Consider the following 72,089-nt stretch of genomic DNA (forward strand, 5'->3'; position numbering starts at 1 on the left):
TTGACACCAAGGGTAGAACCTTTGCCAGAGAATCTTATCAGCACGAAGATTTTGACTAAGGATGAGAGAAACGGCCGTGCGTGCTAGCATGTAACCTGCGTGCAGACGCAGGTGGTATCCAAGAGAAGCGTTGCGTTTGTTACATTTAGAGAATCTCTGAGAAGTTTGTGGACACAGGCAATCCTACTAAGGAACAAGGAGGGACTGGTTTCAGGGCAATGAAGGAATGAATGAGCGATTTCCCGTGAATGAATGAATAGGTGACACAGGGTCATTCGGAGCTAAGAGAAGGGACAAGGAGCTTGCCCGGTTCTGGAGCTGGGGACAGTTTTCACTACCTAAACCAATGCCAAACGACCAAGCTTAGACTGTTGCGGAAACCAATTTATTACGATTCTCCACGGCATGGGTTTAAGCTGCTGAGGATGAAAAATGGGGCTCTGGAGAGTCATCCCCTGATGGCTTTGAGGGGTGGCGCAGCAGTAAGAAGGAAGAGATCAGGGTAATTTTCCAGGGCAAGGTGCACAGGAGACAGAAAGTTCCGTTTCGCTAATTAGTGGTTAGGGGAAGTTTATAAACATGAATTCATGTCTCATCTGTTCTTTTTACCTAAAACTAAACGCACAAAATGTGGCATTTAAAAAAAAGGGGGGGAGGGGGGCTTCAGTTCACGTTCCTGCTCTATGTGTCGCCTGTGCCTTTGCGCTTGAGTAATCTTTACACTCTATTTTCTTCTTCCCAATGCCACCCAGACTGTCCTGGTGAGAACCCCCTTGGTCTCCCACGAAGGGTTCTGATACTATTAATTAAAAGCAGCGGCCTCCTGCAGAGCGCTTCGGACGCGGACCAGCGCGCTGACCCTCAGGGAAAAGCTTTCCTTGATTTAAGCATCCAGAGACCCCGTTTCCGAGGGCCACTGCGCGTCCTCGCCCTGTTCACAAAACCATCACTGATGCGAACAGGCAGTGTCCTCTTTCTGCCGAGGCGCGCTGCTGGGGCCCTTGCCACCTCTGCTGCCCGCGCCCAGAGCGCGCTGGCACACGCGCGGGGAGTCGGACACCGCCCCGCGTGGGAGCAGTGCATGGGGATGGCGGCCCACTCTGGCTCCTTTGCACGCAGGAGGCAGGAAGCAAGAACAAACTCACGCAATTCTCCACCTCCCGTCTTTTTCTTGACTTGAGCATAACCCAGTGGCACTTTGAAAGCCACTCCTCTGTGATGCGCCGCAGCGGGGAAGCGGCTACCGGGACTCAGGTGAAATTAAGCGTCTGGAGATGCGCAAAGCGCATCCCGCCGCTCAGCGGACTCGAGCTGCCTGGAGACCCTGGGGGCGAAACAACGGATAAAGCCGCCTCCGCCAGAATTTCAAAAACTCCCCGGAGGCCACAGAATGTTTTATGCATCAGAAGGGAAGGCCGGGGTTCGGTCACTGGGGCTGAGAGTGGGGGAAGGGCTCCATCAGCAGGATGGGGGTGAGGGGAGCTTGGCGTGAAGCCCCTCTGTTCTCGGGGCAAGGTGCTTTTTCTCCTGACCTGGGCTCTCTATTTTTGCCTCTGGCTCAGGAAGAGCACAGTCCCTTTGCTCCGGAGTGCAGCCCAGAGCCAGGTGTGGATTCCAACATCTGGGATGCAGGATGCGGAGCCGTTTGATCGCTGTTGACCTCGGGCCTCGAGCCCTGGTGCCCTGGACACCCGGAGCTTTGGTGCCCTAGTCTGCCCTTTGACTTGGAATTTTCAGGGGGCACCCATATTTTAAAGTGATAACGAGATCGAAACATACCGCTGTACCCCACAAATGTGTATTTTGTGTCAATTGAAAATCGTAAAAAAATTAATAAACTTTTGTCGAACTCAATTGAACAGATCGATAGAACATGGCAAAGGGATTGATTGATCCGCTACCCTCAGTCTACCGCCACCTTGTAGATGCTAAAAAGAGAAAAAGGCCTCCTACTTGCCTGGCCCTTTGAAGGGGTCAGGATTAAAACCACCAAAACTGCAGGCATAGTCTTTGGGACTGGTCAACCTATTTGGCCCGAAAGTGCCCCAAATGAAAATTTGTCGTTATTTTCTTTTGGAATCACAGATCAGGAGCACGCAGAGTAAGTCCATGTAAGTGAGGCCACAGGAATGTTCCCAGATCCGTGACCAGTTAATAAACTGCAAAGCCAAAATTTCAAATTGAGCATCGAAATTGAAGCTGCTCTGTGGATGTTACGTGTATGACTGTGATAGTGTGAAAATCGAACACTTAATAATTCTCAATGTCCATGTCTAGTTCTGGTGCCAGAAAGCAAAGTAGGAGGTTAATCCCTTCTTTTCCCCAACCCCCTCTTTGTAAATTTCCTGCTGAAGTATTGATTGCCAAGGTCTCTGCAAGATTTGCAAACTTTTACAGTCATTTATGGTGCATGCAATAAAAAGAGGTGATATGAGCACACTAGTTCAAGGTGTAATGCAAAGATGTATTTGGTGCCCTTGGCAACTATCTGTGAGGCCTGTTTGTCTTTGCAGAACACACCCTTCTCTGCAATGAACCCCTCAGGAACAAAGATTGGCCCTTTCCATTTCCAGGCCCTTGGCCCCTCAGTGGAAAGGCACACATGTTCAGAGCAGATTATTCACTTATTTCAACCTCATCTCGAACCAGAAAAAAAATCTGAACGAAACTATGGGAAAATAAGAAGAAGGATCTCTTTAAAATTGTCTACACCCCTACTGACTCTTTATAAAGAAAATTAAAGTAAATCAATTATCACTTTGCAATGTAATCTCTAACTACCCCTTGCATAACTGGGATCCACAGGACCTTCCACTATGAGAAAACAAAGGAATTGATATTATTCTGAGACAACATAACCACTTTTGGATTGTAAGTTCCAAAGGAGAGAAAAAAAAAAAAAAAAAAACTTGAATGTTTCATGTGGAAATACATGACTAGCTAAGTATGAATTCATGATGGATTTTAGTTTTACAGATTTTTAAGAAATAGAATAAATATGCCAAGTGTGCCGTTTCACTCTGTAATTATAGATAGAATTTAAAAGCTTATTAGAAACCCTATACTTTTTCACCAGTTTTACCAGTCTTTCTGGTTTTTTTTTTAAGGCTATATGTGGGTGACTCGGTAGATGAGGAGAAGAAAGTGGCTCATTTCTAAAATGTCCTACTTTGAACTAAATCGGTTTTCTCATCTAGTGCTTATAAAATAAGAATAGTTAATACAGTTTCTAACAGGTATTCAGAGTCCTATATCTGCCATCTAGTGGGCATAAGGGAAAATGCTGATTCTAGGCACTGACTTCCTTTTCCTGTTTACAAATCAAAACAAGTCTAAGAAATGAAAGGAAAAAATGTAACTTTAAAGTCAAAGGAAAGGAAATAAATAATTTTGTTAGCGAGCTTTATAACATAATCATTCAATTGCACTTCATTTCCTTTTGTGTTTAGTAATCATTAAGGTTATTGATCTTTGCTCACAACCAATTTATTATGCTCGTTTTTTCCCTACATGTCATCTTCATGTAGATTGTATGCTGCTTGTCTGCTCTGGATTGTATTCCCTATCAGCTTTGGATGCAGAGTTCCAGGCTTCCTCTGGATTCAGTCTGGCCTGGCCCCTGGCTATTGCCAGTAATTCTGAGGAATGAACCAGAGGATAGAAGATTCTCTCTTCCTCTCTCTCTCTCTCTCTCTCTCTCTCTCTCTCTCTCCCTTCCCTCTCCCTCTCCCTCTCTCTCTCCCTTTCAAATAAATAAATAATTTTTCAACATTGAAGAAGAAGCCAACAGGAATTTCCTTTGTTTCTACTCTTAAAATATGCTTACAAGACTATCCCCCATTTTACTAAAAAGAGAAAAAACAACAGAGATGGAGTTGGTTTCACTTATATACTTGCTTTTGATGCCTCATCATGAGTATTATACTCCTTCAAACTTTTACTTCATCAAATATCAAAACAGATTAAAATATATTTGGTGTGCAACACAAAACTATATTTTGCTGAGGTTCACACCATAAAATATGCAGAAGGTTTCCTGCAAAAAAAAAAAAAGCCATTATCATTTTTCCTTTTTTTTTTTTTTTTTGCATGCTTAAAATGCTCCAGGTATTATTTCACTGGACTTTAACATGTAAACACATGAGTTTTACAACAACCCTAGAAGATTTTTTATCATTAACATCAGTTTACAGGTGAGGACACTGAAGATAAGAATCCTGGTGCTGGGAGTGCAGGCCTAATTTGGTTCCAGAGCCAAAGTGGCAAACATCTTCCATGTTATGCTGTCTCCCACAGAATAAAGAGGCAAAAAAAATACGAGGACAATTCATGTTATGTGTTAAAATAGGTACTAGATACATCAAAAAGAAACATTTACTAGCACATAATCTGCAGAATATCAGACATCCAACTGAATAGAAGATAAAATCATATAAGTACCATTCACTGCAAAAATCAAGTACTAAGAAAACCAGATTGTGATAAGCAAAAAAAATTCTCTTACCTCACCTATTTAGCACAATTTTGACGTAGATTTTGTCATAGGTTTACCCTGAAGTCTATATTCGCTTGTACTTTAAGTAATGAAGTTACCGATGCTAAAGGTGACCCTGTCAAATGATCTTTCCTCCTTGCCTCATTCTAATTTCATGTTTCATTTTCTAAACGAAATGTATATAAATTCTGAACATAGTTGTCTATTCTCTATGCAAAATATTCTTTCCTTCAGACAGTGAAAGTTGCTTAAGCTCCTTAAAGGGTTAAGGATTTAGATGATCACAATTAATTGTATTCCAATTCCCTGCATAAATTGTAATCTGTTCTCTGTATTATGAGAATAGGTTTTTCTTTGGAAGCAAACTGATAGTTTTAAAATCTATAGGTGAATGATCAGTCTATTACATAAGTTTTATCTCATTTGTTTTGTTTTAATTTGCAACCTTTGAGATGTTAATGATTAAGTAGTCAAGCATTTTGTGGCTATGAATTTAAGAGCAATGAATGCTCACAAAAGCTGAAGGCAGCTGACTCGGAATTCCTGCCATAGTTTAATACTCAGGGGTGAAGCCATAGTTCTGCCTTCCTGATCTTTTCCATGGCTTCCAATCAAGATCAGACAGGAGATAAAAGCTGAAACTACAGCAGTCAGGGCCTTTGTATCTCTCCTGTGTATCCATGTAGATCTAAGAGCACCTTCCCCTTCTCAGGAAGAAATATTGATGCTGGCACAGGAAGAGGAGTTTCAACTCCTGTTTAAGGTTAATCCCTCCACCTGTGTTCCTGAACCCATCCCTTCCTGCCTATGCTGGCCTTGTTCTCTCAATTACTTCTTCTTCTTATATCTTCAAACTCTCTTTCTTCAATGGCTTTTTTTTTTTTCCTGAAGGCTATAAATAAGTTCAAGTCTTGCCAACAAACCAAAAATTGTTGAAAGAGCAAAAACAAAACACGCTCGTTCTATTTTGTCCCTTTCTGTTGTTGCCCTATTTTTGTCCCTTACAGAGGGGATTCACTGGCCAAGGTGACTTATGCTCTCCTTATCACCACTGCCCATTCACTCCTGCAACCACCCTAATCCAGCTTTAGTGGATTCCACTCCCCAGACTGCTCTCTGAAAGGCCTCAGGGGACTCCTCATTGGTAAATCCAATAAGGATATGTTCAGGTCTTATATTAAACTCACCAGTGGCAGTGTCTAACCTTCTTGACATTTCTAAAAAGATTTATTTTATTTTTATTTGATAGAGTGATGGGGCGGGGGGGGGGGAGCTAGAGAGAGAGAGAGAGAGAGAGAGATTCCATCTTCTGGTTCACTCCCCAAATGGCTGCAATGCCTGTGTGCTGGTCCAGGCTGCTGAAGCCAAGAGCTGGCATTGCAGGTATTGGGTAGCTCAATCTGATGTGCCACAATGCCAGCTCTCTTAGTTTTATCTATATTTCTTATATCTTTGCTCCAAGCATCCTATAACAACTGATATTACCTACAATTATTCCTTTAGATTTTTTTTTCTTCTAACTTCTCTAGAACAACCTCATGCTCTCTAGCAACAATGCCTATCAAAAAAAAAAAAAAAAAAAAGAGGCTGTTGATTCCCTAAATTATATTCAAACTATTCAAACTGAAATCTTTCTCCTGGGATCAGTGTCATAGAAGCTTTAGTTTACCAACCACCATCTAACTAGAACCTAGTATACCTTTCATAGACACTTCAAATTTCCAAAAGGTAACTTCTCTTCAAATTTCCTTTTCCTTTTGGGTTATTAAGGCATCTTTTGGGGCTGGCGTTGTGGCACAGTAGGTTCCTGTAGCGCTTATATGCCATATGGGTGCCGGTTCAAATTCTGGCTGCTCCGCTTCCAATCCAGCTCCCTGATAATGCACCTGGGAAAGCAGCAGAGGATGACCCAATTCCTTGGGCCCTTGCATCCACGTGGGAGACCCAGAAGAAGCTCCTGGCTCTTGGCTTCAGATTAGCCTTGGTCCTACTTTTGCGGTCCTCACTGTCATCCAAGTACTGTTGTCTCCCAGGGTGTGCATCAGCAGGAAGCTAGAATCAGAGGCAAAATCAGGACTTAAACCCACACACTCTGACATGGGATGCAGGTGTCCCAAATCCATGTTTTAAGCATTGAACCAAACGACCATTTTTCCTCTTAATTGTTTTAACTTCTACTTGTTGTTCTTCATTTACTTTCACAGCAGTGATTGTTAATTTTTTTAGGACTCGATCACTTTACAGATCTGATCAAAGCAATGTTATGTTACATGTCAAATGTTTGTATACCACCAAATTGAAATGAGGTCCTGTTCCAATACAGTCACATTTCAGGAACCCTAATCCCCAGTGTGGCCATATTTAAAATGAGGTCTCTAAGGAAATAAAATTGAATGAGACTATCAGGATGGGGCCTTGATCTGATAGGATTCTTGCTCTTCTGATTTACAAGAAGGAATGAAAGAAATTGAGAAATTTAGGGAACTTGTAGAGTTGGAAGAGTCAACTCTTTCTTAACTCCAACAAGTAAAAGACAAGCATAGCTCACCCAGTACTGACAGGTAAAAAGAACACCATTTAGCAGACTGGTAATGAACATATTACCAGATACAAGGTGGCAGAATACTTGCTAAAAATTTCTACAGAGGTAACCTGGGAGAATATCCTGGTGCAGGGGAATGTTATGGAAGATATAATAATAACACAGGTATTTTAAAAAATATACATGATTCAAATACAATAGTAACAGGGGACTTCAACACCCCACTCTCACCAATAGACAGATCAACCAGACAGAAATTCAACAAGGAAACAACAGAGTTAATTGATGCTATAGACCAAATAGACCTAATAGATATCTTCAGAACCTTCCACCCCATAGCCACAGAGTTCACGTATTTCTCCCCAGTACATGGAACGTTCTCTAGGATTGACCATATGCTAGGCCATAAAGGGAGCCTCAACAAATTCAAAAAAAATTAAAACTATACCATGCAGCTTCTCAGACCATAGCACAGTGAAACTCGAAATCAACAACCCAAGAATCTCTACACCATATGCAAATATATAGAGAATGGACAACATGATCCTAAACGAACAGTGGGTCATCGAAGAAATTAAAAGAGAAATCAAAAGATTTCTATAAACAAATGAAAATGATAACACAACCTATCAAAACCTGTGGGACACAGCAAAAGCAGTGCTAAGAGGAAAGTATATAGCAATTGGTGCCTACATCAAGAAGCTGGAAAGGAACCAAACAAATGAACCCTCCATGCACCTCAAGGATTTAGAAAAACAGCAGCAAATCAAGCCCAAATCCAGCAAGAGGAAAGAAATACTAAAGATCAGAGAAGAAATAAACAGAATTGAAACCAAAAAAACAATACAAAAGATCAACAAAACCAGGAGCTGGTTCTTTGAAAAAATAAACAAAATCGACACACCATTGGCCCAACTAACCAAAAAAAGGAGAGAGAAGACCCAAATCTGTAAAATCAAAGATAGTAATGGAAATGTAACAACAGACACAACAGAAATAAAAAGAATCATTAGAAACCACTACAAAGAGATGTATGCTAACAAATTGGGGAACCTGGAAGAAATGGATAGATTCCTAGACACATACAACCTTCCTAAACTGAGCCATGAAGATATAGAAAATCTAAACAGACCCATAACCATGGAAGAAATTGAATCAGTAATAAACGCATTACCAAAAAAGAAGAGCCCAGGACCAGATGGCTTCACTGCCGAATTTTACCAGACATTTAGAGAACAACTAACCCCAGTTCTTCTCAAATTATTCAAAACGATTGAAAGGGAGGGAACCCTCCCAAATTCTTTCTACAAAGCCAACATCACCTTAATTCCTAAGCCCTGAAAAGATACAACAGAGAAAGAAAACTACAGACCTATCCCCTGATGAACATAGATGCAAAAATACTCAACAAAATTCTGGCAAACTGAATCCAACTGCACATCAGAAAGATCATTCACCCAGACCAAGTGGGATTTATCCCTGGTATGCAAAGATGGTTCAATATTCGAAAGTCAATCAATGTAATACATCACATTAATAAATTGAGAAACAAAAATCATATGATTATTTCAATAGATGCAGAGAAAGCATTCGACAAAATACAATACCCTTTCATGATGAAAACCCTAAGCAAATTGGGGTTAGAAGGAACATTCCTCAACACAATTAAGGCAGTATATGATAAACCAATGGCCAGCATCATATTGAATAGGGAAAAGTTGGAGGCATTTCCATTGAAAACTGGCACCAGACAGGGATGCCCACTCTCACCATTGCTGTTCAATATAATCCTAGAAGTGTTAGCCAGGGCCATCAGGCAAGAAAAAGAAATTAAAGGGATACAAATGGGAAAGGAGGAAGTTAAACTATCCCTATTTGCAGATGACATGATACTATATATAGGGGACCCGATAAACTCCTGTAAGAGACTATTGAAACTCATAGAAGAGTTTGATAAAGTAGCAGGATACAAAGTCAACGCTCAGAAATCAACAGCCTTCGTATACATAGATAATGCTAGGGCTGAGAAAGAACTTATAAGATCAATCCCATTCACAATAGCCACAAAAACAATAAAGTACCTTGGAATAAATTTAACCAAGGATGTCAAAGACCTCTATGATGAAAATTACAAAACAGTAAAGAAAGAAATAGAAGACGACACAAAAAAATGGAAAATCCTGCCATGCTCATGGATTGGAAGAATCAATATCATCAAAATGTCCATTCTCCCAAAAGCAATTTACAAGTTCAATGCAATACCAATCAAAATACCAAAGTCATTCTTCAAAGACCTAGAAAAAATGATGCTGAAATTCATGTGGAGAAACAGGAGACTGAGAATAGATAAAGAAATCCTTTACAATAAAAATAAGGCCGGAGGCATCACAATTCCAGACTTCAAGATATACTACAGGGCAGTTATAATCAAAACAGCCTGGTACTGGTATAAAAACAGAGGGATAGACCAATGGAACAGAATAGAAACACCAGAGATCAATCCAAACATCTATAACCAACTCATATTCGACAAAGGACCTAAAACTAACCCCTGGAATAAGGACAGCCTCTTCAACAAATGGTACTGGGAAAACTGGATGTCCACATGTCGAAGTATGAAGCAAGACCCCTATCTTACACCTTATACAAAAATCCACTCAACATGGATCAAAGAACTAGAGATGCGCTGTGACACCATGAAACTAATTGAGAGCATAGGGGAAACCCTTCAAGATATTGGAACAGGTGAAGAATTCCTGGAGAAGACCCCAGAGGCACGGGTAATCAGAGATAAAATAAACAAATGGGATTACCTCAAATTGAAGAGTTTCTTTACAGCGAAGGAAACAGGGAAGTGAAGAGGCAACCAACAGAATGGGAGACGTTATTCGCAAATTACACAAAAGATAAAGGATTAACAACTAGAATCTACAAAATGATCAAAAAACACCACAGAATCAAAACAAACAACAACCCAATAGAAAAATGGGCCAAGGACCTGAACAGACATTTTTCAAAAGAAGAAATCCAAATGGCCAACAGACACATGAAAAAATGTTCAGGATCACTAGCAATCAGGGAAATGCAAATCAAAACCACAATGTTTCACCTCACCCCAGTTAGATTGGCTTACATACAGAAATCAACCAACAACAGATGCTGGCAAGGATGTGGGGGAAAAGGGACACTAATCCACTGTTGGTGGGAATGCAAACTGGTAAAGCCACTATGGAAGACAGTTTGGAGAGTCCTCAGAAACCTGAATACAGCACTACCACAGGACCCAGCCATCCCACTCCTTGGAATTTACCCAAATGGAATTAAAGGGGAGAAAAAAAGAGCCATTTGCACCTCGATATTTGTTGCAGCTCAATTCACAATAGCTAAGACATGGAATCAACCTAAATGTCCATCAACGGATGACTGGATAAAGAAACTATGGGATATGTACTCTATGGAACACTATACAGCAGTAAAAAACAATGAAATCCAGTCATTTACAACAAAATGGAGGAAGCTGGAAAACATCATGCTGAGTGAAATAAGCCAGTCCAAAAGGGACAAATATCATATGTTCTCCCTGATCGATGGCAACTAAACAAGCATCTAAAATGATACCCATTGAAGTGAAATGGACACTATGAGAGACAATGACATGATCAGCCCTTGTCTTGACTATTGAGGAACAACTTACTATTTTATTCCTTTTAGTATTTTTGTTGTTGTGGTTGTTGTTGTTCTTGCTCTGTTTATTCTACGTAAGACCACTGGTTGAACTCTGTAATCAATGCACAATCATTCTTAGGCGTTTAAAATTAACAGAAAAGTGATCTATGTTAAACATAGGACTGGGAATAAGAGAGGGAGGAGATATGTAGGTTGGCACATGCTCACTCGGACTTATCCCCAATGGTGGAACTAGAAATGTGCCAGCGGATTTCAAATCAATCTTACCAAGGAGGCAGGTACCAATGCCAGTGCACTTCGTAAAGTGATAAGTATAAATACACAACCAATCAAAAAGATAGGGTATGTGTCGAAGAGATTTCACAAATAAGACCAGTGTAAGCAAATAATGAAGGATAGAATTAAAAGGGAGAGAATGATCCTGCAGGGGAAGCAGGACACACAGCAGACTCATAGAATGGCAAATGCCCAAAACAGCACTCCTGCCTCAGAATCAACCCTTGGGACATTCGGATCTGGCTAAAAGGTCCATGGGAGTCTCACAGGCATGGAAAGCCATGACACGGTGGCAAAAAACAATCTAAATGAAAGACCCTGGTGAACAAGACCCCAGCAGAAGGAACAGGCTATCAAGGAGAGAGGCGCCTTTCTCTGAAGGGAGGAAGGAACCTCCACTGTGACACGGCCTTGACTAAACAAGTTCAGAGTCAGTGAACTCAAGGGACTTCCATAGCCTAGACAGCTCATAGCAAGAGTCTCGGGTGATTGCTGACGTCACAAATAAGAGTGCCAAGTGTTAAATCAACAACAGGAGTCACTGGGTACATGCTCCCCACGTAGGATCTCTGTCCTTAATGTGTCTTACTATGAAACTTAAAAACACTACTAGTCGAACAATACCCTATACCTTGTGCGGTTGTGTGAGTGCAGCCTGTTGAAATCCTTGCTTAGTATATACTAAATTGATCTTCAGTATATGAAGCTAATTAAAAATGAAACTCAATAAAGGGCAGGATGGGAGAGGGAGAGGGGAGGGCCACGGGAGGGAGGGAGGTTGGGGGGGGGTGGGAGCCACAACAGTACAAAAGTTGCACTTTGTAAATTCACATTTATGAAATAAAAAAAAAAACTTAAAAAAAAAACAAAGAGTACTCTTAAAAAAAATTGTTAAGTCAACAACAGAAGTCACTGGGTACTTACTCCTCATGTAGGATCTCTATCCTTAATGTGTTGTCCAATGTGAAGTAATGCTATAACTTGTACTGAACAGTATTTTACACTATGTTCTGTGTGGGTGCAAACTGATGAAATCTTTACTTAATATATACTAAATCGATCTTCTGTATATAAAGATAATTGAAAATGAATCTTGATGTGAATGGAATGGGACAGGGAGTGGGAGATGGGAGGGGTGTGGGTGGGAGGGAAGTTATGGGGGGGGAAGCCATTGTAATCCATAAAGTGTACTTTGGAAATTTATATTTACTAAATAAAAGTAAAAAAAAAAAGAAAAAAAAAGAAAAAATATATATGGGGTAATAATGCCTGCACAGACAACTGAGTTCATTGATTACCATACTGCCCAGTTGTATGCACTCTCTTGAAGAATAATAAGAGAGGGAGAGTTGATAATCCACAGTAAAAGTGGGTGGAAACCACAGAGTTTGTCTTAAGGATAGACCAAATACCCAACTCTCAAGACTACAGAGCTCTAGAGATACTTGCACATTGCCATGACAAATCGGTTCCATGAAGGTTAGGGCACTCATGGATGATGATCTTGAAGAGGCTGTCTTTCTTTTTTTTGGCAGGCAGAGTTAGACAGTGAGAGAGAGAGAGAGAGAGAGAGAGAGAGAGAGAGAGAGAGGCAAAGAGAAAGGTCTTCCTTCTGTTGGTTCACCACCCAAATGGCCACTACAGCCGGTGCACTGTGCTGATCTGAAGCCAGGAGCCAGGTGCTTCCTCCTGGTCTCCCATGCAGGTGCAGGGCTCACACACTTGGGCCATCCTCCACTGCCTTCCCGGGCCACAGCAGAGAGCTGGACTGGAAGAGGAGCCACCAGGACTAGAACCTGGGGGGCCGGCGCCGCAGGTGGAAGATCAGCCCAGAGAGCCACGACACTGGCCAAAGAGGCTGTAGTTATAGCACTCCTGGAGATTCTGGGGTAACGGAAGTGGTTCAGTCTTCCCTAGCAGGAGCTAGCCTTTCCTCAGTGCTGAAAAGTGCTGCAGAACCTCTCCCATTCAAGGGAACTGGTGCCCGCTTGCTACCCATAGGAGCCGCTCACACTTCCTGCCTGTACACCAGAATGATAACTAGAGCTATCTCTCAGCATAAGCCTCCTACCTAAGGACAAGGAAGCAGACCCACAGCTATGTAATCTTCTAGTCATATTGCCTACTATGTGATACATAAGCAGCCGGTTTCACTGAGTTCTAGATTACTCTTTCACAGGCATAAGTGAAGAATCATGTTGGAGGAAACACGTGAATGGATTGGGTGCCACCCTTCAAGTATGTGTAGTTATTATATCAAAGATTTCTACAGGGTCCTATGTCCACAAAAGGAAAGGTACCTGGGTCAAATAACCAATAAATGGAAGCAGAAGTGGTCTCAATAGCTACCACCCTCAATGACACACTAAGAAATATTGTGCCAATTCTGAGCTGCACAGGTTTGGAAGTCCTAGTGTCCAAATGGGTATACTCAGGAAATAAATACAGTAAGGTTTCCATTGAACAACTAATTATTGCTGCTTCAAAGCACTTTGAGTTCTGTGTTCCCAGGGACTACCAGACAAGAACAGAAATCACCATGTTGAGTGCTGATCAGCAAGAGGAGGTGTGACTTAGAGAAGCATATTCCAAAATGAGAGCTGGGAATGAGGAGAGTTAGGATGGATGGTGGAAGAGGGAGCAGATGAGCACTTGTTGCCTCCCCAGGATCAACTGCAATGACAAGTCTTGTTTTCTCACTCACATCCATCTTTTAGGTTTCATATAGGAAGAAGGACTGCAGGGAGAAGAGAAACAGCTTCTTAAATCTGGGTGAGAAGTGTATCATCAACATACAGTGAGTAGATTGTGGTGGCTATGAGAATAGGGCTTACAAACTTCCAACCACAATGAGCTCAATTGAACAAGTGATTTACTTTGATATTCATCACTGTGTTTTTCCCAGAGGAACACTTCTCATGGGGTTGTCACAGTGGGTGATCAAGTATGCCACAACACTTACACTAATCCATTTCTACAGGTTCTAGCAGGTTCATTGGAGATATGGGCTAACTCTAACAGCTGACTTTGACTCCTGAACCCCTGGAAGGCTATTTGAACCTTTCTTTGACTGGATGGCCATCTAGGATTCTTCTAATCAACCTTTCCTTTCTCTCTGCTTCACTCAGGGTCAAGACACACATCATGTGATGATACCCTCCTTCTAGCCTTCTATGGCTCCTTCCTCATTTTCTGTCATAGAACTTTCCCTAATAAAATAGTGCTATTCTTATGATAGTAGGCCCTTTCAGAATCCAGTCAGCAGGATTTCAGAACTGCTCCAGACCAGGAAATGCCTTGTGAATTCCATTTATTCATTCCCAAGTGGGAGTGTGTCTGTGGTGGAAAAATTGTCTTGTTCCAGCATCTGTTATTCAGATGCATCTTAATACAGAAGCAACTTGTCATTTTTTTAGAGATATCTAAATAAGAAAAGGCTACATCTGGACCTGCTACAATGGCTACTGCACACGACCTCTAATGTTAGATAGTACAATGGTTCAACCACATAACTGGTCTTTGAGCTGTGGCCATGTTTGACTGGGGCTTGTGTTACATTTCTCTAGGTGGTGGAACTTTTGATATTTCCATCCTGGAAATTCAGAAAGGAGTATTTGAAGTGAAATCCACAAATGGGGACACTTTCTTAGGTGGTGAAGACTTTTACCAGGCCTTGTTATGACACATTGTGAAGGAGTTCAAGAGAGAGACAGGAGCTGATTTGACCAAAGATAACATGGCATGGCAGAGAGTGAGAGAAGTTGCTGAGAGGGCCAAGTGTGAGCTCTCCTCATCTGTGCAGACCAACATCAACTTGCCGTATCTTACAATGGGTACTTCCAGACCCAAGCATTTGAACATGAAGTTGACCTGGGCTCAATTTGAGGGAATTGTTGCAGATTAAAAAAAAAAGAGTGGATCCAAAGAACAATCCCAGGATGGAGGTGGCAGGGCACAGACTCATGGGTAGCTAGAAAAGTATGCCTTAGAGAAATTTAGGGAGCCTCATTACTACCTTGTTTTAGATGCTATATAAGTAGCTAGCTTAGTTTTCCATTCTTCTGTCCCACTCACTTACAAACATGGCACAGCTACTGGCTTGCCTAGTAAGGCCTCAGTTAAAGGACCCCATTTACACACAGATTTGGTACAGTAGTACTTGTGACTTGAAAAGATCCCATCCCCATACAATCTTGTTCTAGATCTTTGGCTGACTATTTTTATTGTTGCGTGTGAGATGGTTTCACCCCTTGAACACACAAAGCCATGTTAAGTCTTTATAGTTATCAATAAATTGTACTGCCCTCTCTTTTATGTGGCTAAAAATGACGACAGGCCAAGACAAAACACAGTGAATGCTATACTGTTGCAATTATCACCCATTGAATGAGCCTTTGCTAATAACGGTCACTAAATTTATATATTAAAGAAATTATATATAGCATACTGCAAAAACACAGTAAAAAGACTGAAGTTTGCTCATTTCTGCTCAGGAAGTCCCTTCAATCCCAAGCTTCATCATACGCCATCCTTTCAGCTTCAAAATCTAATGCTGTTACTACTGCTTCTCCTCCTTTTGATCTTCTTTTTGTCCCCCAGTGCCAGAACACCCAGAGCCTTCTCGCTCGGATGCCATCTTTTTGTATGCCATTTCGAAGAGCTTCAATGATGCCTGCTGAAGGGAAGATGCTGCCTGCCTAATGTTTTCTCCTGTTTCACTGTCTTTTTGAGCCAGGAGCTCCCTCATTGTGGAAATCTCTTTTAGCTTGTTGCACTCATCAGCAGGCAACATCATCAGCAGGTCCTTGAATTCTTTCATCTTGGTTTCTGTGTCATGAATGATTCCTTCAGCCATATTAACTGCTTCAACCCATCCCTTCTTTCACCGGTCTTCCTCAGCATACTTTTCTGCATTTTTAACCATATTTTCAATGTCATCTATGCTTAATCCACCTGAAGACTGGATTACAATCAGCTGCTTGTGTCCTGTGCCCTTATCTTTAGCAGAAACATGTACAATCCCATTGGCATCAATATCAAATGTAACTTCAATCTGAGGGACTCCTCGAGGTGCTGGAGGAATTCCAATCAAAGTAAACTGTCCAAGAAGTTTGTTGTATCCAGCCATCTCTCTCTCCCCCTGACATAATTTAATCTCAACTTGAGTCTGCCCAACAGCAGCAGTAGAAAACACCTGGCTCTTTTTGGTTGGAATAGTGGTGTTCCTGTTAATAAGCTGGGTGAAGGCACCTCCTAGAGTCTCAATACCCAGAGACAGGGGAGTGACATCCAGGAGCAGCACATCTGTGACATCACCAGCCAACATACCTCCTTGAATAGCAGCTCCATAGCCACAGCTTCATCAGGATTGACAGCTTTACTTGGGGCTCGGCCAAAAAGATCCTGCACAGCCTGCTGAACCTTGGGCCTCCTAGTCATGCCACCAACAAGAATCACTTCTCCTATGTCACACTTGCTAACTTCTGCATCTTGCATAGCTTTCTGGCATGGAGCCATAGTCCTCTTGTATTTTGTCCACAGAAGGGAGAACAAACCAAATATTTGTTATCAGATTTGTGCATTGTCGTGTTCATACGAGCTCTTCACTATTTCTTGTCCCTGTCTTCTAGGAATATGTCAGACAACATTTCCCGACTCTCTTGTGATTGGCTAGGAGCTGGATAATGAGTTTAAAGTGGTAGCAACATGTGTATTCCTAGACCAGGACATTTAATCACCAGATGTTGCTTTCCCTCTAAAATAGGGGCAACAATGTTCCTGCAGTCTGGGTTCTGAAGTGGGGACATCATAAAAGAGCTAAGCCAAATAGCACACAAACACCATCCCACATGGGAGAGAAATAAAAGTTTGATGTTTCAGCCCACAAGAAATTTACTAACTCGGCATAAGTTAGCCCAGAGATTCTCAGAATAAGTGTGCATCAGAATTACTGGAAGAGTTTGTTAATGCAGAATCTCTTAGTAGCCCCACATTTTGAATTTCTGATTCAGTAGGTCTGGGATGAGAACCATGAATCTGCATTTTAAGAAGTTCTCAAATGATGCTGATGCTACTGTCTCAATGACCACCCTTTGAGAATTTAAATTAGCCAATCCCAGTGTATTTAACCATTAACATTCTTTTGTAGCCTATGTAACTATGAGCAAGACTCGATTAAAAACATACATGATGGGGATTTTCTACACAATGGGGATTTTGTTCAGCTCTGAAACAATTAGAAAATTGCTTTTCCCATCAAGAGAAATGGGATGTAGTCTCGTATGTACTCTACACTGTGGACATTACACTGAGTCAGCAGCCAAGGCAAATATAGACAAAGACAATAGTTGGGATCAAGCAATTAGAAAAGAAAGCATTAGTGACTGTATTGGTCAGCGTTCAGAGAATAGAATCTAACCTGGTTAATTCAAGCAGGAATTGATCCAGCATGTGGTTTTAGACACATAACCAAAAATGTTAGGAACGGTGAAGAAACAAATTTCAGGGACGACATTTGTCCTGTTTACTACTCTGTCTCCAGCATCTCTAAGTGCTTTGTACTTAGCATATACTTTTAATTGGAAAATTGCACAGAATGCATGAATTTTATTCTGGCTTCTTATCTTACTATACATTGTGGATCATTATCAGTTAATTGTGTGAAGCTTATAATTGAGAATAACAAAACTGCTAAACTATTTTTATAGAAATTTACTCATATTTATTGTATGTCTGGATGTGTGATACGTAATATATGAACTCTGGTTGGTGTTCAGAGTAAAAATTCTCAAGAAGTAGATTTAGAAATGTTAGGGATAATGTTATACAAGCATTCAGTTCCTACCTTTTACTGATGTCTTCCATTAGAGAATCATGTTTCATTGAAATAAACTCTTAAAACAAATGTATTCTATTATATAACAATTGTACCTCAACAATGTGAATTTAAAAAGTAAAAAAAAAAAAACCTCTTTTTCTTTTCTGGGGACTTGTGAATGTGTCATAATAATACATTAAAAGACCCTGAAAATTAAGTGGAAATAAGCAACCTACAAAATATTAGGAAAACATTTTTTCCATCTGACAAACTGAGTCCCTAGCCTAGCCTATTTCAGCCCTCTATACTTTTTATATATTGTCTAGTACTTCACCTATAGAAAACCAAAGTCGAATTGCACCTTGTGTTCAGGAAAAAATATCTATTTTTCATAGCTGACCATTAATAAAATTTATTTATTTTAAAATCTAGCAGGTGGATTTTTGAAACTTGAGTAATTGACAAAGACAGAGTAAATGAAAGATTCTTATTAGGTTCATTTTTTAAACAGTCCTAGGACAGTAAATACAGGAAAGCATAGATTTTCTTCATTTCCTTTATTTATGCAAAGAAACCTGTTCATGAAAATGACATATATTATGGAGCATTTTTCTTATAGGAAATTATATTATTATGTCATGCAGTAGTCAGTAAACATGATCCTAGCTCTTCTCCATTCTCTGCTAACATCACTAGAACATAAATTGGTAATTGTGTGGTAACTATGCAATTAACTCATGTCACCGCTGTACCTTTTCATTAGCGTCACCAAGAGTAGTATTACCCTCTCAGTGACCTCAATGTAAGTGATAACATCCTTGGCTGTTAAAGTGAAAAAAAATTAAGTGAATTTAGTGTTGTGATGGGTGATGGAGTGACAGCCTTGGAGAGCGGAGCCTTTTAATCTATCACACAGCACAAATGGTGAAAATGCAACCCTCTCTGAGCAGTCTCATTAGTATATCTCACCTCTTTTCTTTAAGAACATAAGATTTCTTACCTACTCCTTTCCTTACTAAGATGACTTGCAAAATCACCTATTGTGTTCACAATTTTTCCCATGCTGGTTAATGGCTACAGGAGCCCTTTCAATGACATGGGTTTGTTCGTTTTCCTGCTCCTAGACAGTACTTGTGCTAACACACTTGGTATATCTATTGGTACAGAACATGTCATGCTTTAAAAATTCTCATTTTTCTTATTTAATGAATAGCTACTTGGGGTATAACTAATACACACTAAACATCAAATTAATTTTATAGAAACCTCATTCAAATTCCTTGGTCAAGTTTTTGTTCTTTAGATTCATGTTAAGTGCTGACTATAAAATAAAGTTAAAACTAGATCATATATCCTATGGTTTAGTCTCTTGAACTGTGGAACATTAGAGGAGAAAACTCAAGCTGGAGGGTGGCAGATTTCTGTATTATAAGCATTGGAAATTGGGTTCACTAGGATTTTGATCTTGATGCCAATATTGTCTGAAAGTAAAAGAAGATATGAGAATAAGGGCAGGGAGCAGGGAGTGGATGTTATGGCACTGAGAGGTAAACCCCTGCTTGGGGTGTCTGCATCTCCTGTCAGACTGCCTAGTTTGAGTCTCAAGTACTCCGCACCTCCAACTCAGACTCCTGCTCATGCACTTGGGAGGCAACAGATGAGTCCTTAAGTACTTGGGCTCCTACCACCCAGCTGAGAGACCTGGATGGAGTTCCTGCTTCCTGGCTTTGGCCTTGCCTAGCCCTGCATGTTGCATTCATTTCGAGAGAGAACCAATATAAAAGATTTCTCTCTCTCTCTCCCTCTTTCTCTCTCTCTCTGTCCCTTTCAAATAAATAAATCATTTTTTTTTTTAAGAGAGGTAATAGGAGTCGGCATTGTAGTTCAGTAGGTTAAGCTGCCACTTGACACCTGCATTACATATCATTGTGTCTGGATCAGGAGCAGTCTCTGCTTCTGATCTCTCTCTCTCTCTCTCTCTCTCCCTCTCTCTCTCTCTCTCTCTCTCTGTCTCTCTCTGTGTGTGTGAGTCTGCCTTTCAAATAAATAAACATAACTTCAAGAAGACAGGAGAACATATTGTACTGAGAGATAATGAATGCCTCCTTAAGGAAATACTCTTTGGTCTGTGATACGAAAGAGAATCAGAGTCATATAGGTTCTGCTTTTCTCACAAGGAGAAATATTTTAGACAGAAGGACTAAAAATTGGCATGTAAAAAGACCCTATCCTGAGACAGAGCCAAGTGCACTCAAAGAGACAAAAAAGAAACAAACAAACAAACAAAAAGAATCTTGAAGGTGAAGGACATACATGGGGTAGAAGTCCTGGAGAGGTAAATGGTCAACAGGTTGTGTGGAGTTTGGAGCTATACTGAGGCTGGGGATTGTGTGTTATGAGAAATACAAAGCCCCTCATAGGCTCTACATGTACATTGTGTGTGTATGCATATGAGTGAGAGCAAGAGGGAGAGAGAGGAAAAAAGAAGGAAGGAAGGAAGGAAGGAAGGAAGGAAGGAAGGAAGGAAGGAAGGAAGGAAGGAAAGGGAAGTGTGGAATGCAAAGTATAGTAGAGAAGTTTTAATAAAATTTACACTTTTTAAAGATCAATCTAGGGGCCAGTGCTGTGGCACAGCATGTTAAAGCTTCAGCCTGCAGTGCTGGCATCCCATGTGGGAGCTAGTTCAAGTCCTGGCTGCTCCTCTTCCAGTCCATCTCTCTGTTGTGGCCTGGGAAGACAGTGGAGGATGCCCCAAGTCCTTGGCCCCATGCACCTATGTGGGAGACCTGGAGGAAGCTCCTGGCTCCTGGCTTCTGATCAGCTCAGCTCTGGCCATTGAGGTCATCTAGGGAGTGAACCAATGGAATGGAAGACCTCTCTCTCTGGCTCTACCTCTCTCTATAACTCTTTCAAATAAAAAAAAATCTTTAAAAAAAAGATCAATCCGGCTGCAGTGTGAATAACAGTGAATATAAGAAGCTACTAGCAAGAGTCAATTAAAAGACTAATGCCTAGGAGGAGAGCTGGCCAGGTAAAGGCAGGTGGCATCTCTAACAAGAAATTCACAGTTCTGCCTGCAATGTTGCTGACCCTACTTGACCATCCCCTCAGCTGCAGTGGTCCCTTTGGAAGTTGGGCTGAGTGAAGGGCTTTTCAGCTTAGAGCCAATAAGATCTGTGGCTCTGACCTGGGCATCCTTCAACTCCAGGGCAGGTCCATTTCCAGTGATCCAACTCTTGGCAGAGCTGCCAGGGCTCTTCACAAGCTGACTTCTGCTGAAGCCCAGGCTTACCACATTGAAAGCCACTGCAGTGGACTGGCCTGTTGGGTTTCCTTGAGGGCAGATCACTGTACAGATCAGGCATTAATAGGCCTGCCACCCCTTGCTTCTGATGCCTAGCTTTCTTTTCCTCCTGGTTTTTGTTAAAGCAGACCAGAGGATGCAAGTCAAGATAGTGCCCATGTCCCATCTCTAATCTTCGGTGGCCTGAACTACAAGTCTATAGTCACAGGCATGTTCTGCAGTAGTTTTTCTAAGGTAGACAATGCCCATGAGGAAAATTATATTCTCACTTTAAAACTTTCTTTCCCTTTGGTCTGAAAGGGAGGTTTTTTCTACTTACTGTATACTTTGCTGATGGCGAAGTGAATCTAGCTATGAGATTATTATTTAAGTTCTTATTTTGGCTATACTATTACAGAAAAATGTTAGCCATCTCTTTTATAAGGTCTAAAGATTAAATTGTGCATCCTACAGATTCCTTCATAATAGAATTAGTTTCCTACCTTGAAGAGAATAGAGAAATGAAAGAACAAGTTGGGCTTAGAATAGAGAAATGAGGGAGCAAGTCCTAGATCGCTTGCTGACATTAGCAATATCACATGAATACTTAGCAAACAGTTTCAACCATTAGATAACAACTTAAGAAAACATTTACCATAAAGTCCAATGCCTTCTATAAATTTTAAGAATCATGTATTTGAAAACACTAGGCCAGCCAAGTAATGAAAGTCAACAGAGTGCCTTCCCCTAGGAGGTTCACACCTCCCTTAGGATGTACCCCACATGAAGAGATAGATAGGTCTGGGCCTCTTAACTTACAAGGCCTAAAGCCCACCAGATTATTATCAAGCCCCTTCTGTCAGGTTCTATTTGCCTCTCAATCAGAAAACTTAATTGTAGCTTAGACAGCACCTTTCTTAGCTCCTCTAATAATGACTCTGTCCTTTGTTCTAGACCCTGTCTAGCACACTTGGGCCTCATTTCTTTGTAATCATAACCTCTACTCTAGCACCAATGGCTCTACTCCCACCCTGTGTGTACTGATGGTCCTCTTCCCCACTTAATGCTGTATAATTGTTCAAACCTGGTAAATGCCACTCTTAGGATCATTGGTTACTACCCTCACTCTGTCTTTTATGACCTTGTCTAAATATGATCAGAGTCGGCAAACTTGGAAGGCTTCCATAGCCTTGGCAACTCATGACGACAGCCTAGGGTGGTTACTGGTGCCATAAACTAGAGTGTCAATTTGTTGGGTCAACAACAGGAGCCACTGTGCACTTGCTCCTCATGTGGGATCTCTGTCCTTAATGTGCTGTACATTGTGATTTAATGCTATAACTAGTACTCAAACAGTATGTTTCACTTTGTGTTGCTATGTGGGTGCAAACTGTTGAAATCTTTATACTAAATTTATCTTCTGTATATAAAGAGAATTGAAAATGAATCTTGATGCAAATGGAAGGGAAGAGGGAGCGGGAGAGGGGAGGGTTGCGGGTGGGAGGGAAGTTATGGGAGGGGGAAGCCATTGTAATCCATAAGCTGTACACTGGAAATTTATATTCATTAAATAAAAGTTAAAAAAAAAGGGAAAAAAATGAAAAAAAAAAGACTAATGCAATATCTGCACAAGAAATGAGAGTAGTCTTTACTAGCGTGGTGGCAGAGGAAATGGAAAGATAAGGACAAAGTCCAGCACTATTTAGAGCTGAAACTAATGAATGAGGGGAAATAAGGAAAGGGGAGAGTATAGATGACTATAATTGTGTTTTGGCTTGTAGAACTGCTTGGGTTATCTGCTTCTCACAAGGGGACACTAGAGGAAAACTGGCTTGTGTGAACAACTGAGATTGATCAACATGACTTGGAGATCTCTGAGTGTAGATGAGCCCATAGCACTTTGCATTAACTCTTTTTAGTAACTTGCAGCCACTGTTGCCTTGGCAGTCCACTTTCCATAGTGAATGAAGCCAGAGTCATCTTAGAAGACCCCAGATTTGATTATAATACTTTTCCTGCTTATCACATTTAAGTAACTTCTCAGAACGCTTAAGATTTTTAAAAAAGAATTAACACTAAAAAGCTAGCCTGATCTGGTCCCTGCTTCTGCTGTTGGGGTTAATAATGCAATTCTTTCCCTTGTCCAGTACACATCCTTCTCTTTGTCCTTCTTTCTGTTTCTTGAAAGCAGCACACTCTACAGTTTACTTGCTGACCAACCTTGGCTTATTTAGCTTATAACCAGGGAGTCAGTTAGCTCAAACTTCCTGAAGGAAATCTTCTCTGCTCTATGTTTTCTTGGTTCTTGGAATTTTTCTTTATAGCATGTATTGTTGCTTGTAAATTTACATTTGTGAGACTGCCAGACTTCAGCGTCTTTATGGCAGCATATATATGGGTTGGCAGGATATTACAATTTATTTCGATACTGTGATAGGCAGAAGACTTCCATGTCCATATATGGAATATGTGAACATGTTAATTTACATGACAATAAATACTTTGTAGATGTGCTCAAATCATGGCAGTGGCAGCAAGCTGCTGACCGGCGACTTGCCCCAAGAACAGCCAGTTTGGTCTCAGAGTCCAGGACTTTGAGATGTGAAGATTGCCTTGCATTATCCCTGTGTGTCCCATCTAGTCTTATGAGTCCATAAGAACAGATAGTCTTTATTCAAGTGGTCAGAGAAAGAGACGTGACTGCAAAAGCAGGCTCAAAAAGATGCTGTGTTGCTGGTTTGAAGATGGAAGAAGAGGGACACTAGCCAAAACTGTTGGCAGCCTCTCAAAGCTGAGAGAGGCAAGGAAACAGGTTTTCTTCTGGAGTAGTAAGGGAGGATTGCAGCCTTGGCACACCTTGACTTTAGCCCAGTGAGACCTGTGTTGGAATTCTGACCCTCTCAACTCCAAGGTAATAAATATGAACCGTTTGGAAACACCAGGTTTGTGTTAACTTGGTGCAGTAGTAACAGAAAACAAATACAGATGTAATTATGAATTATGTTTATACAAGCAATTCAAAGTCTATTACTGGCCCACTGGTTTCCTACACTGGAAATTACATTATTTTTATCAAGATGCTGAGTCTCATGAAATATATTGCTTTGAATTACCAATACAAAAATTATCTTCATTTTTACATTCTTAATTGACTTCACATTAGCATTCATTATGTCATCAAATGCTTCACTTTACAAAAAATAAATTTCCAAGTTTCTACATGGATTCTATAACTTGTATGAAGAAATTATTGACTTATTAAGATTAGCTTAGATGATTATTGCTTTTAATATCATTTAACTCTGTATTAATTTCCCATTTTACTAGCAGACCCAATATACTACCAACAATAATTTCTCAATTACATAAGAAATCTTGGAATTGAAAGCAGTAAAATTAATTTAGAAGAATGGTTATTTGATGTATATGAAAAATCATACATCACAGTGTGGCAGATAAATATATCTTCTGCAGTCACACTTGTTCTGTCTTTGTCTTCAAGAGCACTATTTTAAAACTAATTCCTGGCCGGCGCTGTGGCTCAACAGGCTAATTCTCCACCTTGTGGCGCCGATACATCGGGTTCTAGTCCCAGTTGGGGCGCCGGATTCTATCCCGGTTGCCCCTCTTCCAGGCCAGCTCTCCGCTATGGCCCGGGAGGGCAGTGGAGGATGGCCCAAGTCCTTGGGCCCTGCACCGCATGGGAGACCAGGAGAAGCACCTGGCTCCTGGCTTTGGATCAGCGCGATGCACCGGCCACAGCGGCCAATGGAGGGTGAACCAACGGCAAAAAGGAAGACTTTTCTCTCTCTCTCTCTCTTTCTCTCACTATCCACTCTGCCTGTCAAAAAAAAAAAAAAAAAAAAAAAAAAAAAAAAAAAAACTAATTCCTTCTTTTTGGGATGGTTGAGAGTGTTTCATAATTAGATTCATTTCTTCATTTTTATAGGTGGTCAGTGAGCCACCATGGTAGATGGTAGAGAGTAGCATGTATTTTTACCAAGTTACATATTTATAATCAATTCTCATTTTGTTTTAATTTATTTGAGTGGCAAAGAGAAAGACCTCAGAACTGCATCGAGTCTCCGACATGGGTGGCAGGGACCTAGGTACCTGAACCATTGTCAACTGCCTCCCAGGATGCACATTGGTGGGGAGCTGGATTGGAACCCAAATAGCTAGGACTGGAACAAAGCATTCAGCCAACTCTGGATGTGGACATCTCAAGCAGCAACTTAAGCTGCTGCACCAAGCTCTTGTCCCCATCAACTCCTTGAGAAATAAATTTCAGTATTAAATGTACATATTAATTTTCTTGTCTTTTGGTTTCAAAAGTGCTCATGGCAGAATTAAATAGTGCATTTTGTGGCTTGTTATGATATGACTGCTCATCCTCCATTCCTTGCCTCATGTTGTTGTAACCTATAAACCCTCTTGTCTTCCACTGGCCTGAGTGATTCATCCCGTGGAACCACTGACTGGAACTCCAGGTGACCAGGAGAGTCCCCTCAGGTGTCGTTCTCTCACCATCACTGAGATCTGAAGAAATGAACTGTCCCTGACCACCCATGTCCCTCTCTGTGTCATGAGAATGTTCTACTCAAAGTTTCTGCTCCTCAATCTATTCTTTGACAAATAGGTTTGAATGGCTTTACTTTCTCCAGGAGGAATTTCTGAGAGGCTCTTTACCTTCACCTCCTTCCAAGCTTAGGAGTTTTATCCAGTAAATAAGTGAGACATGCCCATTCATCATTATTCACTTCCTCCAGTGAAACATTGCCAGCCCTGATTTAAGCAGGCCTCTGGCTATCCTGCCAGCAGCCCCTGCAGTCCCTGGGCATATCTGTTTGCACAATTTGAAGAATTTGGCCCCTTGCTCTGGAACCTCTGCCTTATGCTTTTTCCTCAACTTCCAGAATTTAAAGAAGTTTCAAACCTGCAGTAATGGCCAGGTTTAGCAATCCCCTTGAAACAACTTTGCTTTGCAAAGTTCTCAATATGACTCTTGGTTCATAAAGTCAGTTGCACTGGAGATGTACATTTATTTGTATTTATTTTTAAAAGATCTATTAATTTTATTTGAAAGGCAGAGTTACATAGAGAGAGGGAGAGACAGAGAGAAGAGAGAGATCTTCTATTGCTGGTTCACTCCCCCAAATAGCTGTAATGACCAGGGCTGGACTAGGCTGAAGCTAGGAGTTAGGAGTTTCATCTGGGTTTCCCAAGTGGGGGCAGGGTCCTAAGAACTTGAGCCATCTTCCACTGTTTTTTCAGGTGCATTAGCTACGCAATAGCACCAGTCCAAGTTTATTTGATTTTTACAAAAGTGCTTTATAGACAGAAGAATTAGGTAACCTGAATTTGAAAACATTGTGGGATATAGAAGACAGATATTCATGGTATGTAGTGAGAAATGAACTTACTCTATGGAGTTAAGCAATCTTAGAAATTTATCTGGCAAGGGTTGGTATTGTGGTATAATGGATAAAGTCATCTCCTGTGACACCAGCATCCCATATGTGTGCTGGTTCAAGTCCCAGATGCTCCACTTCCAATCCAGCTCCATGCTAATGCTCCTGGAAAAGCAGCAGAAGACAGCTGATGTCCTTGGGTCCCAATACACATGAGGGAAACCAGGATGCAGCTACAGGCTCTTGGTTTCCACCTGGCCCAGCCCAAACCATTGCAGGTGTTTAGGGAGTGAACCCGCAGATAGATCTCTCGATCTCTCTCTCCATCTTGCTCTGTAACTCTGTCTTTCAAATAAAGAAATATTAAAAAATAAAAAAAAATCTGGCACATTTGCAAGTCTGCAGAAGTGGCATAGGGCTCTTATGAAGAAATAAACATATACTTCCAAGTTCACCTCAGAATGAAGATGTGTAAGTATTTTGTGCAGTGATTAAAGTGTCATTTGGAATGTGACATCTCATATTGGAGTCCCTGGATAATTAAAGTCCTGGCTTTGCTTCCAATCCAGCTTCCTGCTAATGTACCTTGGAGGCAGCAGATGATGGCCCAAGAACTTGAGTCTCTATCATCAATGTGGGAGACCTAGGCAGAATTCCTGAATTCTGTCATTGACCTAGCTCAGCCTGGTTTTTGTGGGCATTTGGGGAGTGAACCAGCAGGTGGAGGATCTATCTGTCTGTTTGAGTCTCTCAGCCTTTCAAATAAAAAATAAATAAAATAAAAATATAGACTAGCAAAATTCTCTTTACCCAGAGCTGGTACTACTGGCCTCAGTTCTATTTGCACCCCCCCCCCCAAACTTTCTTGGACTCTGAGACTAAATTTACTGTAACAAAAGACACTAACATGGATGCTTTCTCAGGGAAATATGAGCATACAGATTCTTTGTCCTATTTCAGGTAAGAGAAACAAAATAGACTTTGATCATATTTTCAAAGAATCCCTTCATTTTCAATTACTTTCAGCTTGCTGTCTTCTCCAAAGAACTTATGACGAACTCAAAGAGGATCTGAATGATTATTCTAGACCAAATAACTTAAAAAGAGAACAACTGGCTCCCTTGCCATCTTGAAGATTTATTTATAGGAGCCCACTGAGTGTCCCATTCTTTCCTCCCCTTTGCTTCTATGCATCCAGTGACAGATTTACGACTGTTGAGAGATGATGCTCTAACTTGAACATTCTTTTCCATAATTCAAGGAGGATGATAATGACCTGGCATCCACAATAGGAAATGAAAGAATGCATATTTAGCATACATATGCTTTTTCTTAAACCACCTTCAGAGTGGTAACAAGATATATCCTGCTAAAAGTTCCTAACATTCCATTCTGAACTTTACTGTCCACGAATACTAGCCGAAGGACTGTGTGTTATGGTTATGTCTGGCACTGAAGCAGAAGCAGAAGACATGCCTCTTTCTGCTGAAAAATCTTGATCCTGAGACAGCAAAAATGTATTTATAAGAAATAGAAGGAAATGAACATTCCATTATTCAATGATTTCAAATAAATTATCAATTTCTACATTGTGGCAATGCCAAAAATAAATAAATAAATGAACAGAGTAAGATTACTGAAAGCAGGCTGACAAATGAAGGCTGGAATTCCACAGGTAGAAAGTTTGAAAGGAAAGATCATATATTATGCCCGGAATAATGAACAAGGAAAAGAGAAGTTGTACCAATTCTACCACTAACATAAATATATTTTTTCTGTTTTCGGTATTGGTTGATACAAATGTTTCACTGTTCCAAACACAATTAAATTTACTCCACTCTAAACATCCTAGCTCCCTTTGATTTTTTTTAACACTTGCATCTGTCTAATCAATATATTAAAAATAAGAGAATATCATTATTTCAAGTTGATCTAAGCATAAATGCAAAATCAACCAAAATTTCTTATGAACATAGCTTTAATTGATAAACTCAGCTCATGACGAGATCATCAGATGAACCCTGTAACCATTATCTCTGTTCAGAGAAGTGGGGATTGAATAGGAACTCCAAAGGATAAATGAAACCCCAGCTTTTGAGGAGCCTGGTGTTTTCAATTCCCCAAGCACTGATCTCCATTTCTAGGTAACATTAGAACGTTGCTTCCTCCAACTCATCTCGAATAGGCAACCTTGCGACCTACTGACCTACCGCACCCTCCCAGCCCCAACCATGGATTCCAGCAGGTTCTGATGAGTTGCCAGCCAAAGCATTTTGCCACAGTCTATCCTTTTCTTCAATAAAGAGAGGCATGTGTCTCAGGTTGAAATAAAAATAACTTTATTCTCTAAGGTCATAGTATCCAAAAGGTGGATAGGGAACACAAGTCAGGACAATCATAATCGTTCCTCGAATTTATACAGAGGAAAGAAAACATGCACTTAGTCTTGAGTCAGAAGTTGTTGAGGTATAAACCTATACAAGCTTCCTGAAGTTTAGAGGTATCTGAGACAGAAATACAAAAATTAAAGCTTAGATTAGTGAGGGTGATGGCAGGTGAAGAGTGAAAGTAGGTGAAAAAGAATAAGAGAGAGTACTGATACTGTTTGAATTCTAAACTTCAAGTTTTGTTACTGAAATGTGTCCCACTCTTGACTTTCTGAGGTTTATGTGAGCCATTTCATTTTATTGAAGTTATTTTGAGTAGAATTTTTCTTACTTCCAACTGAAATTTCCAGAATACAAATTCAAGATGTATATGGAGAGGTTATAGAACAAGAGAACATAATAAAATTATATAACTAAGTTCAATAAAAGTTCAGAGAAGTGAGGGATACATGTAGAATTGCATCTTAATCCATTTGGTCTGCTTCAGCAAACTACCATACGTTGCGAAGCTTATAAACAACAGAAATTTAATTCTCACAGTTGTAAAGGCCATAAAGTCCAAGGCCAAGGTGCTGGCAGATTTGGTGTCTGTTGAGGGCCTGCTTTCTGATTCATGGATGGCCATGTTTTCAGTGTCCTCACAAGGCTAAGGGGGGGAAAGGGAGTTCTTGGGGCCTTTTTTTTTTTTTCTTTTTACAATGGCATTAATCTCATTTATAAGTGCATAGCTTTCCAAAGGCTCCACTCCAAATGTCATCACATCTGGGATTAGATTTCAACATAGAATTTTTGGGGACACATTCAGTTTATAATAGATGAGGTCATAAAAGAAAAGAAATCATGATGTACTAAATCTTAATCAGGATTTTGAATGCAGATAAGATTTTGTTGGCAAAGAGCAAATAATTTTCTCTTTGCTTATGAAAGCATATAACAAAGACATGGAGGCAGAAAGAGTGAAATATACACATGAATTCAACTATACACAGGATCTTTGAGAAATGTTAGTTCATTTTGTCAGAGCACCTGAAAATTGATTAAGCCGAGTTTCATCTGGGGATAGTAAGCCTCTTCTTTTAAAATATTAAGGTTCTTGGTTCCAGTGCTGTGGCGTAGTGGGTTAATGCCCTGATCTGAAGCTCCGGCATTCCATATGGGCGCCGGTTCGAGACCCGGCTGCTCCATGTCCTGTCCAGCTCTCTGTTGTGGCCCAGGAAAGCAGTAGAAGATGGACTTGGGCCATCTTGGGCCCCTGCACCCTCGTGGGAGACCAGGAGGAGGCTCCTGGCTCCTGGCTTTGGATCTTTGCAGCTCCGGCCATTGCAGCCATCTGGGGCGTGAACCATCGGATGGAAGACCTCTCTCCCTCTCTCTCTCTGTGTCTCCTCTATCTGTGGAACTCTGACTTTCAAAAAAAAAATATTAAGGCTCTTAAAATGATATTAGTCACTTATATGGTGGCATAAATTAATACGATCATTTCATTTTCTCCTAAGAGACAAATATATTAACAAGTTGAAGGAATGGGTGTTTTGATGAGGAGCCAAAAAAATTAGAAAATGCATTAAATTTTTGTAGAAAATAAGCGAAGGAAAGTTGCCCTAACAGCTATCAATACTTATACTAATGCTATACTAATTGAAACAGTGAAATATTTTTGCAGCAGTAGAAAAATAAGCACACACAGTTGGAGTTATCTATTAAGTATATGTAGTCCTTTAAAGCTTTTGATAAATGGAATTCTCTAAATTTATATTGTGCTTCACTTTTTTGGATCAACATTATGTTGTGTATAATATGGACGTAGATCAATGATATAGAAATATGTGAGAAACATTTGCTTCCATGGCAGCAAGGAAAACACAGATAAAGTAAAAAAAAAAAAATTCTATGCAACTAGCAAGAATAGTGGATACAAGGAAGGTCCCTGAATTGAATTCCAGAAAGAAATAAGGTCTCCATAGGTGAGCAGAGAACCATTTCTAGGGGTGGGCATTTAGCCAATAGGAGTAGACAGAGAAAAAAACTTGGCATAAGAGATTCTTCCAGGAATAGGAGGAATCAGCTAACCCTTACACAACAAACAGGTAGGAGAGATGAAATAGAATCTGAAAGAACCCAAACAAATACAAAACAAATTACTCTACCTTACAATTCTCTCCTGGCTCCTCCCAACACAAACTTAAATTTCACACACTGTTTCCATGCTTCCCCAATTTCCGCACACAACTGTAACCAGGGGCTCACAAATATCTGAAATTGCAATGGAACCTAAATACTGATGAGAAAAATGGTACCAACATGAAAGGTTGGGCATTTCTCTTCCATACTCAAATTCAATTGAACCTAAACTTGCATCCCTGGTTCAAACCAACTTATAATTTATCTAAATAATTAGTCCTTACTCTAATTGCCAACCTGAAGAAAAGACTTGCACTTTCTGAGAAATGAACAAAACTAAATAAAACAAAATTACATCTTAACCCACTATTCTTAGTAATGGATAGCATACAATTAGAAGTAACAAAACAATAAAGAATCAGGACTATAAAACTCATAAATAAGAAAAAAAACCAAGGTCTTTAAGACAACTCATAAATACATTAAGAAATCTAGAGAACAGATGGATACACTGTGTGAAATTATGAGGAATTCCAGGAGTGACATGCAAACTCTAAGAGAGTATCACATGGTTATTTGACTGAATGTGATCCTATACACTCAGCTGGTGCTTTGATTTTGTGTTCCACACTCCTGGATTCCGTATTCCTGGTTCAATCAACTGTGGGTGGAAAGTATTTGGGGGGCAGAATGCAGACATTTTTCCTTGTCTTCATTTCTTAAGCAGTTAAGTATAACATATGTTTGTATAGTATTTACATAGTATTTCTAATCAATAAATAGATAGCTTAAAGTATATGAGAGGATGTTGTAGGATACACATAAATACCATGTCATTTTATATAAGGGAGATGAGCTTGTCCTGGGGATCCTGGAAACAATCCCTGAATAAGAGGGGATATATATATATTCTGAAATTAAGTATCTATACATTGAGTTTCATAAGAGTTTGAACATCATGAAATAACAAATGGAATCAAAATAGAACAATAAGAATTGTTCAAATTGAAGAAGAGAAAGAAGAAGAATTGAAAAAATGATCAGAGTATCAGTGACTGGAGAAATTTTCTCAGGGGACTAATTATACCTAATTTGCTCTCTTTCCTTCATAGCAAGAAATAGCCAAGGCCCAGAAATCTTGGCCAAGATTGGTGCCTTTTACTACAGCTGGACATCTGTAGGTAGCACTGGCCTTCCCACCAGTGAGCCAGTGAGTCATAGAAGAAATGAAAAGATAAATCAAAAAAGTTTCTGGAAATGAATGAAGATAAAAATACAACCTATCAAAACATGGGATACAGCAAAATAAGTGCTAAGAGTAAAGTTTATAGCAATTGGTGCCTACATCAAGAAATTGGAAAGGCACAAAATAAATGAGCTATCAATACATCCTAAAGACCTAGTAAAACAAAACAAAAAAAACCAACAAAATTTAATAGGAGGAAAGAAATAATTAAAATTAAAGAATAAATGAACAAAATTGAAACAAAAAAGTTCAATGAAATGAAAAACTGGTTTTTTTTTTTGAAAAAATAAACAAAATCGACACACTATTGGTCCAACTAACTAAACAAAAGGGAGAGAAAAGAAGGCTCAAATAAATAAAATCAGAGATGAAAAAGGAACTGTAACAACAGATATCACAGAAATAAAAACAAACATCAAGAATTACAGCAAATAGCTGCATGTCAACAAGCTGGAAAATCTAGAAGCAATGGATAGATTCCTGGATACATACAATCTACCAAACTTGATTCATGAACACATAAACACCTTACAAGACCAATAACCAAGATGGAGATTAAATCAGTAATAAAGATCCCCCCACCCCCAACAAAGAGAAGCCCAGAACTCAAAGGCTTCATTGCTGAATTCTACCAGACATTTAAAGAACTAATTCCAATTCTTCTCAAGCTATGCAAAATAATTGAAAGAGAGGATATCCTCCCAAATTACTTCTATGAAACCAGCATCACCTTAATTCCTAAACCAGAAAAAGAAACATCAAGGAAAGAGAACTATAGACAGATATCCCTGATGAACAGAGATGAAAAAAAATCTCAAAAAATACTAGCTGATAGAAACCAATGCATCAGAAAGATCATTCACTAGGACCAAGTGGGATTTATCCCTAGTATTCAGGGATGGTTCAACATTTGCAAATTAATAAATGTGATGCAAATCATTTACAAATTGAAGAACAAAAACCATGTGATTAACTCAATAGATGCAGAAAAAGCATTTGATAAGATACAATAATGTTTCATGATGAAAAGTTTAAGCAAATTGTATGTAGAAGGAACATTTCTCAACATAATCACAATCTATGACAAACTCACAGCCAGCATCTTATTTAATGGGAAAAATTAGAGGCATTCCAACTAAGATCCAGAACCAGACAAGGATGCCTACTCTCACCATTGCTATTTAATATAGTCCTGGAAGTTTTAGTCAGAGCCACTAGGCAAAAAAAAAAAAAAAAAAAAAAAAAAAAAAAAAAAAAAAAAAAAAAACAAAAAAAACAAAAAAACAAAGGGATACAAATTAGGAAGCAGGAAGTCAAATTATCCTTGTTTGCAGATTATATATTTCTATACATAGTGGATCCAAAAAACTCCACTGAGAGACCATTGGAACTCATAAATGAGTTTGATAAAGTGGTAGGATATAAAACTAACACACACACACACACACACACAAAATCAACAGGATTTGTATATACAGATAATGCCATAGTTGAGAAAGAGCTTCTAAGATCAATCCTATTCATAATAACTATAAAAAACTAATTACCTTGGAATAAATTTAACCAAGAATATAAAAAATCTCCACAATGAAAATTACAAAACATGAAATAAGGAAATGGAAGAAGACACAAGAAATTGGAAAAACCTTCCATGTTCATGGGCTGGATGAATCGCTATCATCAAAACATCCATACTACTGAAATCAATTTACAGATTCTATGTGGTCTCAATCAAAATACTGATCACATTCTTCTCAGATCAAGAAAAAAATGCTAAAATTCATATGGAAACACAAGAGACCCTAAGTAACTAAAGAAATTTTAAGCAACAAAAACATAGCTGGAGGCATCATAATACCAGATCTCAAGACATACTACAGGGTGGGTATAGTCAAAACAGCTTGGTACTGGCACGAGAACAGATGGATAGATCAATGGAACAGAATAGAAACTCCAGGAATCAATCCACAAATCAGTAACCAAATTATCTTTGACAAAGGAGGTAAAATCAATCCCTACAGCAAGGAAAGTCTCTTCAACAAATGGTGCTGGGGAAACTGGATCTCCACATGCAGAAGTATGAAACAAGACCCCTACCTTACACCTTACACAAAAGTCCACTCAAAATGGATCAAAGACCTAAATTTATGAATCGATACCTTCAAATTACTAGAGAATACTGGAGAAACCTTACAGGACATTGACATAGACAAAGAGTTCTTGGAAAAGACCCCAGGGGCACAGGTAATCAAAGCCAAAATAGGCAAATGGGATTACATCAAACTGAGAAGCTTCTGTACTGCAAAAGAACACTCAGAAAGTGAAGAGGCAACAGACAGAATGGGAGAAAATATATACAAACTATGCAATGAATAAAGGATTAATATCCAGAACTTATAAAGAGCTCAAAAAACCCAACAACAACGAAACAAAAAATCCAGTTAAAAATGGGTATTGGACTTGAACAGGCATTTTTCAAGAGAAGAAATAAAAATGGCCAACAGACACTTGAGAAAATGCTCAAGATCACTAGCCATCAGAGAAATGCAAATCAAAACCACAATGAGGTTTCATGTCACTCCAGTTGGAATGGCTCACATACAGAAATCAACAAATGCTGGCTAGGATGTGGGGAAAAAGGTACCCTTAACCACTGTTGGTGGGAATGTAAACTTGTGCAGCCACTGTGGAAGACAATATGAAGATACCTTAGAAATCTGAGATAGGCCTACCATATGATCCAGCCATTCCACTCCTGGGAATTCACACAAATGTAAGGAAATCAGCATATGAAAGAGTGATCTGTATACCCCTGTTTATTGCAGCTCAATTCACAATAGCTAAAATAAGGAATCAAACCAGATGTCCATCAACTGAAGACTGGATAAAGAAATTATTGTAAATATACACTATGGAATACTACAGAGCAGTAAAAAATGAAATCTTGTCTTTTGCAGCAAAATTGATGTAACTGGAAACCATATTTAGTGAAACAAGCCAATCCCCCAAAAAGACAAATACCATATATTCTCTCTGATCTGCTGTAACTAATAGAGTACCTAACAGGTAATCCATAGGATTACTTTGAGATGCAATGATTTTGAACAGCCTTTGTCTTCACTGTTGAGGAACAGTGTTTTTTGTTTGTTTTGTTTTGTTATATTTTGTTTTCCTTCATACTATTTGTTGAACTCTTTACTTTGTGTAGGGTTAATCTCGTGAAAACAGATCTTTGTAAAAAATGAGAATAGGAGAGGGAGGAGTAAGAAGGGTGGGGAGTACTGGCGATAGTGATGGAAGGTAGGGTGAGAAGAATCACTATGTTCCTTAATTCATATGTATGAAGTTTGTATTTCTTTGAATAAATTTTAAAAATAAAGACGATCTAAATAAATGATACTCATAACTTGTTCATGGGTAGGTATACTTAAAAAAGATTATATATATGAAACATTTTAAACTTTTTTGGAACAAATTATACATAAATTGTATGCAAAGAAGAGAAATAATAAATAGGAGAGCATAAATCAGTGAAATGGAAAACAGAAAAAAAAAACTAAAGAAGATACTGAAGCAAAAATTCATTTTTTGCAAAAATCAATCCTAAAAAGATTGACTCTATCCAGAAAACAGAAGCCAAACATTACTATTTTCAAATATGAGGGAACATAGTTATAGTTTCTACAGATGTAAAAAAGAATGTTAACAGAGCATTATGAACATATTTCTTCAATAAACATGACAACTTACATAAAATAGACAGTATTTGAAAAATATAACAGCAAAATTGATAAAAAAGAAACAGAAATCTGAATAGTTCTACCTTAACTAATGAAGTTGAGTTCATTACTAAAATTCTCACAATGACAATTTATCTTCCACTGCCTTTACACATGACATGTACCAGGAATTCAAGAGTGTATGATATTCATCTTAGGCTAACTCTTTTGGAGAATAGAAGCAGAAATCTGAGCATCTCACTGTATATATTTTAGGCCTCAATAAAAAATGTATTTATCAAAAACACTATAAACAGAATTGTAACAAACAAGTGTGCCACAATATGTCATGTCGTCAGCATAAGCAATTCACAAAGTTCTAGTACCTACACTATATTAATAATTTCTATGAATCAATAATAATTTAAGAGGGGCACCATAAAATGAGAAAATAGAAATGTTCAATAAACCAGTAAGAAGTTAATAACTTGATTTGTAGTCAAAGAAATATAAAATTTAATCACAATGTGATACCATTTAATAACTTGTGGTGAGACGAAAGTTGAAAACTTTGACCATGAAGTATTTTGAGGTGGGTATGTAACAAAGGAGACTTTAGAGAGTTGGGACTGTATATTGAAGAAAGCACCCTGGGGGGAAAAGGGTATTTTTACAGATAAAGATACACAAATGATAAACCCAGTAATTGCACTATAGGATACGTGCCCTAGAGATAATCTTGCACACATTCCCCAGGTGGTATGTACAAGAATCTTTATAGTGATTTTGTGTGTAATAATTCTAGACCATAAATAACCCAAACTTCTGTTGATAGAATGGACAAATATATTTTCATATATTTATAGGTAGATAAATCTATATACATATAGATTTAGATATTCATTCATTCAAACTGTACTACAGTGATAACAAACCTGCTGCAGCTATGCACGACAAAAATAAACCTCACAAACATAGCGTTGAGAATGAAGACACAAATAAGCTCATATGTCATGATTCCATTTATATGAAAATCAGATCCAGGAAAACCTAAAATATACTGTGAAGTGTCCATGCTGAGATGGCAAAACTATCAGACAAAGTCAGAAAGTGGTATGAGAGGGCAAATGGTAGAGTTTCAATTGTAGACAAAACTATTTCTTGACCTATGTGGTAGCCTCTTTTTTTAACTTCTATTTAATAAATATAAACTTCCAAAGAACATCTTTTGGATTACAGTGGCTTCCCCCTGACCCATGACTTCCCTCCCACCTGCAACTCTCCCATCTCCCGCTCCCTCTCCCATTCCATTCACATCAAGATTCATTTTCAATTATCTTTATATACAGAAGATCAGTTTAGTATATATTAAATAAAGATTTCAACAGTTTGCACCCACACCGAAACACAAAGTGTAAAGTACTGTTTGAGTACTAGTTATAGCATTAATTCACATTGTACAACACATTAAGGACAGAGATCTTACATGGGAAGTAAGTGCACAGTGACGCGTTGTTGATTTAACAATTGACACTCTTGTTTATGGCGTCAGTAATCTTGTCATGAGTTGCCAAGGCTATGAAAGTCTTTTGAGTTTGCCAACTTCGATCTTATTTAAACAAGGTCAAAGTCAAAGTGGAAGTTCTCTCCTCCCTTTAGAGAAAGGTATCTCCTTCTTTGATGGCCCCATTCTTTCTACTGGGATCTCACTCACAGGTATCTTTCATTTAGGTGTTTTTTTTTTGTTTTGTTTTTTTTTTGTTTGTTTGTTTTTTTGCCAGAATGTCTTGGCTTTCCTTGCCTAAAATACTCTCATGGGCTCTTCAGCCATATCTGAATGCCTTAAGTGCTGATTCTGAGGCCAGAGTGCTGTTTAGGACATCTGCCATTCTATGAGTCTGCTGTGTATCCCGATTCCCATGTTGGATCGTTCTCTCCTTTTTTATTCTATCAGTTAGTATCTTGTTTGTGTGACCCCTTTGACTCTTAGACCTATAAGTATGATCTATCGTGAACTGAAACTGATCACTTGAACTAGTGAGATAGCATTGATACATGCTGCCTTGATGGGAATGAATTGGAATCCCTTGGCACGTTTTTAAATCTACCGTTTGGGGCAAATCAGCTTGAGCATGTCCCAAATTGTCCATCTCCTCCCTCTCTTATTCCCACTACTATATTTAACAAGGATCACTTTTCAGTTAAATTTAAACACATAAGAATAATTGTGTGTTAATTAAAGAGTACGACCAATAGTATTAAGTAGATAAAAAAAATACCAAAAGGGATAAAGTATTAAGTTGTTCATCAACAGTCAGGGCAAGGGCTGATCAAGTCACTGTTTATCATAGTGTCCGTTTCTCTTCACCAGGTTTCTTTTTTGGTGTTCGGTTAGTTGTCATCGATCAGGGAGAACATATGATATTTGTCCCTCTGGGACTGGCTTATTTCACTCAGCAGGATGTTTTCCACATTCCTCCATTTTGTTGCAAATGACTGGATTTCATTGTTTCTTACTGCTGTAGAGTATTCTATAGAGTACATGTCCCATAATTTCTTTACTCAGTCTACTGTTGATGGGCATTTGAGTTGATTCCAGGTCTTAGCTTTTGTGAATTGAGCTGCAATAAACATTAAGGTGCAGACAGCTTTTTTTATTTGCCAATTTAATTTCCTTTTGGGTAAATTCCAAGGAGTGGGATGGCTGGGTTGTATGGTAGGGTTATATTCAGGTTTCTGAGGAATCTCCAGACTGACTTCTATATTGGCTTTACCAGTTTGCATTCCCACCAACAGTGGGTTAGTGTCCCTTTTTCCCCACATCCTCGACAGCATCTGTTGGTAGATTTCTGTATGGGAGCCATTCTAACCGGGGTGAGGTGAAACCTCATTGTGGTTTTGATTAGCATTTCCCTGATTGCTAGTGATCCTGAACATTTTTTCATGTGTCTGTTGGCCATTTGGATTTCCTCTTTTGAAAAGTGTCTATTGAGGTCCTTGGCCCATCTCTTAAGTGGATTGTTTGTTTTGTTGTTGTGGAGTTTCTTGATCTCTTTGTAGATTCTGATTCTTAATCCTTTATCTGTTGCATAGTCTGCAAACATTTTTTCCCATTCTGTCGGTTGCCTCTTCACTTTCCTTACTGTTTCTTTTGCAGTATAGAAACTTCTCAATTTGATGTAACCCCAAATGTTAAATTTGGCTTTGACTGCCTGTGCCTCTGGAGTCTTTTCCAAGAAGTCCTTGCCTGTGCCTATATCTTACAGGGTTTCTCCAATGTTCTCTAATAATTTGATGGTTTCAGGTTGTAGATTTAGATCTTTAATCCATGTTGAATAGATTTGTGTGTAAGGTGTAAGGTAGGGGTCTTGCTTCATGATTCTGCATGTGAAAATCCAGTTTTCCCACCACCATATATTGAATAGACTGTCCTTACTCCAGGGATTGGTTTTGGATCCTTGATTAAATATAAGTTGGCTGTAGATGTTTGGATTGATTTCTGGTGTTTCTATTCTGTTCCATTGGTCTACCCACCTGTTTCTGTACCAGTACCATGCTGTTTTGTTTTGTTTTGTTTTGTTTTGTTTTGTTTTTTGACAGAGTGGATAGTGAGAGAGAGTTACAGAGAGAAAGGCCTTCCTTTTTGCCGTTGGTTCACCCTCCAATGGCAGCTGTGGCCGGCGCACTGCAGCCGGCGCATCGCGCTGATCCAAAGCCAGGAGCCAGGTGCTTCTCCTGGTCTCCCATGTGGGTGCAGGGCCCGAGGACTTGGGCCATCCTTCACTGCACTCTCGGGCCATAGCAGAGAGCTGGCCTGGAAGAGGGGCAACCGGGACAGAATCCGGCGCCCCGACCGGGACTATAACCTGGTGTGCCGGCGCTGCAAGGTGGAGGATTAGCCTATTGAGCCGTGGCGCCGGCCACCATGCTGTTTTGATTATAACTGCCCTGTAGTTGATTGTTCACTTTATAATGTTTCATTTAATTGTATGAACACAAATCCATGTATAATTTTATTGTTTCACAATTTAAAATCACCAATATTGTATTATTTGCAAGAATGGATAAATTATCAACAATTGATATTTGGACCAGAAATTTCTAATACTAGAAAGCTGTACAGTTTTCCATTCATTCAAATGCACACACACAAACACATATACTCCCTGAATACCCTATGTTTCTCAGGATGGCATAAAGTCATGCAACTCTAAGTATGAACATCCATACCAATATTTTAAGGAAAAAGCTTCAGTGGGGGTAGGCTATAATTCTGTTTTGTATATGATTTAATTGTTTCTCCATGCATTTGTTCAGTGTTTTGTATCCTTAAAAATTAGCTATTCCCTATTTTTCTTGGCTTGAGCAAAACAGAAGTGCACTTAGAGGTCAACAACTTAAGAATCCTGTCTTGGCCACTGCCACAATGTGTTACTTCTACAGAGTGATTCCAAAATTCACTAGTTGTAATATGAACTTACTATTCACGTTAACATTTTTACAATGAAATGTTGGAGTGGAAGAATTACTATTGTTGGTTATTTCAAGGCTTGCCTTGGTGTCAGATTGACTGTCTTCTATTTTTTTATTTATTTTTTTTTTATTTGACAGGTAGAGTTATAGACAGTGAGAGAGAGAGAGAGAGACAGAGAGAAACATCTTCTTTCTGTTGGTTCACTCCCCAAATGACCGCTACGAACAGTATTAAGCTGATCCAAAGCTAGGAGCCAGGTGCTTCTTCCTGGTCTCCCAGGCTGGTGCAGGGGCCCAGCCACTTGGGCCATTCTCCACTGCCCTCCTGGGCCACAGCAGAGAGCTGGACTGAAAGAAGAGCAACTGGGACTAGAACCCGGCGCCCATATGGGGTGCCGGCGCTGCAGGAGGGGGATTAACCAAGTGAGCCACAGCGCCGGCCCCCTGTCTTCTAAATATCCTTTACCACTTGCCTAAAATTTTGTGTATTGCTTTTGTATACTTCATCGACTTAAAAATCCACTATTCAAAAGGTTAGTGAGGAAATTGCATGGGAGAAAAATACTGCACATTTAAAAATCAATTTTGTACAAAAGTTTCATCTGGGCAATATATGTAGACAAGCTTCCATGTTTAAATAAACATTGCATTAAATCTTGTATACAATGATGTCACAAATACCTAGCAAAACACTCCACTAACATTAAAATTATTGTGCTATGCAAATGTACTGCTAATCCCATAAACTTGCTTTTTGAAAACATTTACATTTTAATATATTGTGAATATCATTTGCTTTTCAGGAAAATATAACCCACATGGGTTGTTTTTCATAGCTTTTCATTTATTTTCTTTATTTTTTCACGTAAACATATAGAGAAATATTTTTTCAGTAAATTTGCACATTTGTTTTGCCTTTGCCTGCAAAATCACAATAAAAACATCCATAATAATATTTTCACTTCATCATGGTCATATTAAATTATAACTTGCTTTTATTTCACTACTTAGAAACAGATATATGGAAAATAAAATATTTTTCTAAAATACATAGTCAGAATATTTGTAAAATTTTTGTTTTGTTTTGTTTTGTTTTTGACAGGCAGAATGGAAGTGAGAGAGAGACAGAGAGAAAGGTCTTCCTTTGTGCCATTGGTTCACCCTCCAATGGCCGCTGCAGCCGGCGCATCGCGCTGATCCGAAGCTAGGAGCCAGGTGCTTCTCCTGGTCTCCCATGTGGGTGCTGGGCCCAAGGACTTGGGCCATCCTCCACTGCCTTCCCGGACCATAAGAGAGCTGGCCTGAAAGAGGGGCAACTGGGACAGAATCCGGCACCCTGACCGGGACTAGAACCCAGTGTGCTGGCGCCGCAAGGCAGAGGATTAGCCTGTTGAGCCATGGCGCTGGTCAATATTTGTAAAATTTTGTAATGATCCATTGCATCTGAAAGCAATGCATATAAAATGTTTTCTGCAATTATGTTTCTTTGAACAACATATGATCTTTGTTTTTTTATGCTTTACTCAAGTTTAACAACGTTAAGATATATTTATGTATTATTATTCAGCTATTTATTCATGTTACTTATAAATCCTGGGCTATGCTTTTTCATGATTATGGAGCCCAGCAATTAACAGCATGTATGCATTAATATATACGCACTGGCTGAGAGTCTTGGGGATGATGTTGTGGCATAGCGAGTAGGGCCACTGCCTGTGAAGCCAGCATCCCATATAAGCGCTTGTCTTGGATGCTCCACTTCTCATCCAGCTCCCTGCTGATGCACCTGGGTAGTCAGCCTAAGTGCATCATGTGGGAGACCCAGATGAAGCTCCTGGCTCCTGGATTCAGGCTAACCAAGCCCTGGGCATTGTGGTCATCTGGGGAGCGAACTAGTGGATGAAAGATTCTTTCTTTCTCTCTCTCTCTCTCTGACTCTGCCTTTCCAATGAATAGAATAAAAATCTTTAAAAAAAACCAGAGTCTCCATATAAATATATATGTGGGTGATATGTGGGTTTTTTTTTTGGACAGGCAGAGTGGACAGTGAGAGAGAGAGACAGAGTAAGGTCTTCCTTCCTCTGGTTCACGCCCCAATGGTCGCCGTGGCTGGCGCGCTGCGGCAGGCGCACTGAGCTGATCTGAAGCCAGGAGCCAGGTGCTTCTCCTGGTCTGCCATGCAGGTGCAGGGCCCAAGGACCTGGGCCATCCTCCACTGCACTCCCAGGCCACAGCACAGAGCTTGACTGCAAGAGGGGCAACCAGGAAAGAATCCAGCGCCCCGACGTGGACTAGAACCCGGTGTGCCGGAGCCGCAGGCAGAGGACTAGCCTATTGAGCAGTGGCGCTGGCCGATATGTGGGTTTTTTTAAAAGCTCATTCATAATCATTTGACTTTATGTGCTTATTCAATCTGAAGCTTACATTTTAAGGGCGATATTGAGGTCTACTATGTGACCTAGCCAATTCATTCCTGGGAATTTATCCAAATGAAATTAAATCAGCATTTGAAGAGTTATCTGGACCTCCATGTTTATAGCAGCTCAACTCACAATAGCTATAAAGAAGAAAACCAGATGTCCATCAACTGATGACTGGGTAAAGAAATTATGGTATAAATATACTACAGAATACTATTTAACCATAAAAAAAAATAAAATCATGTCTTTCACAACAAAATGGATGCAATTGGAGATCATTGCGTTTAGTGAAGTAAGCTGGTCCCAAAAGAAAAATATGTTTTCCCTGATTTATGATAACAATATATAGGATACAAAGAAATGTAATGGGGTCAGAACTGATGGTGTAGTGGGTTAAGTTGCCGCCTGCAAAGTCAACCTCCCAGATGGGTGCTGGTTTGAGTCTCAGCTGCTCCACTTCCAATCCAGCTCTCTGCTGATGTGTCTGGGAAAGCAACACAAGATGGCCTAAGTGATTTGGCCTCTAAACCCACATGCGAGACCTGGAAGACACTCCCAGCTCCTGGTTTCACCCTGACGCAGCCCTGGCCATTGCAGCCCTTTGGGGAGTGAACCATTGGATGCAAGATCTCTCTCTCCCCCTCTCTTTCTAACTCTGTCTTCCAAATAAATAAATAAATCATTTTTTTAAAAAAGAATATGTATCTGATTTAAAAAAATTAAAAATGTAATATTTATGAATGAAACTGACATTTTTGAGGTTTGATTATTTTTTGTAACCCTTGTCTATACTCTTGAGGAGCAGTGGTTTTTCTACTTATGACTTGTTGAATTCTTTATTTAGTGGAGTGTTAATTTGTAATTATAAAAAAATTTTAAATATGTCATAATAGTTAAAAGAAAATAGGAAAGAGTAGGGGCTGGGAGTGAGTGAAGGAAGGAGGGTAGTGGGAAGTATCCTTGTACTCTTAAAATTATTTATATGATATATATGAAATTTTCCCTTTATATTTGTAAAAAATAATGAAATTTATAAAAGTTGGTGAGGCAGGCACAGCAAGTTAAACCACCTCTTAGGATGTCCGCAATCAATATTGGAGTGTCTGCAACCTAGTCCTGTATCCACTTCCTACTGAACTTTCTGCTAATGTTAATGGTTAAGATACTTGGGTTCCTGAAATCCATTTGGGAGACTTGGATGCAGTTCTTGGCCACTGGGTTTGACCTAGCCCAACACCATAAAGAAAAAAAAAGAAAATATGATGATGCCATAATTTATAATGAATAACAAGGACAATAATATCTATGTCCTAGAAATTAGTACAAAGTAGACCAGGAAAATATCCACCCTTTAAAGAAAAATATAAAACTAAGTATAATTTATAAGTAATTAAACTGTTTAATACAGTTTTTGATTGATGAAAATACTAAGTTAGAAAAGAGTAATTTTTTTTAAAGAGCATTTTCAGTTACATTGCTGGAAAGATCAAGATGCATTTCCCTCAATAACCAGCAGATGGCTATATGGGCCCTTTCTTGCTTTTGAAATTTAGTTTTTCTCCAAAACAGAGCTACAAATTTAAATAATTCCTTACATATTGATATGGAATTTTGAAATAATTCATAATTATATAATACATATGAGTGCAATGACATTTTGTGGGTGCACATCATTATTTTCTGAAAATGACACTCATTTTAATAAAATTTTTCTTAACTGTTTCCAAATATTTTCATCAGTTTGTTTTGGGTATATGGTTTGGAGTATATATATATATATATATATTTTTTTTTTTTGACAAGCAGAGTGGGTGAGAGAGAGAGACAGAGAGAAAGGTCTTCCTTTTTGCCGTTGGTTCACCCTCCAATGGCCGCTGCAGCCGGTGCATCGTGCTGATCCGAAGCCAGTAGCCAGGTTCTTTTCCTGGTCTCCCATGGGGTGCAGGGCCCAAGGACTTGGGCCATCCTCCACTGCCTTCCTGGGCCATAGCAGAGAGCTGGCCTGGAAGAGGGGCAACTGGGATAGAATCCGGCGTCCCAACTGGGACTAGAACCCGGTGTGCCGGTGCCGCAAGGCAGAGGATTAGCCTGTTAAGCCATGGCGCCGGCCATGGAATATATTTTTAAACTTTCATGAAATATATTTTATTATAACTGATGACACTGAAGTGATTTAACATAAATGGCCCTTATTCTCCTTTCTGTGCGAGTCTAATTCTATCTATTCACAGTTTTGTGAGATTTTACTTAGAATAAGCAAGTCCCCTTTCTCCTCCAAAAGACTGCCTGTTAGCCTGGAACTGTTAATGCTGCTTGCCACAGTCCCACAGCAAAAATGGAAGCAGAACTTGGGGCAGTGCTGGAAACCCTGTGTAATCCACTTTCACAGGATCAGAATTTATAACTGCAATTCAGAAATGTTAAACTGTGGCACAATTATCTCCAGCACCCTTCCTCCATTTGTTTAAAGAGGGAAAAAAATGGGAAAGAGAGGTTAAACCGTTATCTTAATAGGCCAGTATTTATTATTATTGTTAATATCTTCTTGAAAATTACTGACTTTTTATTTTACTTATTTGAATTTTTACTTATTTGAAAGACGGAGAAAGAGAGAGAGAGAAATCTCCCATCTTTTGATTCACTCCTCAAGTGCACTCTACAGTCAGGGATGTACCAGGCTGGAGCCTGGAGCCTGAAACTTAGTCCAGGTCTTCCACAGGGGGAGCAGACACTCAAGTACCTGAATCATAACCTACTATCTCCAAGGGTGTGCATTAACAGGAAGAGGTGGAACCCGAGTCCAGTCATTCCAATATGACATGTGGGTGCCCAAGTGTCACCTTAAACTCTACACTAAACACCTGCCCCTGTTAGTGCTTTTTAGATAGTCATTTCACACTTCTCTTTGGGAAGGGTCTTGTCTTTCCTTTTCTTTCTTAAGATGTTATGATACAGCACAGGACAAAGCATACCCATACTACTGGTGGGGAGAAAATGTTCTCTGCTGGCAATTGTTGTCTCAGTACACGCTGTCTCCAGAGGGATGTCCATGGTGACTTTGTGTTCTGAGAGTGCTGCAACAGGGCCACTCTGAAAATTAGAGTCCACCAGGCTTCTCATCGTCCCATCCTCTCTAGACCTGAAGAACCTCTTTGTATGTCACTAAGGTCATGGGAAACTGGCTCACATGGAATACAATTTGAAACTCTAATTTTAATTTGCTTCTGCTGAATCATGATGTTGCACCCTACTATAGAGTCTTCTCTCCATTTTCCAAATAGGAAGCAAGACACAAAAAGAACCCTTTCACTTGGTTCTCCATCACCTTCCCCTGTTTCAATATCCCTCCTCACAACATCCTTTCTTTCCCTTTAGGGTTGACTTGAGTGATTGGTTATTTCTGCATCTGATGTCCTCTCCAAATCTCTCTCACCTGTCACAACACCAAGGTTGTTGTTGTTGTTGCGTTTTTAATGATTCATTTATTTACTTGAAATGTGGTGTTACAGAGAGAGAGGAAAAGGAAGAGATAACTTTTTTTAGAGTGTTTATTTAATGAATGTATTTTTCATAGGTACAACATTAGGAATATAGAGGTTCTTTCCCTCATACCCACCCTCCCACCCAGACACCCAACCCACCTCCTACTCCCTCTCCCATTCCCTTCTTCATTATGATTCATTTTTAGTTTAAGTTTATATACTGAGGACCAACTCTATGTTAAGTACAGATTTCAACAGTTTGCACCCCCCCCACACAACTTGTAAAGTACAGTTTGAGAACAAGTTTTGAAGTTTTGCAGTTAATTCTCATAGTACACCTCATTAAGGACAGAGGTCCTACATGGGGAGTAAGTGCACAGTGACTTCTGTTGTTCATTTAACAATAAACACTCTTATTTATGATGTCAATGATCACCAGAGGTTCTTGCCATGAGCTGCCAAGGCTATGGAAGCCTTTTGTGACCACATATTCCATCAGTATTTGGTCACACCTATAAGCAAAGTGGAAGTTCTCTCTTCGCTTCAGAGAAAAGTACAACATTTTTTGATGGCCCCTTCTTTTCAATGGGGTCTCACAGAGATCCTTCATGTAGGATACTTTTTGCCACCAAGTCTTGGCTTTCCACGATTGAAATGCTTTGAAAGAGATATCTTTCATTTGCTAATTCACTCCACAGATGGCTGCAATGGCCAGGGCTGAGCCAGATCGAAGGCAGGAGCCAAGATCTTCATTTGAGTCTACCATTGTAGGTGACAGGGATCAAGCACTTTGGCCATCTTCCTGTGCTTTCTCAGTCACGTTAGCAGGGAGCTGGATCAGAAGTGGAGCAACTGGGACTAAAACACATGCCCATATGGGGTGCCAGACTCTGCAGGTGGAGGTTTAACCTGCTGTGCCTCAGCGCCTGGCTCCCCATAGTTTGTCCTTCACTTTTGAATTACGTCATTTTTTTCATGCCTAACTTCATCCTTGCTGTGATGGCTTTTATAGAAAATCCCTATACTCAGACCCTCAAGCAGTAGAAAGTTTTGTTAACTGAAAAGAGAGTGCCTCTTTCAACATTATCTAATGTTCAAACCTTTCATTTCTCCATGAAAGCACACACACACACACATTTGAGACTCAAAGTTGAATTTTAGGATCTTTTCACCTTTCTTCTGTAACATAAGAGATTAAAGAATTAAATAGGTAGGAGGACATGGAAAACCAGCATTGTAATAGGAAAAAAAACAACACAGATTTCAAACCACAAACTATCAACGTTCCATTAAGATCAGGTGGTACGAATGCGCCTGTGTTTTGTTGCCTGCCCATTTGAGAAAATGAAGTAGTTTTTCTCATGGCAAAGCTCATTTACTTGTTTTTTCATATATTTTTCTCAACCATTTCATTGACTCATTCATTTAATCAGTGACAGATGAATATGGAAACAAACTAGAGCAAAAGTGACAATACATTGCCAGTCTCATCCTAGAGAGTCTCTGCATCACGTTGTAGTGTTTGAAGACGTTCTCAAGACATTGAAAGGGCAAAACCAGGGCATTCATTTATGGTTAATTTTTTCATGGTGCAGTTAACTTGCTAGCATCCTCTGGGAAAGGAGCTAGTTCTCTTGCACTTATTACTTTTATAATCAGGAAAAAGAGCATCATAAAAAAGCATGATTTTGACCTCCCACTAGCCTAGAGTTTGGCATCTCTAATTAAAAAGTGAATGTCCTCACTGTCTTACAGAATAAAGCCCTTTTATAACAAATAACCTTTTGATGGGGAAACCACACTGTTTGTGCACCAAAAAGTAATTTTAAGGCTTATCTTGAGTTAATGCCAGGGTAAATATAAGCTGGAGCTTCTTGCCCTTCTTTTCTCTTTACCAAGGAATCAAAGGAGATCTATTTCAGCATTCTGCTTTTACAAATATTCTACTGTAAATTTTATGCAGTTTGCAAGGACAAAATCCGTTCCAGTGACATTTTGGAACAAAAACTAAAATTCTGAATCTATGGTTTTGTGGTGCCTAGGCTTTAACAATCTGTACAGAAGAAGCCTTATTGTGGGAGAAGCCAAATTTAATACTGCAATGTTCCAAAGACTTGTCAACAGCTCATTTAAGGAAACATTAAGGAAACATCTCACTCTTGAAATTTAATTTTGACCCATTTTATAAAAGTTGGAAAGCCCAAGTGTTTGTGTTTTATTTAAGGAACATTTCTTGAAACCTGAGTTTTTCTACATAACTTAATGTATGGAGCTGTGGCTACATTAAAGGTAAGTTTATTTGGATAGGAATTTCCAATTGCATAGTTCTTAAAAATCCTCCAGTGACAAGTGAAAAACAAGAGGAAGTTCAAAAGCTAACCACAAAATCAGTTCTCAAAATGCAGTCATTTTGCAGACTTCAGTCTTTTAACAGCTGATCATTTTATGTTGATAAGTGGCAAAAAAGTTAGACAATCTGTAAATCTGCCTTCCTGTAATAAATGCTTCAAAGAGCTTGTCACTAATGAATATGCACAGATTAAACTCAGAGTTTAAGCAGTTGTCTATATGATTCTTTGTTTTTATATCATTCAAATATAATGGAGACATAATAGCAAATATCCCTGTAGTCCTTCATAATTTACAAAATGCATCTAGCTGTTTTGTATAATTTTGTTCTCTGTCACAGGCTGAAAGTTCTTTTTAAAAATTTATTATGAGACTGAGTATATTGACTATGATTATGTAACTAAACAGCAAAAGAGCAAGTGTACACTCAAATAAAGGGTCGCTTCCAAATTCTTTGAAAATACTCATTTATACATGTGTCTTCTTTTTTTCTTTTTGGATATTTAGTGTGCCAAGACACCACATCAGTTTTATTAGGGTGTTTTTTAAGCACCTCTAAATCATGCTTTGTCTTGCATTAATGGTATCTCTAGCTATGAAAAGCAAACCGTGGTGAGTAGGAACTGTGTCTAGTTCTACCCACATTGGCCTGTGCAATCAGTCACATGTCTTGTATACAGTATCTCCTCAATACATTGCAGCTGAATGAAAGAAGAAGACAGGCCACTTCTTCACGTGGAAAGGCAAATGGTCCTTTTCTCTCTGAGATCTGCTCTATGTTCTAGAAATGAAGTTGCTTCATTCTCTCAATAGAAATATAAGATGCCTTCAAATCTTCACTTTCCTGCCTTTTTAACAAGTTCATAGTAACTGTTTAGGCTTTAATATTTCAGAATATAAAAAATTGAATGGATTACTTTGATAATTCTAGGAAGAAAAAAATTCTATCATATTTTATTGTTTTATACCCTGTGGTAACCTTGAATTATCAATTCATTTAAAAACTTAAGAAATTTATATAAAATTATACTTTAGAAGTAGAATTCATACAATAATGGTAATTAAAATTTCATTGTCATCTATCTCACATCTGCTCTATCTTCCATTTACATTCATGGAAAGTCTATTCCAATCAAACCAAAATACTTGTCATCTATTTTTTTTTTAAGTTTTATTTATTTATTTGAAAGGCAGGCAAAGAGAGAGGAGTAGAGACAGAGGTATGAGAGAGACGGGAGAGAGAGAGAGAATCTTCTACCCACTTGTTCACTCTGCAAATGCTTGGAACAGCTAGGCCTGGCACAGGCTGATTCCAGCAATCAGGAGCTCCATCCAGGTCTTCCATGTGGGTGGCAGGCTGTGGAAAGCAGAGACTCAAAATTCAGGTCATCATATGCTGCCTCCCAGGCACATTAACAATAATCAGGATCAGGGGCCGGCGCTGTGGCACAGCAGGTTAAAGCCCCAGCCTGCAGCACTGGCATCCCATATGGGTGCCTGTTCGTGAAGTGGCTGTTCCATTTCTGATCCAGTTCCCTGCTGCTGAGCCTGGGAAAGCAAATGGAAGAGGATCTGATCCTTGACCTCTGTGCCCATGTAGGCAACCCAGAGGAAGCTCCTGGCTCCTGGCTTCACAGATCGGCCCAGCTCTGGTAGTTGCAGCCATTTGGGGAGTGAACTAGCGGGTGGAAAACCCTCTACTTTCTGTCTCTACTTCTCTATGTAACTCCGTCTTTCAAATAAACAAAATAAATCTTTAATAAAAAAAATCAGGATCAGAAGCAGAAGTAGGACTTGGTTCCAGGACTCCTGATACAGGATGTGAGCATCCTGAGAGAAGGCCAGGATCCAGCTTCCTACCACCTCTCGACCTCATAGTCCCTCCTTCTCCATAAATCTATGTCTTTGTACATGTGGTCCTGTCTGTCTGCTTCTGCTACATAGATTTCTTTTTTTTTTTAATTTTAAGAATCATGTATTTGAAAACACCTCTTAAATATCTAACATGGTGTACTTTGTTTAACCAGTAAACTTAAGCACAACCATATAAAATGTTTTTAATTTCTTTCTACCAATAAGTTTAAAACATATGATACACAGATTCAGGTCACACGAATTAAAATGTATCTTTGATTGATTTTAGCAGCTTAAATTTATGGACAATCTTATCTATAAGCCATTTAAAATAAAACTCTTAATAAAATTTCCCCATGTGTACATACAATATGTACACGCATACAACACAGCATAGTAGACCAATAGAGCAATTTTAATAATAGCTTTTAAAATCTTTAACTCTTTTTGTAGATTGCCAATTGATTTGAATTGCTTTTTCTTTTTAGTAACCTCAGTTAACCATACTTTCTCTCAGTTGGTACTGTTAATACATTATTGGCTTCATCTGTTTACAGAGCCATCCCAAAGTACTGAATACAATAGAAGTGGCTGGAAAAAGTCCATAGGAACCTAGAGGAGGACAGCTAAACACAGAACCAACAACGCTTTAGTTTTATGAGCAGCAAATCATATATAACTGTGGATGACAAAAGACTTTAAGTCGCCATGTTTAAAATTATAAACTCATCAACCAACAAGAGGCATTTGCTTACTTCACAGTATTTTTGAAAGTATCTGTAGGATTTTACAATTATTTAACCCTTTAGGCCTCTGGGACTTTCTCATTAAGATAACTATCATGTCTAGTAACACAAGATCATTAGACTTTTTAATTCTCAAACATTTGTATTAATAGCATTTTCCAGTATAGAAACTTAAAGTTTGGTACCACATCACATCTTGACAGTACTTCTAATATAATCCAAATAGCCTGATTAGTTTGGTGTCTCTATAAGATGAGAGACATAGGTCTTTCGATTTTTTTCAGTTGGGCCCAAACTGGAAAAACCAAAGTCCAAGATTTACTGGAAATTTTAGAGACCAGCTTGTTTGAAACTTTGATTTTTTGAATGCCTGTCAAGAATGCCAAGAAGGCTCAAAATCCAAAATATCTGGTTGAAATAAGATTCCTTAAAATCATGACATAATATAGACCAAATTTGATCATTGTTACAGGTGATTATTCAAATCTTTGAAAATAAGCACATATTTAAATAACCCATAGCTCTTAATAAAAATTCAGCTGTTTTTGAACAATTAGAATTTAACAGACATCAAGAGAACATAATAGATTACTTTAACACATTGCTTTAACAGAGCATCAGAGTTTAATTCTATGTCAAAGAGAAATTGAGCTTCCTGTGATCTTTTGCTGTGAAGTTTCCTTCCTTTACCTTCTTTCATATTGGTGACCATGTTTCTGTGTGTAACAAAACTTTAAGCATCTTTTGCAGGGCAGGATGAGTGGCAACAAATTCTTTCAGTTTCTGTTTGCTATGAAAAGTCTTAATTTCACCTTCATTCACAAATGAGAGCTTTGCCGGATATAATATTCTGGGCTGGCAGTTTTTCTCTCTTAGTACCTGGGCTATGTCTCGCCATTCCCTTCTAGCTTGTAGGGTTTCTGATGAGAAGTCTGCTGTGAGTCTAATTGGAGATCCTCTAAGAGTAATCTGACATTTCTCTCTTGCACATTTTAGGATCTTTTCTTTATGTTTCACTGTGGTGAGTTTGATTACGACGTGTCGTGGTGAGGATCTCTTTTGGTCATGTTTATTAGGGGTTCTATAAGCTTCCTCTACTAAGATGCCTCTTACAAAATAAATCTTTAATAAAAAAAATCAGGATCAGAAGCAGAAGTAGGACTTGGTTCCAGGACTCCTGATACAGGATGTGGGCATCCTGAGAGAAGGCCAGGATCCAGCTTCCTACCACCTCTCGACCTCATAGTCCCTCCTTCTCCATAAATCTATGTCTTTGAACATGTGGTCCTGTCTGTCTGCTTCTGCTACATAGATTTCTTTGATTAAATGTGCATCAGATTATCTTAGGTTCCTAGAAAAAAAATGGAGAACATGGTAGAGTCATAACTGTTGCCTCTCTTTCCTTCACAATGCAGGTTTATAGCCCTCCCTCATTGAAATTCATTGAATTGCAGAGTTTACACCAGTGTCTCACTTAATGATACACTTTAATGCTGTATGTCTCACTTTTAGACAAGGGATATGTCTTACAGCCTCAACTATTTGGAACCCAAATAACAATGACATGAGAAGAACATATTCTAAAAGCCAAAATAGAATCAATAACCTAGAGGTTATAAACTTTACTTACAGAAAATGCACAGTTAGTTCAGGTTGAATTTTGAGAAACTCATTTGTCTTGTCTATTACACAACATATTTGAATCAGAAATTAGAAAGGGAGATTGGATGTAGGTAGAGGAAAATGGTGAATCCTGTAAAATTAGGCATCATCTTAAAAAACAAACAAACAAACAAAAGCAACAACAACAACAAAAAAAAAACAAGATCTCAAAATACTTTCCAGCAATTTAAATCTTGATTTTAATGGAAAAGTATTCCTTATTCATTAATTCAATAATCAAAAAAAGCTACATGTGCTTAAAATATTACAGATGAATAAGATTTGTTTCTATCATCAAGACAACCGGGCTTTGGGATTGGTGTTGTGAGGGTTAAGCCGCCACCTGCAATGCTGACATCCTATATGAGTGCTGGTTCAGTTCTTAGCTGCTCCTCTTCTGACCCAGGTCCCTGCTAAAGTGCCTGAAGGAAACAAATGACCCAAGTACCTGAGCCCCTGCCGCCCACATGGAAGATCTGGATGGAGATCCAGGCTTCTGGTTTCGGTCTTTTTTTTTTTTTTTTTTTCTGGCTTAGTCTCACTTTTATTGTGCATCAGGGCCTAAGTGACAAACAGTGGCCAGCATCGCTCGCCACTCCACCTGCAGCCTCTTTTTGGAAATCACAGATTCAGCCCAAGAAACGAGGATCGAGCAGAGCGCCCTCGGCCGCGCGTCCATTCCTGCCGTGGCCACGTCTAGCAGTGGCTACCTACCTCTGGGACAGTGCCCCGCAGGACCTCGCACTTCACTCACGTGAAGCCTTGTTCTTTCCTCCGTAAGGGAAAAGCCACCTTCCAGACGGTTTGGGAATAACGTCCCGGGGAGCCGAGTGTGGAGGACCAATGACTAATCTGCTGCTGCACCCGTGTTGGGAAGCTGCTCCTCGCGTCAGCCCCAGTGGTTGTAAACATTTGGAGAGTGAATAAGGGACTGGTACTGTGGCAAAGCAGGTAAAGCCACCACCTGCAGTGCTGGCATCCCATATGGGTGCCGGATTAAGTCCCAGCCACTCCACTTCAGATCCAGCTCTCTGCTACGGCCTGGGAAAGCAGCAGAAGATGGCCCATGTCCTTGGGTCCCTGCACCTGCATGGGAGACCTGGAAGAAGCTCCAGATTCCTGGCTTCAGATAGGCTCAGCTCTGGCTGTTGCTGTCATATGGGGAGTGAACCTCTGTCTCTCTCTCTCTCTTTCTCTCTCTCTCTCTCTCTCTCTCTCTTTCTCCCCCCACCCTCTCTACCTCTGAAACTCTGCCCTTTAAATAAATAAATCTTAAAAGAAAAAGAGAATATAAGTTGGCTATCATGAAACAGGAAGCTTAAAAAAAAAAAGAGTGAACCAGAAGTCTCTCTCTCTCCCTCTCTCTGTAATTCTGCCTTTCAAATAAATAAAAACTGGGGCCGGCGCCGTGGCTCACTTAGTTAATCCTCTGCCTGCGGTGCTGGCATCCCATATGGGCTCCGGTTCTAGTCCCGGTTGCTCCTCTTCCAGTCCAGCTCTCTGCTGTGGCCCGGGGAGGGCAGTGGAGGATGGCCCAAATGCTGGGCCCCTGCACCTGCATGGGGAGATCAGGAAGAAGCACCTGGCTCCTGGCTTCAGATTGGCTTAATTCTGGTCTTAGCGGCCATTTGGGGAGTGAACCAACGGAAGGAAGACTTTTCTCTGTGTCTCTCTCTCTGTCTATAACTCTACCTGTCAAATAAATTTAAAAAATTAAAAAATAAATAAAAAATATTATTTAAAAAAGGAAAAGCTGAGCATCATAATTGTATCAGAACTGCCAATAATCTTTGTATTGATGCTGATTATCAGGAAACATTTAATTATATTCAATATATTCTGTTTATAATGTGATAACTTATGTAATATACTTAAGAAAGATACTTGACAGAAGTTGTTTAAATAATATTAAAAACTGAAATTCTGACAGAATTAGCCTTTTGCATAATTTTTGTGGATGCGATGATTTTATTCATTCAATCGCTGGCCCTTGCTGGGGCATGCTGAATTTCTAGAGGACCAGCCTGTGCTGGGGACAAACTGAACAGCCAATGTATACTTTTTATGGAGAACTGCACTGACTAAGGGTTCTGAGCACTTCAAATGTGGATTAAACATGTTCAAAGATTTTATTTGGATCAAGAGAATAAATCCAAATACACTGCCCAGCTTCAACCCTTTTGAATGAATATGTAACATGTAGGCATGCCCTTATAGCTCTGTGCCAGTATCTATAGATAAAAATAACCAAGCCTCACTTCACATTAGACAACACATTAAGGACAGATCCCACATGGGGTGTAAATACACAGTGACTCCTGTTGCTGACTTAACAATCTGACACTCCTGTTCATGGCATCAGTAATCTCCCTAGGCTCTAGCCATGAGTTGCCAGGGCTATGGAAGCCTTTAGAGTTCGCTGACTTTGATCTTATTCCAATAGGGTCATAGTCAAAGTGGAAGTTCTCTCCTCCCTTCGGAGAAAGGTACCGTCTTCTTTGATGGCCCCGTTCTTTCCACTGGGATCTCACTCACAGAGATCTTTCAGTTAGGTCTTTTTTTTTTTTTTTTCCATGATATCTTGGCTTTCCATGCCTACAATACTCTCATGGGCTCTTGAGCCAGATCCGAATGCCTTGAGGGCTGATTCTGAGGCCAGAGTGTTGTTTAGGACATCTGCCATTCTATGAGTCTGCTGTGTATCCGCTTCCAGTGTTGGATCCTTCTCTCCCTTTTTGATTCTATCAGTTAGTATTAGCAGACACTTGTCTTGTTTGTGTGATCCCTTTGACTCTTAGACCTATCAGAGCCATCAATTGTGAGCTGAATTGTTATTTAATGCTATAATTAGTACTCCAATGGTAGTTTTTTCACTTTATGTTGCTATATGGGGCAAACTGTTGAAATCTTTACCTAATATACTAAACTGATCTTCTGTATATAAAGAGAATTGAAAATGAATGATGATGTGAATGGAAGGGGAGAGGGAGCGGGAAAGGGGAGGGTTGCGGGCGGGAGGGAAGTTATGGGAGGGGGGAAGCCATTGTAACCCAAAAGATGTACTTTGGAAATTTACATTCATGAAATAAAAGTTTAATAAATGAAAAAAATAATAAAAAATAAATGGGAAAATAAAAATAGCCAAGCCATCCAGAAATCACCACACTACCTCTAACATGGCATGTACCACTTGTGTTACTCCGGGGCCAATGCTCGTTTTCCTATGTTAGTTCTTCTCTCTCTTCAGCTGACCTGCTATCTCAGATCACATTTTCCTTCTGTGAGTCATCTGCTTTAATTGCCAACTTGTTGTAGACATTGACTTTCTGTGTCCTTTACAAAAATGACTCCCACTTGTGAGACATAGTAAAATCATAGTAATGAAAAACACTCACCCACTATATGGAGTGAAAAGCAGCTTACTCCTAAGTCTCATGGAACCTACTCCAATTCCTGATCTCCTCCACTGTCTAATACCATTTTCCCCATCTTCCCAGTTCCTATGTGACCAAGAAGAGAAATTGGAGAATGCAAGATTTCACCGTTGCTTGTGAATCTGAACTGCTCTTAGGTGCTTTACAAAAAATTCTGTAGTAGTCACTAAGAAGTAAAAGTTTTATATTAAACAATAATAGCACCAGCAAAAACAAAAACGAATCCTCTATTTAAAGCAGCCTGTATGCCTGATATGATACACATTTACATTTGCATTTTTCTTATTTAAAAGGCAGACATAAAGAGAAAAAAGAGAGCAAGAGACAGGGAAACAGCTCTCCCACTGGTTCATTTCCCCAAAGGCTACAACAGCTAAGGTTGGGCCTGGCTGACACCAGGAGCCAGGCACTCAATCTAGGTCCCTGCATGTGCGGCAGGGACCAAAGTTATTTTATGCTGTTTCCTAGGGTGAACATTAGCAGAAAGCTGCATCAGCAATGGAGCCAGGACTCACACCCAGACACTCTGATATGAGATGCTGGCATTCCAAATGTCATCTTAACTGCTGCTGCAAACATCTGCCTCCCATTTAGATTTCTGTGCATTTCCTAATGTAATCTTCACAATCCTTTGAGACATTATATTCTCAAAGAGTTATCTGAGGTTTACAACTATTGAGTAGTAACATGATAAAGTTCTCCAGTGTTCTGTTGACTCTGGGACTATCCTGAGTAATTATGCATTTCATATTCTGCTACCACTCAGAATTTGAGAAACTACTATTTTTGTTCCTGTATTTATTTTACCCATGATTTATTCAGTGCCAAACATAGCTTTCCAAAAAAAATATGCACAGTTTGCAGTGGAGACACACATGCAAACAAACAAGTACCAAGCTGGTTATAAGGATTCTAGAGGAAGAAACTAGGAGGACTTGAAGATGCTGTAGAGATTTGGAGAGGGAAGGCTCTGACTTTCACCTGGGACTGAAGAGCTAAGTGATTAACAGGAGATCCCCAAAGAGGTGAAGTTTAGGGATAAGGATGAAACTGTCAGGCAAAGATGATGTTTTTGTGGAGGAACATCTCAATCCCCAATTTAAAATTGGATTAAGTCTAAAAAGGATTAACAATAAAAAATTTTTGAGTTTACTTATCTCATATTAATTACTTAAACATTAACTTTTCATATAGTATATTCATGATAATATAGTGTCCTACTAGGAACTATTTGAATATAAAAAGGAACCAATTCTCTCAATAACAATTAGGAAGTAGAAAAGTTTTACAAGGATTCATCTAGACACATTAGAGGTGCCAGCGCTGTGGCGCAGCAGGTTAAAGCCCTGACCTGAAGCGCCGGCATCCCACGCTGGCGGCCATTCTAGTACTGGCTGCTCCACTTCCGATCTAGCTCTCTGCGATGGCCTGGGATAGCAACAGCAGTGTCAAGGTCTCCTCCGGGAGACTCAGAGGAAGCTCTTGGCTCCTGGCTTTGGATCAGCTCAGCTCTGGCCATTGCAGCCATCTGGGGAGTGAGTCAGTGGATGGAAGACCTTTCTCTCTGTCTCTACCTCTCTCTGTAACTCTTTCAAATAATATTAAAATAAATCTTAAAAAATAAACACATTATAGTTTCAAAGAATTTGGATTATTATATAAGTTATTCAAACTTGTTTTACTAAAAAAAAGATAGAGGGGCCAGCGCAGTGGGCAGTAGATTATTCCTCTGCCTGTGGCACCAGCATCCCATATGGCTCCTCCTCTTCTAATCCAGCTCTCTGCTATGGCCTGGGAAAGCAGTAGAGGATGGCCCAAGTGCTTGGGCCCCTGTACCCACAGAAGATTCTGGCTCCTGGCTTCACATTGGCGCAGCTCTAGCTGCTGCAGCTATTTGGGGAGTGAACCAGAGGAAGGAATTTTTTTCTCTCTCTCTCTCCTCCCCCTCTCACTGTCTGTAACTCTGTCAAATAAATAAATAAATAATTTTTAAAAAATTGAGAAAAATTCTTCAGTATGATGACAGTAAGTGAAAGAGTTAAGATATAGATGAGATTTTAGGACAAATTTTAACTTTGAGAAGTTTTAAGCTGAAGCTAATTTCATGAAATAAAGTATATTATAGTAGAGTATTATAGCAATATATAAAATCTTATGTACCCAGGAAATTTCATTAGTGATAAATAACTACAAAAGAGAACAAACCTCTGAACTGATAGGGAAAGCTGCTTTAATCAATTATATGCATAGAAATCTATCCTTCAATTGAGATATGGTGAGATCTTATATGTGCAATATTCTGAATAACACAGGAGAAATAGAAAGAAAGGAAGTCAGATTTGAATCTGGATGTCCACAAAAGACATACAATTACATAATAACAACAGTAGCAAGTAAAGTGAACATACGTCATCAGACATTAAAGAAGAGTGTGATCATTAGGGATTAGTGGTTAAAAAAAACTGCAACAGAAGAGACAGCATGTAATCTAGAATTTGAAGATTTGATGGCTTTTTTTTTCTTAATAAAGAAAAAATATGCAGACAAGATCAAAGGACATCAGCGATTACACCATGCCACAAATGCTTCAACTAATGCCTTTATCCACTGCAGACATTGATAACAGTGCTCTCCACACTTGGAGTAGCTTTTCCCATCCTTCTCCGTGAAGTCCATCTCAGTCAATCATGTCGGTATAGGAGGTAAAGCCCATTAGACATTGTTGGGAGCATTTAGGTTGAAATTACAATATAATACGAAAAATATATTTGGCCTTTGTCTCTGGTTCCTGATATAGAGATCCCTGGAATTCCCTGATGATATGCTCATCTTTGGTTCTAATGAGGTGACCTTTGATAGGTTCCTGGTTAGCTTCAGGATGGGGACTGTTCACCAGGAAGGGCAAGCCATGATTGGAAACTTGGAACTTTCAGACCAACAGCCCATCCTTTGCAGGGGTGGAGATGGGGCTGGGAGTACAGATTTAGTTAATAATCAGCCACGTCTGTATTAAACCTTCAGAAAAACTCATAAGCTGTGGGTTTTGGAAAACTTCCAGGTAGATGAACATATCAAGGTGCCAAGAAGTTAGGATACCTCAGCTCCGTGAGAAGAGAAGCTCCTGCACTTGGGACATTTCCAGATCTTTCTCCATGCACCCCTTCATATAATGTTCAGCTGCATTATTTATTAGTACAGTAAACCAGTAAGTGTGAGTGTTTCCCTTAGTGCTGTGAGCTGTGGTAGCAAATTAATCAAATCCAAGGAGGTGATTGTGGGAACCCTGAGTCACAGTTATTCCATCAGAAGTATAGGTGACAGCTCATGAGTTGAAATTGGCATCTGCAAAGGGGAAAATTTGGGGGACCTGAGCATTTAATCTGCGGAATTTCTCCTAACTCGATAGATGGTGCCAGAATTGAACTATCAGACATGTAGTCCATGTCCAGTGGAGAATTTCTTGCTGAGTGGGTAAATTGTCCCCCACATTTTGGGGACCCAAAGTGGTCTTGTTATGTGACTGTTGAATATGTAAGGAAAGAGAAAGTGTTTGTTTCCTGATATGCTAGGCAAAGATTTAGTAGTGAGAATGGAAATTTGGAATAAGAAAGTTGGTTGAAGCAGTTTTTGTAATAGTATTTAAGAGCAGAAAGTTACTAAAGCTTTAGTAAAGATCTCAAATGGTACACTAGGCTTTTCTACCTTTTAATATTGTGTTATATGACAGTAAGATAGCAAGTGACTTAACCAAGCAGAAACACTGATGTTCCTTTGAATGCATAATATGTTGTCATAGGATGGTTGGGTCCTGGTTCTTGTCTCAGACACAGAAAGAAATTTGAGGATGAGACATAGGGTAAAGGTTAGTAGACAATTAAGATTTATTTGAATGCAAAGCAAAAGTATATACTCAAGAGGCAGTGTGGGCATACTGAAGAGTGAGCTGCATTCAGTGAAGTTCCAGTCCATCCCTTTATATGACTTGGAGGCATAAGGAGTATAGGGAGTGGTGTTTATTTCACTATTTATAGAGGGTGGAGTTTGGGGAGGGTTTGAGTATCGCTCAATTCCTAGACCTTTCTTGGAAATCTTGGAAATGTCACAGGGTCAGCTGCTTAATGGGACTAGGAGTGTCAACCATGAAATTTTTCTATAATCGCATTACAATTAGCTAAAGTTCATCACGGAGACACACACAGAAGTCAATGGTTATTTTTGATAGGGAAGTGGTTTGCAAAAGCTGTACTTTTTCATTGCAAGTTACGAGGATAGGGAGGGGGTCACTTAGAGCTGTTGGGGCTGCAGGGAGAGGTTGGCAACCTTAGCTCCTCCTTGTTGGCTATATCCTTGCCTACATCATTATAATATATTGCCTTTTCCCATCCTACTTCATGAAATTCCTGCAGTTACAGAATAAACTTTTGGACATTTCTAAATTCAGAAAAAAATTTTTTAACATCTCAGAGAAAAAAGTGAGATTGGGGGTTGTTATCTTATTTCCATTGTGCCCCCATATTTCAGAAGCATGGTTTAGTTTTCATTTATTGCTAGACAGAATAGGCAGTACCTTCAGAAAAATGAATGTAAGTGGAATCTACAAGTAAACATAGGTAGCAAATGTTTTAGTACCTTACACATCTTTATATGAAATTGCATTTCAGAATACATTGAATGTTAAAAACCTTACGCCTTATTATCATGATGAGACAGGAATGGAAAATGGCAGAGGACTATGAGCAATTTATTTTCATGACAAGCCTGCAATATCACGGAGAATTGTAAACATACACCATTCTCATTGCCATCTCAGGACTGTAATCTTTTGCTCCAAAGATGTCACACCTGGGCCTCAGTTGTTTTAAATAAATCATTTCATTTTTCCAGGTATTCTTGACCAGACAAGTCATCAGGTCCACATATTTCTAAAACAAATGAATAATATTTTCATCTACCTTATTGAAGAAAATCATATCAACACAGAACTCTAAGTTTGAATATTTATAAACTATCCAAGTAACTTGAAAAGGATTAAGTATTTTTGTTAAAAAGTGTTTTTTAGTTTGCACTTTGATGTTCATATAATTAAGCAATTCTAAAGAAAATGTTTTGAGAAGTGTCATTTTAGATGAGTTAGACATTAAATACATATGTGTGTACATGTGTTCACACAGTATAATTAGAGCTCTTAATGATCTCACATACTTATATTTGCTGTCACATTGATATAAGGTGAAATACTTGTAACAAAAAGAAGCTCAAATAATGCAACAGCAGAGATTTAGCCTGTTTAATAATTCAGTATCATATATACATATATGAACTGTGATTTCATTTATTTCTGTTTGGTTTATTTATTGGTCCTCTTACTACCACCTGTAGTGCTTCTCCTCAGTTAAGACAGATGTCCTGTTGAATCAAAAATATTCTCCAGGTTGCTAGGGGGTTGGGGTTGTGTGTAAATTTAGATTAATAATTAATATGCAAACATCATCCCATATCAGAGTGCCGGGGTTCAATGCTCAGCTTTGGCTCCTGACTCTGGCTTCCTGATAATGCAGACTTTAGGAAGCTGTGGTAATGGCTCAACTGATTTCCTGCCCATCACACAGAGACATAGACTGAGTTTCCTGCTCTACACACAGTCTCTACTCTTTTGGGTATGTGCATAGTGAAACAGTGGATAGAAGCAGTCTCTCCCTCTCTGTCTCCCTCTCTCTATATATTTGTCACTCAAATTAAATATTTTTTTAAAGATTTATTTCTATTTATTTGAAAGACAGAGTTACAGAGAGAGGTAGAGACAGAGAGAGGTCTTCCATCCGATGGTTCACTCCCCAAATGGCTGCAATGGCTGGAGCTGTGCCGACCCGAAGCCAGGAGCCAGGAGCTTCTTCTGGGTCTCCCATATGGGTGCAGGGGCCCAAGGACTTGGGCCATCTTCTACTGCTTTCCCAGGCCATAGCAGAGAGCTAGATTGGAAGTGGAGCAGCCAGGACTAGAACCGGCACCCACATGGGATGCCGGTGCTTCAGGCCAGGGCTTTACCACACAGCGCCACAGTGCTGGCCCCAAATAAATTAATTATTAAAAATTCACTGGATTATTATGAAAACTGCAAAAAATTCCAGCACACTTTTAGACCACTAGGGCCCAGTGTTTAATTATCTTTAGCATAGCTTATAATTTTTTGTTTAGAATACAGACTACTTAAAAAAATCTGATGATTGAGATGGAGGTGTTCTTTCTAGAAAAATGTGCATATGTGGGGCTGACGCTGTGGCGCAGCAGGTTAAAGCCTCAGCCTACAGCGCCAGCATCCCATATGGGTGCCGGTTTGTGTCCCAGCTGCTGCTCTTCTGATCCAGCTCTCTGCTGTGGCCTGGGAAAGCAGTGGAAAATGTTCCAAGTCCTTGGGTCCCTGTACCCTTGTGGGAGACCTGGAGGAAGCTCCTGGCTCCTGGCTTTGGATCAGCTCAGCTCTGGCTGTTGCGGTCTCTTGGGGAGTGAACCAGCAGAATGGAAGACCTCTCTCTCTGGCTCTACTTCTCTCTGTAGCTCCTCTGTCTTTAAAAATAAATAAAATAATTCTTTTTTTAAAAAAAGAAAAATTTGAGTTTTCAAATCGAAACAAAATTTTGCTCTCAGTTTCTTAGCTCCCCTAAAATTTAAGATATGTTCTAGTTATAAAGTCCAACAAAGAATATGTCACCTGTGGGAAGGTGACTTAACTTCACTGTACCTCGGTTTCCTCATATGTATCTTCTGAAAAAATTTAGTGCCTTTCTCTTAGAATTGTAAGGATTAAGTCAATTAATGTATTCGAAGTATGAAGTCCAAAGCCTGCCTCAAAAGGGTACTATATAGTGTTAGTTACTATACTGGCTGTAAAATGCAGAAGTAGGTTAAAGAGAAAGTTTAACTTTTTAAACCCTACTTTATGAAGATATTGAATGTGGTCATGAATTGACTTTTGGATTGGCAAAAAGGAGAGAACAGAGTGTTTTCTTTTTTTTTAAAGATTTTTTTTTTAATTTATTTGAAAGAATTACACAGAGAGACAAGGAGATGCAGAGGGAGAAATAGAGAGAGGTCTTCCATCTGCTGGTTCACTCCCCGGATGGTTGCAAAGGCCGGAGCTGTACCAATCTGAAGCCAGGAACAAGGAGCTTCTGGGTCTCCTATGCAGGTTCAGGGGCCCAAGGACTTGGGCCATCTTCAACTGATTTCCCAGGCCACAGCAGAGAGCTGGATCAGAGGTGGGGCAGCCGGGTCTCATACCAGTGCCTATGGGATGCCCACACTGCAGGCAGAGGCTTTATTGGCTACGCCACAGTGCCGGCCCTGAACAGAGTGTTTTCATAAAAATGAATGTATTTTTGGAGGTAGGAAAATAGTGGCATGAATAGTTAAAGCACATTCAAGAGCCAAAGGTTTTGGTAAAGGAAGCAAGGGGCAGCTCACAGCATGCATGAAGTACATCCAGTGAATTAAGGGCTTTTGAGACTATGCTAAGACAGCATGATTGGACAAGTCAAAGACAATTTGTTTCTGTATTATACTTCCTATCTTCAGGCTCCATTATTTCTAGTTTGCAAAAGCCAAGCAGACGGTAAAATTGACAAGTAGAATATTCAAGCTCAAACTGATTAAATAGACATGAAACTAAGTGGTAAAGATAAATGCATATTTCAATAAACCTCCGGAAAATATTGCTTAAAATTATGACATTACTCTGCAGAAGGAAAGAATGATGGACTGAAGGGGAAAAATGTAAAAAACTAAAAATAGAAAAATAATTTGGCATCATTAGAAATACCACGTGAAGGGTAAAGTAGTTTGAAGGGGGGACCAGTGCTATAGCGCAGCAGGTTAAAGCCCCAGCCTGCAGGGCCGGCATCCCATATGGACACAGGTCCTGGCTGCTCCACTTCCAATCCAGATCTCTGCTATGGCCTGGGAAAGCAGCAGAAGATGGCCCAAGTCCTTGGAGCCCTGTACCCGTGTGGGAGACCTGTAAGAAGTTCCTGGCTCCTAGCTTCGGATCAGCTCGGCTCTCTCTCTCTGCCTCTACCTCTCTAACTCTGTCTTTCAAATAAATAAAATAAATCTTTTAAAAAAAGTAGTTTGAAGGTACCACATATAAACTCTCCGGCGCTAATAGAATGCATTACATTCTCAAGCATTTTACTGCATTTAGTGTATTTGGAAAAACATTAGAGTCATTTCTCTTCCTTTCAGACGTGCTCCATCCCAGCAAGACAGAGGCATTGTCCATCTATTCGGAAGAGGTGAGTATGGAAGGGAGTTACAGTGTTTACTATAGAAGGAATGAAATTATGTTTAGCTTTTGGTATGCAAAATAGAATCCTTGAACAAGACTGCAGCCCCTAGGGAGGAATTCCTAGGCTTTTTACCCCTCTCCCAAATTACAAGGGATCCAGCAGGAAATCCAGGATGACATAGCTCTTAGAGTTGTTACAAGATAAAGAAGTCTTATTTATTTATTTATTTATTTATTTTATTGAACGTCAGTGTTAGAGAGAGAGAGAGAGAGAGAGAGAGGTTGACATCTCCCATCTGCTGCTTCACTTCCCAAATACTGCAAACCACCAGGGCTGAGCCAGATAGAAGCCAGGAACCAGAAACTCAACCAGGATCTCCCACATGCTTGGCCATGACCAAACACATGGGCCATCCTCTGATGCTGCCCTGGGTATCTACCAGCAGAAGCCGCAATCAGGAACAGAGCTGAGATTTGAACCCAGGCTCTCCAATATGGGCTGTGTCGTAACCACTCTGCCAGACACCTGCCCCCAGAGAAGATGCATCTTTTGTCTGTGATAGTTGGGCTAAATCCATGGTGACTATGAGGTTGTGAACAGGAAGAGAAAGAAAATCCCATCTGCATTCCTGGCATTACAAATGGCAAGAAAGAAAAGTGAGGAAACAGAGAATGCTCTCTTGCTTAATCCTATATTTTTCACTCAAGAGAATCTGTGATAAATACAGTAAGGGATGTGAGGAAAGAAGGAATCCTACCCTAGCTGTTGGTTGGGCCCCCTCAAAAGGGGCACAGTTTAGGTTTCTTCTAGCAAATGATGATGGGCTGACAGTCTGACCAATTTTATCCCGTGGAGAGAAGTCTTCCCAGGACTATCTAGGAGATCAGGTTTAGGTTAGATTGTGCTTTTTGTTTGTTTGCTTTTTGTATTTTTGCATCCAAGCAAGTTTACAGAGTTATGGGAAGAAAGCCCAATTGCTTATAGACTAAGTAAAAAATAGGATATTAATTTATGCATGTTTGAATATTGATCTGTATTAATCCACTTTTAAATAGTTAATTTAGAATATGAAATTGAGAGACCAATACTAATGCACATTTATTATAACTCTGAAGTTTCTACAGTATGTTCTACTCCCAACATACTGAAGTAAAACTGAATTTTTAAGAGGTAAATGCCTCTTTCTTGGAGAATTTTCTTTTAGTACCAACAGGACTAAGCAACAAGCAACTGATCATAACAAAATATCTGTAGTTGCTTGGAATTTAATTTTTTCTATTTCAGTTGTATCAGTTACTTCCATATAGACACAAAAAATTGACAGAGTATAATACTATGTTCTATGGTTTTATTTTTTCCAGATGGTGAGATTTTATACTTCAGGAAACAATGTATTGAAATGAAACTTTCTCTTAGTACTGTATTGTGTTTCCTTAAAAATCTCTAGGAAAATTCTCTACAGATAACAGTGAAATCAGAACGCATTTTAGACATACAGAATTTTTCACGAACAATACATGTGTAGATTTATTTCAAGTTATGGGAGAGAGAGAAGTTGACAACCTCTTAAGTTAACCTAAAGAGCATAAACAGATAGATTGCATATTAACCTCCCAGGTTCTAAACTAATTATATTGGAGGAAAGGCTGATTTTGCACATGTATGAAAATAAAATCCCAATGATTTGGAATTGGGAAGAATTCCAGGAATGAATGAAGATTGTTCATACTATTGGTTTTACAGAATTGTTTTCCGCATAGTAGGTACCTACTGTTCACTGAATAAATCAGTTATCCTGGAGAACACCTGGAAACAGTTATCCTCATACGTTCACCTGGAATGCAGAGTGCATTTTTCCACAGCTGAAGATTTGTCTGCAGCACATTTGAATAGTGCAGCCATTTCATTTCCTCCATTTCATTTCCCTTCGCCTGCAATCTTGGCTTTCCTGTAAATGCCTTCAACCGCGCTGACAATTTCACCACTGACTACTGTGTGCCAGTGGAGAGGCCGCAAGGTGGTCCAGGCCCAGACCAATTGTTCCCTGGGCATTTTGCTTAAGTAACTCAAGTATTCAGTTCTAGACTTTGGGTTTAAACTATTTGCCAACAATACACTGACAGTACAATGGCCCTTTGAATTTTTATTTCTTTTTTATTGAAATGACTTTTTATACACTAGTCAAATTTTTGAAGCGTTTGCATTCTTTTCAAAATGTTTCCTAAATTGTTTTATTTGATGTAACTAACAAGGAACTCCATTGCAGGCTTATAATAATCCTTTTATTTGATTTTACTTTCATTCCTGTTATAATTCTGGAAGAGCTTCTAGTAGAATCGTTGCGTGGGAATTATTGTGCTGAAATTTTTAACTAGGAGGAGTGTATGTCAAACTGTGTTTTCTTCAGCTCCAACTAATTAATTAAAGAAAATTTATAATTCAAAGTTAAAAAACCCAGGTCCGGTTACTTCTCTAAAGTAGTATTGGGCAAGTCACTAGGCCTCTCTAGTTCAATTCCCTCTCCTCTCCAGTGTTAGTAGTAGGAGAAACTTGATCTTTACAGATATGGTTCAGGGTCTGAAAATGATTGTGGGAATGTTGTCCTCCAAGCAGATCTAGCTAATTGTGCCAGTGGTGAGGGCATAGCTTTTCTTTTTTTCCCTCTCTCTATCTTTATTGTGTTTATTTCATTTTCTTTCTTCTTTAGGTAAAAATTTTAAAATTTATATAAAGGGAACAAATTTCATGTATTTAATACATACAGTTTTTAAAAGATTTATTTATGGATTTGAAAGAGTTACACAGAGGGAGAGGCAGAGGCAGAGAGAGAGGGAGAGGGTGAGGGAGAAAGAGAGAGAGGGAGAGAGAGAGAGAGTTTTCCATCTGCTGGTTAATTCCCCAAATGGCCACAATGGCCAAGGCTGGGCCAGGATAAGTCCAGGAGCCAGGAGCTTCATCTGGGTCTCTCGGGAGGGTGCAGGGGCCCAAGTACTTGAGCTATCTGCTGCTTTCCCAGGCACGTTAGTAAGGAGCAGGATCAGAAATGGAGCATCTGAGACTTTAACTGTTGCACATATGGGATGCTGGCATGGCATCTATACCACAGAACCGGCCCCCCGTATATAAAATTTTAAGAGCATAATGAAGCTTTTCATCCTACCCTCCTTCCTCCATCTTTTTCTTATTTTTCTTTTAGGTTTTACAATGACATACTTTTAATTAATTTACTTTATAATCGCAAGCTTAATCCTCCACTAAATAAAGAATTCAACAAGTAATAACCTGTAGTTGTTGTATCTTCCAACACAGCATGGCTGCATCCTTTCTCAAGCAGCTGAGCAAGTCTATGCCTTTGTGGATGTACCCTTTGGTGATGATTTCCTTCTATTGTGTGTTATGAGAATTTTTTTTTTTGTCTCAGAAAAGCCATGGTGAGTTAATATATCTATTAATTCTTTTTACTTATTTTGTTTATCTAAATGTGTTTAATGGGAAAGTTTCCCGCTCATCGGCTGCCTTCCCAGGTGCATTGGTAGGAAGCTGTATTGGAAGCACAGCAGCCAGGAGTTGAACACTCTGATAGGAGATGCAAGCATTCCAAACAGTTTCAGAATGCAATGCGCCACAACACCTACACCTTTTAAACTTTCTAATCAAATGTGTTCTCAAAGATGGACAGGGGGTGGTAGTAGTCAATGCCAGTGAGTGTAATGATAAAATAGGTCTTCAAGACTGAATAGCACATTCGAATTCTGCTTCTATCACTGAAAAGTGATCTGCCTGTGAGTACATTCTTCAACCTTTCTCAAGTTCTGGCTTGATATGAAATAATAATCCCTCCTCCCCCCGACTTGAATGACTTTAAAGAAAAGATTTATAATTTATTTAGTACAGGGAATGCTCTCTCCACATGATACTTAATATTAAATCCAGAAATTGTGGAGTTATTATATACAACTCTCATTTCCCAGTGGGAAATTGAAATATAGCAAAGATAAATAACTAGTTCAAAGTCAAATAATTACTTGGTGACAAAGACTGCTCTATAATCCACTTCTCTTAATAAGATATAATGTTCTTTTTACTCAAGAACAATTCTACCTTTATTAATTGAGTACTACCAAGATCATGTTTCTGACCTAGAGAATGATCACATTTCTCTTTGTGATAAAGCACACTTTGGTAATCTTATTTTATATTGGAGATTTATATTAGAATCTTTTTTGTCTGGAGTAAAATTTTGTTCCAAAGCAAGTGCATTAGCAAAGCATAATTTATTTAAAGACCATATAACTAAGTTCAAAACAACTTGATTTCCCTGGTGTATATGCTGAGCTTTACTCTAGCAATCAAGGATAGTATATTTAAATGTGATTTAATAGTACTTAGTTGATATATTATTTAATTTATTGCATCATGTGCCTGCACAATTTCATCATTATAGTGCAAGATCAAGTCCATTGAGTAAGTGCCATAGTTTCAGCTGCTCTTTTCATATTAGAATGTAGTTTCCCCCATTATTTATATCTATTTCATTTGATACCATGATAATTTTGAAATAAAATGCCATTCCTTACTTTCCTGCGTGTAAATGTATATTCATATCATGTCCAATATAATCAAGATGAAATAGTGCTTAGTACAAAAGCCCTTTCACGTAGAGAAGAAATGGTTTTGCAGAATGAAGGTCTGAAATGAAGCCATAGCCCTGTGCATGTGATGGGCCTAATGGCCTTCTTAAAAATATTTCTGACAGAGCCAATTTTGCTAAAAACAACCCAACTGCATTTCTGAAAAAAATAGTAGTGGTTGTGTAGACCCGCTACTGAAGGAAGCTTCTTCCCCTAATGTTTCTTGTTTTAAAATTTAAAATTTAATTTTTATTTATTTGAAAGGCAGAAACACACACACACACACACGGGTGGGGGGATGGGGAGAGAGGGAGAGAGATTTCCCATCTGCTAGTTCACTGCTTAATGCCTGCAACAGCTGGGCTGGTCAAAACCAGGAACTGAGAATTCAATGCAGGTCTCCCACATGGGTGGCAGGGGCCCGTTACCTGCTGCTTCCTCCCAGGTGTGCATTAACAGGAAGGTGGCATCAAGAGCAGAGGTAGGACTTGAACCCAGGCACTCCAACACAGGATGCAGGCATCCCAAGCAGCACCTTAACTGCTACACAAAATGCCCACCACATGGTCTAGTGTTTCTATGAGAACATATAATATCTTAAATGGAATCACTATATTCACTGGTATACCTGGTGTATCAGAATCTCCTTAGACTAATTTGTTATTGTATCTTTGAGTAAATCACTTAACCTCTCTCAACCTCTGGTTCCTTTTCTCTCCAATCATAAACAATAACCTCTGCCTAGGAACAATGAGATATTGAAGTTTTCATCATCTTTGAAAGGAAACTATGCCAAATTCATTTTTTTCCCTAAGCCTTGCTCCATCGGTGACACTCTTTGTCTAGTACCTTCAAGACCTCTCTTCAACCTGATTTCTTTAGTGAATTGATCAAACTTTGTCCTTAGTTTCATCCTCATTCCCTCACCAGCTGCCCTTTTCCCTTTCTTCCCTAATTTTCTTTATTTTTCTCACCTCTGACGTAATCATACATGAAAGCAAACAGCCTTGGAAAAACTGCAACTTGCGTACTGTGCCGGTGTAAGGTAGATGCAGGGGAGCTGAATGCAGAACCAGAGAGTGCAGGCTTGGTCCCCCATGTGAGGAAGCTGAAAGTTGCCATTCCACCCTAGAATCAAGGAAAGAGCTGAACAAATGCTGCTCCCCAAATCAGAGAGGCAGACCTGCAAATGGAGAGAATGACAGCTTACCAGAGCAGACACTGTCACAGAAAAACCTCCAAGGGAACCCATGCAGTAGTAGAAAAACCAGAGCTCATGGGACCTGTGCTGTGGCTCACTTGGTTAATCCTCTGCCTGCAGCGCCGGCATACCATATGGGCGCTGGGTTCTGCTTCCGGCTATTGCTCTTCCAGTCCAGTTCTATGCTGTGGCCAGGGAGGACAGAGGAGGATGGCCCAAGTGCTTGTGCTCCTGCACCTGCATGGGAGACCAGGAGGAAGCTCCTGGCTCCTGGCTCCGAAATGGCACAGCGCCGGTCATAACAGTCATTTGGGGAGTGAACCAAGGGGAGGAAGACTTTTCTCTCTGTCTCTCTCTCTCACTATCTATAACTCTACCTATCAAATAAAAAAAAAAGAAAAGAAAAACCAGAGCTGAACTTGATACTTGATGACTTCTTGGAGGCACAAAGTAAACAAGTCTGAGGGTTCAAAACTTCAGGGCATCCTAACATAAGGGAAGCGACGCAGTTTGTGAATTTGTCCTCCAGATGTACAATCTAAGAAAAATCCCTCTATATTTGCAGAAGAGACATTGAAAAAGGAATCCTGTGAAAGTACACCAAATAATTCTGTTCTTCTTTTTTTTTTAGAAATATTTATTTATTTACTTGAAAGGCAGATATACAAAGAGATGGGGAGAGAGAGAGAGAGAGAGACTCTTCCATCCACTGGTTCACTGCCCAGTGGTTGCAATGGCTGGAGCTGAGCCGAAGACAGGTGCCTGGAGCCAGGAGCTTTTTCCAGGTCTCCCATGTGGATGCAGGAGCCCAAGTACTTGGGTCATTTTCTACTGCTTTCCAAGCTCACTAGCTGAGAACTGGATTGTAAGTGGAGCACAGGGACCCAAACCAGCACTCATATAGGATGCGAGCACTGCAGGTGGATGCTTAACCTATACCACATGGCTGGCCCCAAGAATTCTGTCCTTCTTAGCAAGTACTGCCCTCAGGAGCAAGTATTTAATAAGAGACTATACTGCTGTGATTTTACAAGATTTTAAAAGAGCCTAATCCACTAGGGAGAAGGCAAATCCCCAACTCCAGCCCACTTTGGCCCCTCTGTCTCACCAAAAGGGTAGGGAGCACTGAGAAGCACTTGTTAAGTTCAGAGTCCAGAGGCTCCGGCTCACCAAAGGCTGTGACTTAATAGGACTGCAGGACTCCCCACTTCTTACAGTCACGGTGCTAAAGGCCCACTTATATCATAACTCCTTTTACCAAAATATCGCGTATGGCTAACAAAAAAAGTAATAGGCATAGTAAAAGGCAAAACACAGTTTGAAGAGACACAGCAAGCATCAGAATCAATCTCAGCTATCACATGGATATGGGAGTGATCAGATTGGGAATTTAAAATTACTGATTAATATGCTAATGGTTTAATGGAAACATAAACAAAATGGAAGCAGAAAAGTGGAAATTCTAAGTCTTTATTATTGCTAGAGATGAAAAACCCTATAACAAGAATGAAGAATGCTTTTGATGAGCTCATTGGCAGAGGGATAGAACTTAGGAGAGAATATCTGAGCTT

General features: G+C 39.4%; 1 pseudogene; it reads right to left on the minus strand.

Annotated features, from left to right (window-relative positions):
- Positions 1-15,416: 15,416 nt before the first annotated feature.
- On the minus strand, positions 15,417-45,997 carry LOC133758693 (stress-70 protein, mitochondrial-like; annotated as a pseudogene).
- Positions 45,998-72,089: the final 26,092 nt, after the last annotated feature.

Source organism: Lepus europaeus, chromosome 4, assembly GCF_033115175.1.
Source record: "Lepus europaeus isolate LE1 chromosome 4, mLepTim1.pri, whole genome shotgun sequence".
Lineage (NCBI taxonomy): Eukaryota > Metazoa > Chordata > Mammalia > Lagomorpha > Leporidae > Lepus > Lepus europaeus.